The following is a 72089-nucleotide window of genomic DNA, read 5'->3' as shown; positions in this document are numbered from 1 at the left end:
TTTTATGTTATTATTTTTCATGAAACCGTGAAACTATGGAGAAACCATGAGTTTTGTTGAAACGGAGGAGTTTCATGAGATTAGGATAATAATGATTATGCAAGACAAGGGATTGCAAGGTGTGGGACCGGCCACGGCCAAGGCATGGCCGGCCGGCTAGGTTGCCCGGTCCCGCGACACCTTACCCTATTTTATATTATTATTTCTCATGAAACCATGAAAATATGGAAAAACCGTGAGTTTTGCTCAAACAAGGAAAGTTGCTAGAATGAAGGAGTTTTCATGAGTTCATGAAAATAATAAAATAAAAAAAAATAATGGAAGAGGCATGGGACCGGCCACGTCTAGGACATGGCCGGCCGACCGATGGGCCTGGCCCATGAGCGCCTCCTTATTATTTTAATATTATTACTTTCTCTCTCCTGTTTTGTGTAGGATTCCTTATTCGTCCATATTTTCGAATGCTCGTTCGTGCATCATTGTCGAGTATACTTGCACTATTTTCTTGGGGCTTACTCAGTGACGGTCCAGATGCTCGGTTGTCGAATAATTATTACTAATTCATGAAATTCAGCGGAGAATGATTCATGAAATGGAGTAATAAAATGAGTAGTTATTTATTATCAATCCATAGGATCATCCACGGATTCGACCATGGATTCGGAATAATAAAATGAGTGGTTGGATTACTATCCCATGGGATCATGGATTCGACCATAGAATTGGAGTAATAAAATTATCTATTACCATTCCATGAGATCAGTCGTGGATTCGATCATGAAATCGGAGTAACGAGATAAAATGATTATCTATTACCATTACATGGGATCGGCCGTGGATTCGACCATGGAATCAGAGTAATGAGATAAAATAGATTATCTTCTAATAATTCAGTGGTGAATGTCACGGTAGAATTAATCTATTGAGGAAGGGATATTAGCCGGTTAAAGCGTCATACCCGTTCTGAAAGGTGTATAGTCAGGAAACAGCGAGTGTTGTCGATATCCTGAAGGCGTTTTGCCCTCTCAAAAATTATGTATGGAGGACCGCCTGAATCTGTACACAGTCTCTTTACATAGTCAGGGAACAGTGAGTGTCACCGACGTCCTGAAGGCATTTTGCTCTCAATCATACGGAGAACCGCCCAATCGTTCTTCTATGTAGAGGCGGGAATCTCTATGTAGTCAGGGAACAGTGAGTGTCACTGGCGTCCTGAAGGCGTTATTGCTCTCAATCATACGGAGAACCGCCCAATTATGTTATTCTATATAGAGAGGTCATGATGAAATGCACAACAATGAACGCTCAGCTGGGAGGCCTTTCGAGAATCATATTCATCATGGCTCTGAGAGGGACTCGATCAGAGCTCGTAAAACAATTCACGAATCGTAAAATATGAATCGTCACATGCGTTCCTGAAGCCGGGTCAGAAACATGCAGTATCATGATTTTACGATTTTGACCTTTGTCAAAAATCCACCATCAACAACAGTAAACTTTTTAAGGATGCATGTGTAATTGTAAGCTTGTATGTTAATGATATGATTATACTTGATACAAACATAGGTGTGGTTAATTCCACTAAAAGCATGTGTTGAATGAGAATATTGACATAAAATACTTACGCCTTGTTGATGTGATCTTAGGGATGAGGATTAGAAGACATTCTAATGGTTATTGTCTTAGTCATTCTCATTATGTTGAACAAGCATAAGAGATACAATCAGTTTTATTATAAGCCTGCTTGTACTCGATACAATTCTTCTTGTAGACTCAAGAAGAATAAGGGTGATGGAGTATCACAACTTTAATACTCAAGAGTTATATGAAGTATAATGAATTTACTGAACTGTAAGAGTCCAGACATTACCTATAGTGTGAGTAAGTTAAGTAGGTATACTTATAATCCATAACATGATCATTTAGATGCACTTAGTAGATTTTTACGGTACCTAAAATACTATATGACGTTTTATTTTATTTATGAAAGGTATCATGCTGTCCGTGAAGGATATTGTGAAGCAAACTGGATATTTGACTCAGAGGAGGCTAAGTCTATGGGTGGATATGTTTTCACTCTAACAAGAGTTTTTTTTTTTTTTGGAAGATTCCTAAACTGACATATGTTGCTCAATTCATTATGGAATATATGAGAGTATTGCATTAGATAAAGCGCGAGAGGGTGGCGAGTGCCTAAGATGCTTTTTAGAAGACACTCCTCTCTGGCATAGGCATGTGCCAGCTATATCTATACATTGTGTTAGCCAAGATGTAAATAGCTAAAGCTAAAAATAACTAATCTCAATAGGAGTTATTTCCATTGATTTAATAAAGTTCAAGGACAATATCGCGCAACCTTTGACGAAAGGTTTGTCCACAGAGATAGTTAGAATTGCATCGAAGGAGATGGGGCTTAAGCTCATCAATTAAACTTGTCATGAAGGATACTCAACTTTGCTGACTGGAGATCCCAAGATCATGTTTTCGAATGAGACAACTAATTTGTGATGGTAAAAGTAAACACTATGATAGAATTTAATTCTCTGTCCCTTTCTTATGGTGTGGACGTGATAGTGTGAGTGCATGTGGAGGATGACTTTTAAATAAGTCTTAATGAGTTTTATAGTTTCAATTTAATATTGAAGTGGGGTGTATAAGTTAACACTCTTGATGAACTCACCTATCTTAATGAGGAAGTGGGTCTCTTCCTATGAGAATATGAGCTGATATGGCACGAGCTTGGAAGCAACCATGGAGATATCATGCGTGGTTGTTATCACGAATTACATCAAACACTAGCAGTTCAAGACATCGCTTTCACTGTCTCTAGCAAGTATTTCCGGTAATATCTCACTAAAAAAAGGTTCAAGACCTCATAGATACCTCTGCATAAAATGGTATTCCCCACATTTTTATGGGGTTTTTATTTTTTACCGAGATTTGATTCATTTTGAGAAAATGAGTTTCATGTAGTTTTTGATAGTTTTGGTATTATTGCAACTTAGTACCTAAGGGTTGCTAAGGATCACTAGCTTTTTTCACTCTGGTGAATGGATTTTTTAGTTCCAAGTATGGAAAGTTAAAGATGAAATCTCTTTATACTACTATGATTTTTCCAATCTGTAGTATGACCGTAGGTCAATACACCTTTGTGTGAGGAAGAGAACGTTGGCATGGCTAGTATGATTTTAACACACTCATGACCTTCCAGTCCGTCCAGTCAGGTTGATAAGTGCATAATTCATATGATTTTAGTGTCCATTCCATACTTGTTTTAGTTATTATTCTTGCATATTTTCGTATTATTACTCTTGTTTATTTTATGTATTTCTATTAGGTGAATCATATCAAGAAGAGTAAAAAGGTGCTAAAAATAGCTAGTAAGAGAAGTACTCCAAGTATCCAAGTGCCCAAGTCCAATAAAAGTGGAAGAAGTGCTACGAAAAGGAGCAAAACGCTCAAAATCAAGAGACGGGCCAAAGACTGAGATTAAATCATTCAAACTCAATATTTCTCATCACCATCTTGGATAGAATTCAATTACAAAAATAATGCAAAAAGAATGAGGTCATTCCGAGTTCGGACGAAGAAGTTATGGGCAAAACAAGTTTGTCGAACATCGAAGACAAGTCCGTTTGCAAACTGAGTTCGCAAACGGGAGTAACTGATAATCTTGTTCATATACCTGGTTCTTGAATGAGAGTCCCTGGAATTTATGTTAAAGTATGGTTCGGATACCTTGTTCGCGAACCAAGTATACCAAAACTCACAAACTATTTTTTAGGTCTTTGTTTCGTAAATTAGGGTCGGGTACCTTAAATGACTTAGATACTTGAGGTCCAAGCAATGAAACCTATATAAATAGGTATTAAGTTTTGAAGAAAAATATATCAATAGATCACGAAATTGTAAGTCTTATAGATAAAAAACTACACACGGAGTGAAAGCTAGGGTTTCGGACCGGTTCTTTGATTGTAACGTTATCTCTAAACTTTTCTTATATGTATAGCATGGATGCTACTACATCCATGAATAGCTAAATCCGTACTTGATTGAGGATGAATTCTAAGTTGTAAACTTGATTTGATTTAATATGTGAATCTATTTTGATTTTTTCATATGATTATCGTTGTTTCTACTATGAGTAAATAGTATGATTGATTGATTGATTGTTTTAGATGGCCAACTAAATCAATTTCTTGATTAATCTAAAGCTAGTAAGGGCTAGGATATCTGTGTAATTGTTGAATAACTCCTACACAAGTAGAAAACGTGAAATCTTGTAGAGGGATTCTGTGGAGCAATCACGTGTAGAAACAACACTAGAAAGTGGACCTTGCGCTAAGAGTTTGGCTACTAGGATTAACCTATGTCACAAAACATAAAGATTTTGACCAATCTACACCTTGAGTGCACTACTACTTGGTGGTTTGGACTAATGGAATCTGGTATTCGAGCGCTTCGGTATCCAGTGACCAAAGGACTTTAGAGAATAGCACTGGTCTACCTACTTTTTTATGGTTGGTGATAATCTATGATTAATGAAGAATAGATGAATATATTAACTCATTGACAGTTTATTAACGAAGAAGGATTCCTCGATCATATCTCTCTCTATTGCTTACAACTTGATATTTACAGTTGTTTTATTTTATTTTGTTTAAAATCTATAACAAAACCCTCTTTTGTGACACTTTGACAACTAAAACTCTCTGCTCTTCGTAGGAAGAATCCTTGCTTCCATTATATTACCAGTTAATTGTGTGAAAATAAGTTATTTAATTTGATTGCACTAACGACAACAATCATAGGTCGGCCCATAGGATTGAGGTGTGGGTTTACCAAGATTTATTTTGTATTTTTCATGTTTTACCGGGGTTTTCATTCACGTGGGGGATTGTTGGAAAACAATATATATTTTTATTTTAAAGTTTTTAACTAAATAAAACAATTCTTGTGTTTCTTTTGTGAATGAAAATCTTATTATTCCCACATTGGGGAGCTTCCAATCTTAAATTGTTTTAAGAGACCTTTTAGTCCCACATGGGGAAGTTCTGCTTATTAAGTTGTACTAATTTATTATATAGCCAAGATTTTCTCGTATTTTTGAGTAATCCCAGGGTAAAGGGTTTCTCTATATTTTAGAGACACCCAAAGAACAATATTTGCAGAGTTCAAGTTGGGCATTTACTACGTATACTAGTAATAGGTGCAATAGGGTGTTTTATCCTAGAGGCATCAGTCTTATAGAGGTTATAGCATCTCTTTTGGATGTATCCGGGCACAAATGTCTTAAGGACAGCGTGTTGAACATGTGACTCACTCTGTTTTCCAAAGTTTTTACATGTAGAAATTGTGGAAACCTAGGGAACTCGTCTGTTTCGTCAAATCGATCACTTCCATTATAAGCGAGCTATATATCAATAAGTTTTGTTTGTTTGATTTTTCCTTGTTTTATATTATTGCACCAACAGTTGCATCAATTGTAACCGACCCACTGGTTCTTTCGTGTAACACTTTATCATTGGGGGATCTTTCCTCAATGATCTACGTAAGGACCCCAGATTAAGTAGTAGAGTCCAGACTCTCAGCTAGAGTTTTATTCAAAGATAATACCGCTTGTTTAATGCTAGAGAAGCCTTCATCAACTAGCAGATTTTTTTGCGAAAGCATTACCATCACATGCATTCAAGAAATTAAATTAGTAAAGTTAGAAAGTCTCGACTCAAAGATTTGCAATCCAAAATTTAATTGAAGTACTTATCGTGTTGTACTCTTTTTCCTTCGTCGAGGTTTTGTCCCATTGGATTTTTCTTGTCAAGGTTTTAACGAGGCAACATATGTGTCAAACCTATGTTGTATTGTTCGAGTCTTTACTTGAATATGCAATTTCAGGTTTTTTTCTCTTTTAAGTTTTCCTGTTATGTTTATAATGACTTAGCCACAATGGTCATCAGGGGGAGTGTTATAAACCAATATTTATTATTAAATGTCATTATGTCTAATATTAGGGTTTCTTATATCCCTATAATACTATCATGTAAATAGAGACATGAATTCTTATAATACTACGCATAAATAAATTCTTCTTCTCTCTATTTTTGTGCCTTCTTTCTATGTTTTCTAGCTTCACATTAATAAACACACTTTAAAGATAAAAATAAAAATGATGGCGATCTTTTGCCTGGCTAAATTGGGGCATGTCCCAATTAATTTGGGCCTACATTACAGGAAAAAAAAATATATTCAAGAGATGAAAATACCATTTTACCCTTTATCAAATACTAATACTATAAAAGTATCCCCATTAAATCCTAATAATTAATAAAACTAAGAACTAAAAACTAAAATCAAAATCATAAAACTAAAAAATTAAATCAAATTCATATCCACCTCCATCTCCAACTAAAAATTTAAATCAATATAAAATCAAAATCAAATGGCACGAATCAAGTACTTTTCTAGCAACCCAATCCCCTAAATTAGGTTTTAACAACATCCAATCACTCAAAATTCGATTTTTTTTTAAATCAAAGTGTTCTGGGTTTACCAGAATCGGTCTATGTTAATGTCCACATAGCCCGATTCTGAGATGGAAGAGATAATCCTTTTTTCTGTATAACTTTTGGGTTAGAATCGTATTACATGTATGTCCACATAACCCGATTTTGCTAACAATCGGATTATAAGGGTCCACATAAACCGATTGTTATTGATCTTCCCCAAAATCGGTAGATATGGTACACCTACATAAACCGATTCATTAACCATGTTTGAATTTTTTGCACAAATCTTGAAATTTTTATCTTTATATTGTAGAGCATGAAATCTTGAATTGAATGCAAAAAGAATGAGGTCATTCCGACATCGGACGAAGAAGTTATGAGCAAAACAGTCGAAGAAATTAATTCCCAGATTTACAATCGGTTTACCTGGGCATTTATGTAAACCGATTCTGGCAAGAAAAAATCACAGAAAAACTCGTGAATTTTACAATCGGTCTACGTTCTAAGTATTATAAACCGATTCTTACAAACGGTTTATGTGAGCATGAACATCCACAGTTTTTGGGCAAGTTTTATCAAAAAAAAAAAAAAGTCATGTTTTGACGAAGAATGAAGATTAGTTAATTTATAGTTTAATTTGATTAAACATCAATTAATCACCCGATTAACGCCAATTAACCAAGGAATAAATTATTCATTTTTTAAAATAGTTGGATAAGGGGTGTTCTTTTTTACCTTTCAATGACTTTTTTTTGTCTTGTAGTCGTAGGCCCAAATAAATGGTCATAGGCCCCAATTTAGCCAGGATCTTTTGGGCCTTAGGTTTCTTCTGGATTAGCTTACCATGGATCAGGCTTAATCACATGATCTAGCTCACCCCATTGTTTTTGCAAATCGCAATAAATATCAGTTTGCACTTCCAGAGTTTTGGTTGTTTTAATTTTATAATGCTCCTTACAGGAACAGGAAAGGACACCATTTTTGAAACCTCAGTACCTCAGTATCTGGATGTTGAGGATGATATCATCATATCCTAAAAGAAAAGAGATAAAAAATGTGAGATCATCAATTCAGTTTGGTATCCATTGGCTTCCAATAGAAATACTAACGCCTCCTTTAATTGGTTTAGCCCTGACTCACTCCCACTAAGTCTTTCTGTGAATGTTATATGATAAAACTTGATTAAACTCCAGTAATAAATAAGAATATATAATTGTGATATGAGTAGAACTTGTATACTAACACGAACTAACTGAAGACACGTTATGAACTGGATTGTGATGCAATCCAACTCAAGAACTTGAAAAGGAAATGAGAGTTTTAGTTAGGTCGTAGAAAAAAGGGAGGCAAAAGAGAGGTTTTTTTTCTTTCTAATAATTATATTATCACTTGAGAATATCTCTATCAACAGTTTGTTATACAACTGGAATGGAGTGTTGCGCATTTCATAGTTTCAGTTTTTGGACAATATGTGTTTTTTGCACTTTGATCTTAGCTTAAGGCTAATTTTCCTCTTTCTTTTTGTGGTGTTCTGAGCTACTTTGTAACATCATTTGTAACGGTCTTTCATAGTTTCCACTTCTTTGTGGTAACTATGCTTTTATCTTTAATATACTTTGCCCTTTTTGAGTAAAAACAAATTATATTATCACTTGTGATTTTGTGAGCACTAGATATCCCTTAAGTAAAATATTTGTGTGTTCAGGGTTAAATCAAGTCGATATGGCTTGAGTATGGCTTGATATGTTTTGCATTTACAATGCTCGATTCTTATAACTCGAGTAGTTTTGTGTCTGGAGGTATTCTGGCAGCAAAAATAAATAAACGAATAAATAAGAAAATCTAAACTCGTTTAACCTAAGGCTGGTTCATATAAATTAAACATGGGAATATTTTGTCATTTGCCATATCAGGTGGCCTGACAAACTCGCCGCGTCATTATGGAAAATGAATTTAGCAATTGAGTCTTGATTGAGCAGAAGAGACTATACCGTCAGCGACAGCGAGTTCGTCTCTCGGTAGAGACTCTATCCTATTGGCTTCTAATGTCTATATAAATTTTTAATTTCAAACTAAAACTTACACTAAAAATTTAACACAAAATTTTTTATAATCCAAATTTCAAATTTTTAAATGGCAGAAAGCACCCAACTTGATTTTTCTGGAGTAATTCTTGGCGCTGCTATCAACAAGATATGTGATAGTTATAAAGATATAGGTAAAAACCAAAAAAATCTTTAAGTTTTGGATATTAACCAAGTCAAACCTGCAGCTAAAAACCAAGGAAGAGTTCACGGCAAGGAAAGTCAATGCAAAGAGAATTTAAAAGTTTACCGAAGTGTCGGTAACAAAAACAAAGGAAAATATGTTCTAGGACGCATTAATTAGAAGTTAGGTGAAATAAAGAAAATAAATAAGATGACAAAGATTGTCCGAGACTTTTATTACATTCTTTATTTTAAGTTTTTATTATCTAATTTATATCTTGTAAGAAGCAATGTAAATTAATTCGAAATTAGAACTAAAATTGAAAATTAGATTTTATTTTTAATTTACTAGTACTTACTTACATTTAATTAAATTAAAATTGAGAATTAGGAAAGTAAAACTTAATTTAATTTAAAAATTTAACAAATGTGGATTATATTTGGCGACACTTATAAGATATTCTAACAACTTTGGCATTGGAAATCTCTTACATTGCTTTGAAGCCAATCCTTCTGATATCTTTGTTCCTGTAATTTACTAAAAATTTATTAAAGATTATAAAAAAATTTAAATTAAAAATTGTATTATCGTTCTTACCACTTTAACACCGAATTTAACCAAATTTAATCAAGATCCACCCAGGTGCAACTAATTAAATTTGGTAAAGTTACATTCTATCACAATTAAACTGTTTTTTTCTTCAAGGAAATACCAATCGGTCCTAAGAATAATATATTAGAGAGAATCTAGTCCAATTGACCTAGTCAATTGTCTGTTTGGTCCTATTTGGTAATATAAATTATAGTTTGGTCCTAAAAATTATAGTTTCGTCCTAGGATGATGTAAATGTCATCTTGTAGTGGCAGAAATACCCTTTTGGGACCATTACATCATCCATGACGTCACCATATGATATATATAGTCAATTATCAAGAGAGAAGATATTATTTTCAGATTTATTTTCTCTCACCTCCATATTTTCAGATCTATTTTCTCTCTCCTCTTTTTTCTTCTCCTGCTGCTGCATAAACAATGAAGATTGTGTGAGTTCTAGGGTTTTGATTTTGCAGAGATGATGAATAGGATTTGCAGAGATGATAAACGTCATGAGTATATCAAGATGATGAACAAGACGACGATTTTTTGACAAAGATTTTGTGTTTTCTCCCTGTTTTGATGCTGTTTGTGGTTGAAGATGATGATGAACACGATGAAGATGATGAAAACGATGAAGATTTATGTTCTTCTTCGTCACTACTGCTGCTACTGTTGAAGATGATGAATTTGATGAAGTTCATTCTTGAAATGAACTCTGTTTTTCTCCCTGTTTTGATGCTGTTGTGGTTGAAGATGATGATGAACACGATGAAGATGATGAAAATGACGAAGATTTATGTTCTTCTTCGTCACTGCTGCTGAAACTGTTGAAGATGATGAATTTGATGAACTTCATTCTTGAAATGAACTGTGTTTTCTTTAGAAGATGATGACGCAAACGAATGAAGATGATGAAGATCTTGATTTTGATGATAAAGATCTTGTTATTGACGATGATAAAGATGTCGATGATTTTGATTTTGATGTTGAAGATCTTGATTTTGTTTTTGAAGATCTTTGTTAGTGATGTTTGTTGCTCGTGTTAAAGATGAATTTTTGCTTCTGTTGAAGGCGATGATGTTTTGTTGCTGCTGTTGAAGACGAAGAAGAAGATGAAGTTGATGATGTTGCAGTTCATTTTTACGAATGAACTCTATTTTTATCAGGAGTTCATTTCTGGAATGAACTCTGGTTTATATAGGTTTTTATCAGCAGTTCATTCTGATGAATGAACTCTGGTTTGTATAGGTTTTTATCAGGAGTTCATTTCTGGAATGAACTCTGGTTTATATGTTTTTTTATCATGAGTTCATTTTCTGGAATGAACTCTGTTCTTTTTAGGTTTTTATATGGAGTTCATTTCTGGAATGAACTGTGTTTTTTTTAGGTTTTTATATGGAGTTCATTTCTGGAATGAACTCTGTTTTTTTAGGTTTTTATATGGAGTTCATTTCTGGAATGAACTCTTTTTTTTAGGTTTTTATATGGAGTTCATGTCTAGAATGAACTCTGTTTTTTTAGGTGATTTCTGAAAAAGTAAGTAAAAATTAACAGGAGTTCATTTTGAAGAATGAACTGCTAAAAAAAAAAAAAACTAACACGGAAGGGTATTTTTGTCCAGTTAATTTTTTTAAATAATTATGGACCAAACAGCAAAGGCGTTTGACCAAAGGACTAAACAGACATGGGCCCACCTAAAAAAGGACCAAACAATATTTTTCCCTTTTTTCTTTTCTCTCCTCTCTCTCTCCTAAGAAAAAAAGAGAAAAAGACTCTAGAACCTTCTTCTTCTTGCTCAGATTTAGTCCTTTTGGGATAGATCTGAGCAAGGATATTTAGTTTTTTATAAATAAAAATAGTCTAATTTATAGTTTTAGGTTTTGTTTTGGTTGTTTTTGGTGTCGATGGACACATTTCTTCACTATTTGGGCGATCTTTTATTCGTCTTTAGGACAATTTTCTCTTCGCTCTAATAGCGATTCTCTCAAATCTCCATGGTTTTTCTTGGCTTGATATTCTCGATTCATTAAGAACATCTATGATTCTGCTCGGATTCACTTTGGATTCATCTTCAACAAGAGGGATTTAGGGCATCCGGATTCGTTTGGATCTACAAGATTTTGGGCAAATTATTCCATTTTAATTGGAGCTTCTCTTATTGAAGAAGATAATTATTTCAAATGGTCGGAGTTGATCTCGGTCCACACCATAGAAGAAGGGTTGTTGCATCAGGATGTATTGTTGCTGGCGATTATGTTCATTGTAGAAAGGTGAAGCCAACAGAGAAGAGGGTTTATATCGAGGAAGTTCATGATCAGTCTGCGTTAGTATGGGATGGTCCACAAGGAGATGACGTTAACTTTTTGAAGGATATGGAACTACCTAATTTTCTGATCTGGTCTGAGGATAGGTTGTGGTTCGTACCGGTTAAGGTGTAATATCTTCCTAGTTTGTGATCTTTTTGTGTTCTTTTGCGCAATGATGATAGGTTCAACACAAGGATAGCAACCAATTAGCATTGAGCATTAGTATATTCATGTTTTTGGTCCTTTTTTGTTATTTCAGCCTTAGCTGAGATCTTTTGCGCAGCAAGGACAGGTTCGACACTAGCACATAGCAAATTCAACTTGTTGCATCTAAGAATTTGTTTGTTAGTGTTCTTTTTTGTTATTCCATCCTTAGTAGTGTTGTCTAGCACAGTGAGGTTGGGTTTTTTTTGGGGGTCTATAAATGCCTATATTTACTTAATATAATGATCTTATTAATTTGTGTTCACCAAAACCTTTTTAACTCCGCCAATGCTTGCGTTGACGGTCCCAAGGCCGGATAAAGGAGGAGGGAGAAGGATTGATTTATACTCTCAGTATCAACTACTAATCTTGTATCCTTTTTTATCTTCAGATGGTTGGTGGACATGAAGGAGAGCTACCCATACATGGTACTTTTAAGGTCCATTTCTATCCTATACAAGTGTACAACCAGGACATAATGATCTCCTACAAGTAAGTCGAATTTTTCACACTTACTACCCTGTAAATGAATTCATGATCATTTGAGAGGTATACCATATATGATAGAGGCGGGAAATAGACATGGGAATTGGTTTAAATAGTAGGTATAACATTATAAGACTAAATGAATTGGGACCACCATTATGTTGTGCATTTATGTAATTGGGTATTGCTGTAACTGCGATAAGAAGTGTGGACATAGCTACTGGGTATGGATTTTTGTATCTTTTCAACAGATTTTGCCATATATCCATTTGTGGTCTGTAGGGTTTCTGATATTCATTATGATGATTCTCAAACTTGTGTTTTGATTTGCTTGTTTGAACTGCAGTTGAAGCCAAAGAAAAAGAACAAGTAGATGCAATCCTGAAATATTAGTGGGTGCAGAGCCGGAGAATTTGTTTTCTAGCATCTTAATTGGTACTGCTACTTCCAAACAGTTAAAATTGTGTGTCTTACTCAAGAACATCTTAATTGAAATTTGTGTAACAGGTCTGATTTTGGTATCTGTTACTGGTCTTTCAAGCCAGGTAAAATTATTGAAATCAGCTATTTATCTATGATGTTCTTGATAAGGATCCTGATTTGGAAATTTCTTTGTTTGTAGGTGTAAAAGCTAAGCCTTTGAAGCAACCCAAGGCACAACAGAAAGTATATGATGAGGTATAACTATATACTTTCTTTGTCTTGAAGTTAGTACAGTAATTATTTTAAGTACAATAATTTTTTTAGAAGCTTGAGCATTCTGTTACCACTTACCATTAAGCAACCCATCCACATATAACTAATCCATTCGATGCGCTTCAACCACTGAAATTTGAAATATTTGAATATGAATCCAGATTTTAACATACCTATTTAACATCATTGGGAATAGCTTTCCTGTATGTTTCCACAACTGAAAAATGTATAGTACCAGGTACCTAACATTTTTCATTAATCCTGTTGTCTCTCTTTGCAGACTGATTTGGCAAATCTTCAGAAGAAGAAAAGGGAAGCTTTATGTTAGGTGGTGTTGGACTAAAGAAAAGTGGAAAGATCGGAACAAGATGCTCCAGTAAAGGTATATGTCTGTAAAGTGTGCCCATTTGATCTTGTCCTATTTTAGTTCTGGTCCTTTAGTATGTAAACTAACTCCTAGAGATGTTCCATTTACATCAGGTGCCATTATAAGGAAATCAAGAAGACAGTTGGATAAGCATAATATGATTTGAGTGAACAAGTTGTAGGTAATTTCTTATTTATCAAGTTCTTGTAAAAATGTATCCGCCGCCTATGCGCGTATGATGAGGTCCGGTGACATTGATTGAATAAGAAACCCAAAACATGCTCAATTTTGATCTCAAATTATAGAGACAGATTTGTTATCTATAGTTTATTTTGTTAAATTTCAGTCATCTTACATCTGTAATTGTATCGACTGATTGTATGGATGGATCCATATGTAATGCTACAATTCCATTTGTGATATATTAGAATGGATTGAATAGTAACGCTTCATAATGATTTGGAATAGAGTGGCTAGATACCTGTATTCTGGCGTAGGAAACCAAATGTGCAGGTGCAGTAAATTTTGAAATATTTTTTATTTATTTTTTTAGATCATATTTTTATTTGAGACGTATATAGAAATCGTTCAATTTGTTTTTCCGTCGATTAAAATGGAAATTTTGTTCACTTATTAAACTGTGGGTAAACATTTATGAGACACATACAAACGTCTCAAAATTTAATTAAGAGACGTTTATAAGCGTCTTTAAATTCGTCTCAAAGCATTCCCTACGCCAAAATTGAGACACTTGGTATGTGTCTAAAAAAATCTTCGCAACATTTATACATGTCTCAAAACCGTCGATTTGGTGTAGTGCATCATTCGTCAATACTACTAGTACAGAAATTGGATATCTTTGCGGTGCATGGCTCTTTCTCTTCGCGATGTATTTGCAATTAGTGCCATCATTTGTATTTGGGTTTTGATTATCTTGTATTTTGGTGTTTTTGATAATCTTGTAAACAATCATGTAATCACTATTTTGGTTTGAATGAATTGAAATGTGATTTCCAAAAAAAAAAATTGGTAAAGTTTTTTTTATATTGCAATAAACTCAGATGCACCTGAGTACGTAATTTGTTTGTATTGTTTTCAGTGCAGCCCACCTTTTCCACCATTTGCTTAAATTTGGTTAAATATTGTTCTGATGTTGCTCTAAAACTCATATAAAAATGTATACATAAAACTAATTAGGTAGTTAGCAACCTAAAGTTGGTAGGATTGTCAGAAACAACATGAAACTGCTTATTCAATTACATGATTTGTCACATATTTGTATGATATATGGAATTTATGGTGCCCATGTTACTGACATAGTAACTTAAAAATGATTTTCATTTTGGTCTAAACTCGGATGAACCTGAATGCATAGTTTCTTGCATTTGGTTTGCAAATTGTTTTTATCTTGTTCCAAACTAAACCTGAATGCATACTTAGATTAACTATGAAGACTTTGTTTTGTAAACGCCTTTGTGTAAACTCAAATGCAAATGCAGCTGGGTACATACTTGCTCATATATGGTTAAAATTTATTTTAATATTTTTCTAAAACTCATATGCACTTATGCAGATACTTAGTTACATTTGGTTTGATTTTGATTACATCTTTGTGACAACTTTTATGCACCTGTGTACATAAATCGTTTGTTGTTCTAGGAAGTAAAAGAAGGAACATTGTTAGACCATTGCTCGGTCGATCTCACAAGTGTTGCTATATCAAGATTGTTGTCAAATTTAGTTGTCAAAACTATTTCTTGATTTCTAGTCTATAATTAGTTAAGTCTCGGTCTAAGATAGTGGAGTTGAGAAACGAACCAGTCATCATTTGCGTTCTACCGTTTAAAGGCGACGATCAACCGAAGCTTTTGGAGAACTTCATCAAGAAAAGGTAAGTGAAGACTAAACCACCTATTTCTCAATTTATATCCACTTTTCTATCTTTGATACGATTGTCGCATAACTAATTAGACTAGCTTGCATAAACAAGAATTTTGAGTCGAGAACTAATTATTTAATTCACGAATTTCTCGAAATATAATGACTAAGCTTAATGAAGATTTTTTCATACTTGATCAAATTCGGTGGAGAACAATTTATTGTTTAGAACCAAATCATGATTCAAGTTTATCATTCGAAAATAGCCTGGAACAGTGATATATGTCATTGATGTTATTCAGGAATGTTTCAAATCGATTTAGAGAAATATAGAAATACTATATTTGGAATACAAGACAGTGTTATCAGTCTTACAAACTAAGAAAACTGTTATATGTCTGAATCAGTATTACATGTATTCGTACACGTAGCTATATAGCAACTTTCAGATTTGTGTGATATGCACATTCGTATGTACATCATGGGAAAATCTGTTTGTTTCGTGATTCGAATAGGTATGTATAATCTTATACAAACCATTGCGGAACTTTGGTAAGCGAACCAGGTTAAAATGATACGTATTGATCTCTGTACCTTGGTGACTATTATTATAGAGGAGGAATTCGGAATAATAATAGATGAAACTAGGAAACAGAACGTGATTCGAAGAAAATATCTTCTATAGATTATGAACAAGAAAACTATTACAATTCTCTCTTTTTTACGCTCACAATCTCTCTAGGTAAATAACCTTAAACTATTTTCTAAATTTGCTTTTGCAATAATTAATTGCCTCATAAAATTCTCTATAGGTATGTGTTTTAAACCTCCTTTTCTAGGTGTCAAACCACACTCTCTAGATATCTTAGCTATGAGCTAAACATCTTTATTTATAGCTTTAATAGTTTCCCAAACCTTTTAGAAATCTATTTATTTATCTAGGAATACATCCTTTTCTAGGTATATTTCCCTTTCTAGGAATACTACCTTGTCTATGAAGTATTTCCTTATCTAGGTATACTTCTTTACTTTGGTTTGGTTTCCCAAACCTCTTAGGAATCTATTACTGCCTTAAATCAGTAATCTCTCCCGAATTACAAATTTTATCCCCAAATTCGTCTTGAGGATTACTAGTTCCCGGAGAGAGAGAAACATACACATGTGAAAAAGCGGGGGTCTAACAACCACACCCAATATTTCTCCTTAGCAATCTGTATGGACTAACTTCAATATACTTTCAAGAGAATCAACTAGACAATCAGACTCAATCTTAAGAAAAGTATATCAAGAGTTATATCTCAATTTATCAATTCATTCTGCAATCGAACAAATAGGAATTTGCGAGCCCGATTGAATATAAGAAATAACTTGGACGGTATCAAAAACCAATATCCAAGTGTCAATCAATTGAATCAACAACCAAGGGTTGGATTCACAATTGATTGAACTTACTCACAACCTATGATATCTCAATTATATAAACAAATATAATGCGGAAAAGAAATAACACAAACACCAGAAATTTTGTTAACGAGGAAACCATAAATGCAGGAAATCCCCGGGACCTAGTCCAGATTTGAACATCACACTGTATTAAGCCGTTACAGACACTAGCCTACTCCAAATTAACTTCGGAATGGAATGTAGTTGAGCCCTAACCAATCTCACATTGATCAAGGTACAGTCACGTTCCTTACATTCTCGAACCACGCCGAATTCTGCGCACTTGATTCCCTTAGCTGATCTCACCTGCAACTAAAAGTTGCTACAACCCAAAGTCGAAGACTTGATAAACCAATCTGTCTCACACAGAAAAGTCTATTGAATAGATAAATCTGTCTCTCATAGATATACTTATGAGTTTTGTTCCGTCTTTTGATAAATCAAGGTGAACATGAACCAATTGATATACCGGACTTATATTCCCGAAGAACAGCCTAGAAATATCAATCACCTCACAATAATCTTAACGTATGGTAGCGAAACAAGATATTGTGGAATCACAAACGATGAGACGAAGATGTTTGTGACTACTTTTTATCTTGCCTATCGGAGATTAAATCTCGATCAAATATTAGAGAAGATAGTACTCAATCATGATAGAAAACAGCAAGATCAGAACACGCAACTACAGAGAAAATAGTTGGGTCTGGCTTCACAATCCCAATGAAGTCTTCAAGTCATTAACCTACTGGGGGTTTTAGAAAAACCTAAGGTTAAAGGAGAATCGAATCTAGTCGCAAATAATATCACACAAGAGGTGTGGGTATTAGGTTTCCCAGTTGCTAGAGTTCTCCCTTATATAGTCTGCAAATCAGGGTTTGCAATCAATGTTACCTTGGTAACAAAGCATTCAATATTCACTGTTAGATGAAAACCTGATTAGATTCAAGCTAATATCTTTCAACCGTTAGATAGAACTTAGCTTGTTACACACAAATGAAAAGTGACTTCATTTAGATATGAGTAACCGTACATAAATATGTACACCTTTGTTGGCTCAACAATAGTTAACCGAAGTTAGCCATATGAACACTTTCATATCAACCTTATTCATCTTAACCATAACTAGTTCAAATGAATCAAATGAAACTAGTTCTAGAGTTTTTCAATTGTTTATATTCTCATGGAAGTATACAAGATACAATTGAAGGAAAATCGATTTTGATGTGTCCTAGTTGTATCTAGAGTCGTCCTCTCCAAAAACCCTTTTAGGGTTTAGTGACTATAAAAAATTCATTGGGATTCGTGAAGCCAGGTCCAATTATCTTTTATCTTGATAAATTGAGTATCCTGATCTTGATTGTTTGTAGAGACTTTCTCCATCAATCAAGATAGATAGTAATCAACAAAGTATCTTTATCTCATAATTTGTTGATTCCGCAAGTTTTATACTTATGAGGTGAATAATAATCTAGGCTGGACTTCGGATTGCATAATTATAAGTCCGGATTTTGAGGATAGCCAGACTTTTGTCTAAGTTGTTATCAATTTCCATCACCTGGATCTATCATTTGATCCGATCACCCGTTTAGTTCGTAAATCAGGAAATCAATAATATGCTTAACCTGTGGGAGGCAGATTTGGTTTAAAGTCTTCAATTGAGTTGAAGAAACTCTTAGTTAGTGTGAGACCGTCTAAGGAAATAAATTACGCGGATTCTTGTTGGGATTCAAGAGGCGTAAGGAGCGCGACTGTACCTGGATCAGTAGGATATTGAGTTCTGGCTCAACTACATTCTAGACCGAAATTAATTGGTAGTAGGCTAGTGTCTGTAGCGGCTTAATACAGTTTGGTGTTCAATTTGGACTAGATCCCGGGGTTTTTCTACATTTGTGGTTTCCTCGTTAACAAAAAATTTGGTGTCTGTGTTATTTCTTTTTCTGCATCAATCATAGTATTTAGGTACAACCTTGTTAGTTGGATAAGACTTGATTGATCCTTGGAAATTGGTCTTTGATACGTCCAAGAACTCTCTTTGTAGTTAGGTTCACGGATTCAATTATGTAAATGTTCTAACAACAAAAGAGAGAGAGATAATTCTAGGCACTTTCCTTGATTCAGTTTTTACTCTCAAAGTTTTGTTGAGTTTGTCCATGCTAATTGCCTAAGAAAAATTTGGTGGTGTATTTTGGTACCCCCAGCGTTTTCAGACACTACTAAATCAAGAACAAAGAGGAAGCCTGATGATGGACGCATTAAACTAAATAAGAAGAACATGACTGATGTTAATGTGAATGAGGTTGTCGAAAATCAAAATCAGTTAGAGTTTGCTGTGAAGAAAGCATTTCAATCAAGTTTATTACCAACGATCACCCTACTGAAAGAATAGCAAATCATGCCAAAACAATAGGAAGAGTTAAAGAAGACAGGATTTTTTTGTAAAACTTTATCTTCTTATGGTTAGTTAAGTATTTTGATTTTGTAAATTGGGAATCTGGACTATGGATCAGTTGATATGAAGAAGAAAAAAATAACTCTTGTTGGTAGATGATTTCACCTAAATTAGCCCTTATTGGTAGATAATTTCTTCTAATTATTCCTTAAGTATTTTGTTCGATAATCGTGAATCATGTACTACAGGTACAACCTGGGAAATATTATATTGCTGTCGGACTGTGCATTACACTCCCAGGTGCAACATTCACAATCCATTTCCATGTCAGATTGCGGTATGCTCTCAGGTGCAACTTTGGCAAAACCTATTTTCCTGACATAATATCCAGCACATACAAAAATATTTGAAACAAACATATATAATTATTGAAGAGCATTTACAATTACAACAACAAAAAATGACATTAGAATATATATGTATATATATAGAATTCAAAAACCCCATAAGGTTTAGAGAACAAGTACTAAAGAACTATTTATCAATCTAAAAGGTTAACTGAATAATACACAACGGCGTGGTCACGAGAGAATTGATCAGTAAGCCAACGTTGACAGCTGCAGTGCCCCTTGTTAAAATGAACAACATAAGAACTTTTGTCTTGTACTTCAAACACAAAGGCACTGCACTTGATACCACCGTCACGAATCGAGTTCTTAACTCTTTTCTAGATCTTGGGGCATATAAACTTGAATACTTCATTCCTTTCAAGTTCCTCTTTCATCAACCCCATTATCTTCAGTCGAATGTGGTTCACTAAAGTTCCTGAAAAAATACAAACAGACATACAGAAAATAGATGAGTTGGAGGAAAACACAGGATGCACCTGAGTACATTTCGTGAGAAAACTGAGACAGAGATAAGTACATAGATAAAAACACATGATCCACCTGAGTACATCTAGTTGAAAAACGGACACAAAGATAAATATAAAGATAAAAACACATGATTCACTTGGATACAACTACGATTTGAAACTGTAAGAAATTACATCTCACCAACAAAATTTGAACAACTAAAAATCAAATTATGGTTACCATTACATGATAAGGAATACACTAGATTTCAGTTCTCAATTGTTGACTCAATACTAAGCTTGCAAGAGTTTGTAGAGTGGAGTACTATAGAATTGGTGTCGAAATCCATCTGAAATCCACAAAATGGAATTACAAAATAAAAAAATTTTAACAACTATAACATACAAACATAATGAGCACAAAATTTTACAAAATAAGTTGCAACTGGATACAACTGAAAACTGGAAAAAAAATCTGTTCATAAACAATAGTTAAACAATTGAACATAAGATTATATATGTGACAAAGTTAAGCTAAAAACAAACCAAAAATTAAATGTTTGGAATTCAGAAAACCCTAGATTTAGAAAATTACGAACAAAAACGATACTGAATCATAATTTGGTATTGAACAAAAAAAAACATCATGATACGATGAATCAGATTATATATAGTAATGAATCTTATAATTATACTGAATCACAGAGTAGACCAAACTTAAAATCAAAGACAGAATACCTAATTTTGAATAAAAATAAAAATAGAAAACCTAGAAACCAAACATGCCATTTTAAATCAGAGGGGACAATAGCTTTTTAACCGACCCCTAATTCAAACATCGATGATTTCAGATCTGAAAATAAAATTTTAATTGGGTGATCGTAATTTTTGTTCTTCTTCTTCTCCTCTGTGACAGAAGTTTAGATCCGGTTTCAACAAATTTTTTAAAAAAAATTGGTTATATTTATTATTTAGAGATATTATAGTGACTTAGGGCATTAGATATTAATTTGAGTTTGGGCAGAATGTCCACATAAAATATTAAAACCATGAGGTTTGAATTCTTGGTTATTTGAAACATTGTCATATTGTGCTTTTCTCCTAGACCTGAGAATTTAAAGTTTAAGGATTAATCAACCAAAAAAGTGCTTTGTAAAAACTTTGCCCAAAAATAAGATGGAAAAATATTCCTACAAATATAGTTTGAAAGTGCATTTGGAAAAAGAAATCATGTTATTAGGAGCGAAATAATGGATTTGAGGAGGGAATGAAACTAGTTATATTCTAGTCAATGTCTAGTCAAAGGCAAACAAAATAATAAGAAAAATTTATATTCGAAATACCAATCATACTCTCACTACCCAACTTTTGATTGCCTTCCTTGGTATTGTTATTTCTTGTTCCCCGAACCCTAAACTTTTTATAGGAACAACGCGACAGTATTCACATATGCAACAATATTCACGGGATTTGATTTAGTTACCTAAATCATATGTGTACAATGGTTTCATAACAGCTAAATGATAATCATAATTACCCATTGAAGCTCACACTTTTAGATTCAAATTGTAAACCCTAAGAATCACGAATCAAACCAATATAACATTGATGATTAATCTCATAATAAAGAAAAAAAAATATTTTGATTCTCGAGAACATCTAAGTGAGGATAAAGCTTAACGGTTTTTATATTATCAACGATAAATAGTTACTACCATTAAATGGATTGATTCTATGAGTTAATATAGAGGAGAACATCAGAATGGTTGATCTTTATCCTTTTTGTAGGGAGGCATTGGTCGATAAAATATATTTTAGTTCAAGGATATGTTGGATTCATCTTTGGTTTAAGAAGTCAATTCCACCCACATAATCCCACACTCAAGCTCGTTAACGCTATTACACTAGTCAAGAGACGTATTAGCCGATAATAACTCGATTAGCTTAACACGAACATTAATTAATAAGAATTAATCTAACAACGGATTAGATACGTAATTAGTATCGTTAGATAGAAGTCGAAAAGTTACGCATCATAGACTATTCGAACGTTTCATTTGGATACTGGACAAATAAGATACCATCAGATGAATATGAAGGAAAGATTAGTCATTTTGTAGACAAACCGCCTTGGCTGCCCTTATCTTTTGGTCGAGTGCCTTTAGCAATTTTTCGGCCTTATCCTTAATCGACAGAGAAGATTCATTCTTCTTATTCTTTCTTTTCTTATTCTTTCTTATTTCTATTTTCTTTCTTCTTCTGTTCTTCTTCTTCTTCTGCGTGTTTGAGAGATGAGTTTGAGGATTAGTTCGAGTAAATCATTTGATGAGGGTTATGATGAAGCTTTAAATCATAAAGGAGAACAAGTAGGGATTTTTAGGGTTCCTGTTTGAAGTGTTGAATCAATGAAGAATTGAAGAAATTAGAGTTTATAAATTCGATTGATGTTTTGTAGATCTAGGATGTGATGTATAGAGATGTTGTTAGATGAAGAACATGAGGGTGGTAGTTATGGAGTTAATTCAGTGAAGAATCGAAGGGTTAGTGTTTTCTTCATATCGAATTGAAATTCAATTTAGAGTTCTTGAGAAGATGTAGAAGATGAAATTGAAGGTCTAGATGAAGGATTAAAGATGGGTTTGTCGTGAATTAGGTTTAGACCGAAGAATTACTTGAGTTTATTAGTTAGGATTCTAGAATTCGATAAATTAAAGCTGATACTGAAGTTTAAGGTTGATGAGTTGTAGCCGATAAATAATTAGGGCTCAATTCTATTGGTAAAAAGATGATGAAGATGTTATTAGGGTCGAGATAATTATGAGACTCAGATCGAGAGAGAAGAAGAGCAGAGTTGGTTTTGGTAGATGATGGTGGTTTGGTGATGATTGCTCAATTGAGATAAAGGAAGGAACAAATCTGACTTCAATTGCCTAAGTGGGTCTGTTACGAGGTAATTGTTCTTTAGGTTAATCTTGTTAAGCTATTCATTCTGATTGTTGGGTGTATGTTGTTAGTGAAGCTAGTATTAAATGGTTTTTGTTGAAACTGTAATGGTGGTGGTGAGTATGAGTAAACTAAATTGAAGGTTTGATTGTGGGGATATGGTACTGCGGAAACTATGAAGAAGCTTATTAGTTTCTTGAGATAATGTTGAGTTATGAGATACTTCTGCAGGTGGTCACAACTGAGGGTGTTAGTAATACTGGTGAACTGGTAGAAATGAGATGTTAAGATTATACTTAATCTCAGCTGGAATTTGGATGTGCAGATAGCAATTCAGTAAGAAGAGTTAGACCTGAAGTTAAGAGTTTAGGCAGAAATGAAAGTCATGGTGTTGTTTACTGATGTGAAGAGGACGTTGTTGTTGTTGTTGTGTAAAAGTCATTGGTGGAGCTGCAGTTTGTGATTGTGAATGATAGTTCAAGATTTGTAGTTGGGGTTTGGGGAGATTAATTGAAGATGAGTGTAAAATGTTATCTATGATAAATTCCTAAAGATATAATTGTGTTCATGGAATTGTTGAGATGAATGGTCTGTAATGCAATCTTGGAATCAGGTTGGTAGGGAATGAAGTTGCATCTGGGTTTTGGTTTATGCAGTGTGTTTTGGTTGTACCTGTGTAGCTAGAATAGGAATTGCAGGTTATGAGATTTGGATTATGTGTTTGCTAGTTGAGAAGATTTGTAATGGTTGAGTGTTTGTAGATGCAGATGGACAGTGTTGCCTGAGTTGAAGCTTAGATGTAGAAATTACAGGATTTATGAACTGGTATATGTAAAGTGAATTGGGAGAAAGATATTAGTTGTAGAGTTGCTTAGCAGTGGCCTTAATGGAAGCCTGCAACTGCAAATCAAGGTAGGTTGTATTATCTTTGTAATTCAATTTGAAGTTTATTTGAATGTTTCAATTGATGTATTGTTAGATTGAAGTTGAACTTGGGTTAGGATTGTAGAGTTCGAGTTATAGCTGTGTAAGAAGAACCTTTAGCCAATCTGACTGAACTTATTCAGTCTGGTTCAGTTTTATTTAATTGACTCAGTTATTCTGATTGAGTCGAGTTGACCCTGTTAATCTGAGTTGAATCGTGTTGACTCAGTGAGTTCCCTATCTTGACCTGAGTTTAACTGTTGACCGATTCCAGTTTGACTCGTTGACCATTTTACCCTGGACTTTGACCTTTGACTGGACGTTGATTGTTAGTTGAACCATTTGACCATCATTGACCGTTAATTGACCCAATTGGGCCAGCACTTGTGTGGGCCGAGTCTAGTGGACTTGGGCTTAGTGTCATGTATTCTTAGTTTGATGTTTTGGACTCTTATAGTCTAAATTAGCCTTTGGTTCCTTCTACAAGTTGTAGATATTCTTAAGTCTTACCTAATAGACTATAGACCTAATCTAATTGAATTAGTAAGCCATTAGATATGCAAGAGATGGATAATGAACATGTGTAGAACCTTAGCTTATAACTAGAGAATTGTATGAGATTATGTTGTGAGCCTTGTGTGAGCCTTTTGGCTAGATTCTTACACTTCTTCTGTGATTAACAGTTAGTTTATTTTAACAACGATCGATTCAAAGGATGAACCGGTGGATCATGGACCTCGAGGTAGACGTGGTTTGTCATCAAAAGAGGTGGGAATACTTTTTAATCTCTTGTAACCATTGATGTTTTCTTTTACAAAGATTTATGTTTATCAAATTCATGCATTGTCTAATTGTGCATTCCATGCATTGTTTAAATTGCATTACGATAATTCTGTTGTTTATGTTAATCTTTCCATGGTTTGAAAAGGACTTGTAATGTTTTGTTGTCAATATGAATTGTTATGGGAAATAGAATTTCCACGTGTGGTATATATGATACGCTCCTTCACATACATATCTACATGAATTCTGCTTTTATGCTTACTATTGGTCAACAGGGGTGATATCAATAGCTATTAGGTGTGTAACTCGTTGACACCATATTATACATTGTTTGAAGGAGTTTGTTCATATACATGTTTGTTATTTCAGTGACTTCGTCACTCTTTAATGTTAGGTAAAACATGTATTGTTTTCCAACTTTTGCTTTTGATTACTTGAAAGTTAGATGTTATTCCTGCTGGGCACCCCTTTTAGGGATGATGTGTTCACCCATTCCCACTTTCAGTTTCAGAGACAGAGACAGATCAGAGTTGCGCAGCGAAAGATTAAATGTTGAGTTCGCTAGTTGGTTAACTTCTGCGATGTTTATTATGTTGTATATTTTATTTGTAAATTAAATGACTATTGTATATGTATCATTTGAGAGGAGTTCTTGTATATATATATTTCTGAGCGGGGCTAGTTAGGGAATTAAGTTATTACGCTAACCACTATTCAGGGATAAGAGATATCCTAGCAAGAGCAAATAACCAAGTTGTCCATTTACCACAATGAGAGGAAGGAAGTATGGTTTCTTTGATTGACCCATTTCTTCCCCTTCTTTCCTTAATCCTTGTTTTTTTCTTTCTCTCGTTTTATTTTGTTTGTGTTTATTGAAACCCTAATCTGTGTTGCTTCCACGTTTTCTGCACAATACGTTTTTAGGGTTTTTGATGTCTTGCACGAGAGCTTCCCAGGTCTCTGTTTTTTCACCTTTGGCAGTGGTGTCTCAGGACCATTTCATTCACTGTCCGTTCAAGGGATATGATGGGTGTAAATATAGCGTAGGGGGTAGAGGTTATGCAAGGAACTCACTGATTAAGCACCTGAATGATAACCATTTTATCAATGGAGAGGGTAAGGAGGTTTACAGGAAGAGATTAGCTTCCGCGGGAGCTTTTACGGGGTTTGGGAGATTTGCTTACGACAACTGCATGTGTGGTTGTGTACAAATTTCATGCTCCTTCAATCCTGGAGTCGACCTTGCAAACACACATGTGATGATATAGTTGGTCCTCTCAATAGAGAGGCAGAGTTTCTCATACATGGCATCACCTGCCTTCTATTATCACAAGGTCATGTTGCTTCCAGTTCAGTCGCTCATTCGACTTCCATTGCAGATGCATCCTGTTTGAATGCAGTTTCTCTACCGTGTCTTGATTTAAGACTATTGGATGAAGTCTTCCGGAAACAGGTGCCTATTGTCAAGGTAATACCACCCAAATGTAAACTGCAGTTCCCCCAAAGTCTTGAAGTTCACTCTCGGTAGGATCCTAGACAGGTCGTGTGAGGTTTCCAGATGGATCCAACTGTTTCTTTTACCGGTGGGTGTGTTACATGTTTATGTGCCCAAGAATAGCCGTGGGGAGAAGTCATGGAATCGCAAGAAACTCCAGATCGCTTCTATCAACCAAGCCATCTCGCAATGGTTCGAACCCGGTGGTTGTGTAAAGTTAGTTCAAGAGGTTTTGCGTGAACATCAACAGCCCAGCGGCAAGCTTCATAAGAGAGTTTAAAAGGACTACGTAACAAATGGGAGAACAAGAAAGACCAGATGAAATATAGAATGATCGAGAGTTTTTTCTGATTTATATATTACAAACCATGAACCCGTAACAAATAAAAACTTATATATAAAAAAAATATCGGCTCATCTCTATTCTGGAGTAGCGATACAAATACATGATATATAGTCTTAGGCATGATGAAAACTTTAAAAGGTTATCAATAATGGGAAAAAAATTTAAATCCACCAGAATTCAGCTTTCCCTCTGGTAAAGAATGTTTTCCCTTATTAATTATCTAAATTTATAGATAGGGAATTTTCATTTTACTTCATAATGACCTAGTAAAAGTTTGAGGAATGGTCCCCAAATTTTCAATGGTCCTCAAAAGGTCGTTCCAAATAAAAGCATTACCAAACCGAGAAACCTGGTTATGTTCATTAGACAAACCTGGGACATGAAAGTCAAGTTGCACGACTAAAATTTCCAAGCCAGCCAAGCAATAGCTTGGAAGCAAAGTTTATCAGCTTGATAAGTAGTTGCACTTGCACAATGACAGATTGGATCATCCTACTGCTCCCCGCCAAAGTTAACAAATTATAGCGCTATCCAAAGTGGGGGTCAATAAAATCGAACCCATAATACCCATTAGAACACCTCTTCTCTATTTTCATCCTACTATTTAATTCGTGATGGTTAATGACGTATGACGATGGCAGACGGAATTGAAGGAAAAAGAAGACAAAAGGATGTATCTATTTAGGATTCTCTAGAAAGTCGAAACCCAAACACCACTCATGACCTGTTCTTTCGTCGGTCGTCATCATCATATTAATACGCGTACGAAATCCACTCACAATCAACACCTTATAATAAAGTTTTCTTCCAAAAAACTATTAATTATTGAGTCCGTACCAACGTTTCAAAGTCTTGTTTGGTTGCTGTAGTGTAGGGAAAATCAATAACCTTGTCCAAATTGTCCAAACTCCAAAGTAAACCAACATTTTCCAGATTTTTATTTCTTTCCTTCTTGTGGCTGCAATTGATCAAGTGGGGAGCATTTGTAAATTTAGTGGGTTGTTGTTGTTCATTCAAACTGACACTTCGACGCCCAACCTTTTCTTCTTTTTAACTTTCGAGTCATTTTATGCGATCATGTTACAAGCAGTAAAATATGGACTAGAAATCAAAAGTTGATGGTCAGGGAGAAAAAACAAACTAAATCTTTACTCCAGTCTCCAGCTAGGTATATAAAGGAATGTATAGGAGAAACTTTTAGTCAGTAGGATTGACTTCTATTTCACCTAGGGCTTACACTCAGCGCATATGCATGCAAGGATGCTGAAAGCTTCAGTAAATTAGTAGAAGCATCAGAGACATTTCACCTTTATTTTCATGAGGGAAATGTAATCATTTTCTTTTTTCGCTTTGTTTGTCATGGCTCTCTGGCTTTCCAGGAAGACGACATTAAGAAAAGTAAATGGTAGTACTATTTAATGACGGGCGCACTAACAGAAAAGAAAAATGGGTTGCTCTTAATCTCTCTCGAAAAACTTGTCGCAAGTAATCGAGTAGGAAAAGAAAACAACTTGACAAAAAGGCAGTCCATGAAACTGATACTTAGTTTAGGTAATACTGGGGCACCAGCAGCATGACATTGTGCGAGGTTCAATCTATGTTCTTCTTCCACTGACTTGAACAGTCTACTAGTAATAAGATTAAAAAAAGATTAACCAATATACCTGAGATATTAGTAATTCTTAACTATGTATTCCTTCATAGGTAAAAAGAAGAACAAGTGGCTTAGTAACATTTGAAATCATTTCTATATATAGCAATCACCACCTAGTACAGTCATAAAGCTGTTGGGTTAGATACCTGCAACCTAAGTTTAAACATTGAAACTCGTTAGCATCATAATTACTATAGGCCGACAAGATAAACATAGAAATGAATAAACGGTTAATCCACCAAGATAAACTGCTTGTTAGTTCTGCACACCGGACATTTTTACGAAACCTGCTCCCAAAAGGGTCAGAAGTATAATATCTGAGCTAATTATCATTTCAATACATAAATTGTATGATTATGGTCGGCATTCCCACAAAATTGACAGTAACGATAGAGCCCCATACATATTCATCTCTAAGTTCTAAACCAAAAGGTTGTTGTCTTTGTTCTTCAAAACCTACGTACTTGAGGTCCTGTACATGTACTCCAAAAGATGAAGCAAATCCTGGGAGCCCATCGGCCAATATCTTCCTACTACGTCTAATTTTATACTTAAGGTAGCATTTTACATCCAGACGCCTGCTTCTAAGATCCTGTCCGTGAGAGGAACTTAAGGCGGGGTGAGAAGCGCAACCCAGCCTCTGAACGACCTTTACTCTCTGAAACCGCACCTGTCATGTCGATTCAAATGTTAATCCCCATTTTGGTAAAAAAGCGCTAAAATCTTAAGGCAGTACTGAAAGAGTACAGCAGTACACAATAAGTAGAAGACATGACCATCTCCATAACATTTTTCGAAAACATCTAATCCATTACCTAAAGTGTAATTTCGATGAAACCAATTAACATGATTTAAAGAGTACAACACATGAACTTTCTACATAACTCTATAGCTATGGCCTAATAAAAAAGGAGAAGTTTCTAGTTTCTACAAAATTACCTTTTCTTGCGATGTTCGGGGATATGTCAGTAACTCTTCGCTTCTTATTGCTTTCTCGAGACTGGGATGATTGTACATCGGACTCAACAGGAGAGGATAATGGCATCTTCATCTTGGTTTGCTTACCCAATGTCGAAACTTGATCACCCTTCTTGGGTGACCCAGAATCAAATATTGGTAATAAGATCACCAACGATCCACCTTCAGCTAGCTTGCCCTCCTCCAACCCCTTGTCCAATTTCAAATTTCCTCCTTTTTGAGTAACTGAATGGTACACAATAAGTAGAAGATATGACCATCCCCGTAACATCTTTCGAAAACATCTAATCAATTACCTAAAGTGTAATTTCGATGAAACCAATTAACATGCCGTTTCTACCTTTTCCTAACTCTAATATGCCGCTTCTACCTAACTCTATAGCTGTGGCCTAATAAAAGAAGAGACAGTTTCTAGTTTGTACAAAATTACCTTTTCCTGCAATGTTCGGGGATATGTCAGCAACTCTTTGCTTCTTATTGCTTTCTCGGGACTGGGATGATTGTACATCAGACCCAACAGGAGAGGATAATGGTATCTTCATCTTGGTTTGCTTACCCAATGTTGAAACTTGATCTCTCTTCTTGGGTGACCCAGTATCGAGTACTGGTAATAATATCACCAAAGATCCACCTTCAGCTTGTTTCCTCTCCTCCAACCCTTTTTTCAATTTCAAATTTCCTCCTTTTTGGGAAACTGAACGAGTTAACCTTGTCATGTGGCTTGGAAAAGTGTGTATATCTTCTGCTGGGGGGTTAAGCTCAACATCATTATTTGAATTCTCGATTACTCTATGAACTGTGGAACGTGTTAACCTAGTTGTTTCCATTGAGCGGTTCACATTTTTCCCCACTGTAGATTTTGTCAAGCGTTTCTCAGCACAAGCAGTATCTGATTTCTTATCTTCTGGTCGTTCATCAAGCGTCTGGTTTTTATCTTTGGTTGGAGTTTTTAGCTCCACGTGGTTATTTAAATTCTTGATTTCTTTCTGAGCGGTAGAACGTGTCAACCTAGAAGCTCCCACAGGAAGGTTCACATTTTTTCGTGATGCTGAGCTTTTTAAGTGTTTCACAGAAGAAGCAGTATTACATTTCTCATCTTCTGGCTCATTACGAGTCTGGATTGGCTTCTCCTGAGTGACTCGCAAATTAGCAGATTCTTCTGTCTGAGAAGTCTTCTTGGAAGCTCTCCTTTTGATCGATGCTCTCTTTTTGTTAGATGCCCCTTCCTGTGCAACATCAAAGTTCAAAGTACGAGTCACAGTCAAAACTGCTCCCCTGCTGTGCTCCTCGTTCTTGGCAGTCTTTTGAGATGCATCGACTAAGTCTTCTTGCTCCAACTCCACGTGGCAGATAGGAACATCTGAATTTCTTGGCCGTTCTTGCATCAATGAAGCTAAGGCGGCACGAGCGCCTAGAGGACTGAGATAGGCCCTATTGGACTCCTCCAGAGTGGCACGAGGTAGACATCCTTTTGCTTCTATGAGTCCTTCCACAGGTGCATGAACTGATCTGAAGATATCTTCTATTTGTTTTTCCAGCATTATGGGTATGTCGGTCTCAGGAACAGGACACGTGACAAGTGAAGATACATTTGAGCAGGTTAGGCTTTTAAAAGAATTCAGGAACGTTGCAACAGCTGAATGGTGGCTAAGTTTGGTTGTAGAGATTTTCATTATCGCGTTAGATGTGACATTCACAGTTCCATCCTGAGAATCGGTGCAAAGCCGTTTGATCTGAAAAGTACATCTGCAGTAGATTTTCTTTGTGTGCCTCCGGCTCACCTGCGAAATAAAATAAAATAAACTACCATAAAAGTATCATCAAACGAAATAACTATGTAATGTCCTTGAACCTCAAGCTTTGTACAGAGGGAATGTAAATGCCCTTGAACCAATCCAATTTTATTTTCACAGAGGGAAAAATAAAATGATCTATGTAAAAATGCCGTAAAATTAAATAAAACATTAGTAATGTTTTACTAATCTAGTATCAGAAGTCACTCACCACAGAAATGTGTGACAGAACCAGGAACCCAAGTTAGGTAGGGCATTTAATTATGACATCCAATTTTGGAGTAACTTTTAATCGGAAAACTACTTCTCATGGGCCCCTCTACTAGATAGGTGACAAATTGGCTACTGCCTATTGGTAGTTCGGTACACCTTTGATACCCGGTTTCCTCAGCATTAGGGAAAGCAAGTTAATGAGATTGAATACGCAGAGAATTTGTTGTTCTTATGCTCTAATCTGTTACCCCTTCTGTTTAGGATTCAATCTACTACTCTGTTGGGTAAGCTGGACACAGGTGTACAAAACTACAACTAGCTTTGTTAAGGTGCTAATTCATCAAACAAGTAAAATGAAAAGTCGACAAAATCTTAAGAGAATGAACAACAAAATATAAAGACGCAACCGCTGTTATACTAGATTTCCCGGTTTACTTAAATCTAAGGAGGAACGTTGTACATATAACCAAACTACCTCATAACACAGCAAGATTGGGACACTTGCCCCAATCCCACCCAGATCACCAATCTACCTTACAATGATCTCCATCCTAGATAATGTATGGGCTAGAGCCACCCTTGGGGGTATCAAGGGATTTTAAATGAGCTTCAAACTACAATGTAAGCACAATAAATTCCAAAAGTTGATTACAAGTAAACATTTAGCAAGAAGTATACCTTCTCCACCTCGCAATCAAAGAAGAGGCTCTTACTTTGTGTCTTTAGACTAGCAAGAACATGATCACCTTCTTTAATATGAGAACAATCATCACCTTGAAGAGGACTGGAACGGAAACGAAGACGCGCTAAAGCTTCTTCCTCCGAAAATATAACTTCCTCCTCAAACTGGCTTCCAAAGTTGACAGTAAGACCGGAGGAAGTAGAGCTATCCGCACTATTTATACACAAGTAATCACCATTCGTAAATTCATTAACCCATACATATAAATAGCCACATTTGAGAAACACCAAGTAACATAATTTAGTAATTTGATTTAGAAAGGAAGTTCAGTATAAGGGACAATAAAAAATTTGGGGGTCATTAAAACAATTACTCATAAAAGATTCTTCATAAAAGATTTACTCAAAATACAATTCATCGCATTAACAACTTAAAAATAGCAAAATGCACTAAAACCCCGCAAAATACAGATAATAAAACATCGTCATCAAAACTCTCATTACTATCCAGTGGTTCATTTGCATTCTTACACAGAACACAGATGAATCATCATCATCGCCATCATCAGAACAAGAATCTGATATGAGAAACACTTACAGATTAAGTAAAAAAGACAAAACTGAAGAGATCAAAGGAAAGACATTGAGAGATCACCTGAAGAAAACCTGGCAAGGATGCCAAGAAGAGTCTTCTTTGCGCTTGGCCTCAAGTTCGAAATCACTTGCATCAGCTTTAGCCATAAAAACTGTGGATGGATTTCAGTCTTCCCTCTAATCTCTAGTCTTTGGAGTTTGTCTTTAAGGATTGTGAATATCAGTGCACTTCTCTCATCAGTATTTGATGAGATGAGACTGTAAGAATACTCTCTCTCTCTCTCTCTCTCTCTCTCTCTCTCTCTCTCTCTCAGTCCCATTTCGCACGTGCGGAAGAGATGAGTTTATTCCAACCCTCGTCTTATACTATTTTCCGGGTAAAACCATTGCCCACTGGTTTCTACCACCACAAGTGCCAACTGTTGATTTCTTATTCAGTGATTTACTTACGCTAAACATGTGCTTTACCATGACCTTAGACTTAAGAGTAGTGGTCTCAGAGTAGGAGTACGAGTCCATAAACGTCCAATTTTTATAGCTGAATTTGCTGAAATCCTTAAATGAGGGTGGGAGAATGGGAGTAAGACATTGGACAAGACTTGAATGGAAACAGGTAACCTTTATTATATAGGTCATCAAAACCCATACATCATTACCTATCAGGGCTGCACGAATGACAGCAATTAGCAATACAACGCAAATGCAAAGCACGAGCACCAGCTCTTATGGAGCCTTCTCATTAGAACTTTCTAACTGTACATGAGATGATACAAGATTTTTGGGGTCAAAGGAATGACCAGAAGATTACTGCCATTGATAGTAGACAAAAAGAGAATTTTTCCCTGGTACTAATAGAAAGGAATGAATGACAGAGAAGCGAGATATTTTTGCGTCATTTCAGAGAGGGAGGACACTGTCAGAGTCGTACATCCCAGCTAGAAAACAGACAAAAATCCACAGCATGAGGAGAACAATAATAGCTGTCCTTAATACTTGCTCACAGCTAGTGTCGTTGAGGTGAACATCGGCATAGTAAGCATGATCCCCAGCTAAGGACAGAGACTCGTCACTTGCGAAATTTCCGTCAGCGACGACCATTCCAGAATCTTCCATCCAACGAGTGGCCCAGGAATCGTAATTATGATGATTTGAACACTTGGGACACGTACATTGTCCACCAAGATATGATGGGACGTTTTGGAGGTACTCCAAAAGAACTTTTTTGTACATATCACCTTCAAACCTCAACTTCTTACGGGTCGCTGGTTTTAGAACCTGTAGGTAGTAATACATGTAGCTGTCAGAACTGCACGACTCCTAAAATATGGAGCTGGAGATGTATGGATGAAGAGTAAGGACTTTTACCTGAATGAAGGTCTGGGAGATCACTCGAACCACAGGAGGGAGCCGTATCACAAACAAACAGCCAAGACGATTAGGGTAGTGATCTTGCATGAGGGTAGAACAAGATCTCATCATTTGCATGGGAAACTTGAATGGAGATAAGCCTTCACAATCCAATATCACTGTAATTTGCCGATCTTCTAAGTTGATCAAGTGCAGGACTCCATGTTCAATTTGAGATACTGAAAAGGAAATCAGTTCCACATTGAAGGATCTTCCTGGGCTAAACTAATCAAGTGGTTTGTAAATCACCAGATTTTATTATCTTCCATTTTGGGAAAATAAGTAGCTCTGGACTGTGAGAAAGCAAATTTTTGTAAAAACAGGAAATCTGCAGAGTGCATACCAATTGCTTGAGCAAATCGAGGCCGATCTGAAGATGCTAAGCTGGAACAAGCGAGTCCCAGACGAACAATAAGACAAGGTCGGAGCTTCATATCATATCCATGCCAGTACACCAAGCGTGACCACATTTCAAGTTCTTCTAATGAAAGGATTTTATATGTCTCCCTCCAACGAAGAGTCTTCTTGATCGCTAGAATCAAGCATGACATATTACCATTAGCCGCAGCATAGAATCTATGAAGCTCATCCTCATTAAACCTGCAGCTATTAACTCTTATTCGTCACATACTAAACCCCTTAATTGTTTTATTGACGTCAAAATAAAATAAAAAGAAAGAATTCTCTTTCGGTGGTAAATAAAACCAATCAAATTACAACTAGATTATCATTCACTATGATTATGATCTCAAGTATGAAAGCACTGACATGTACATGAAGCATAAAACAAACAATAAAGCTTTAGAAAAATCATCACGTAAAAAACGGTGGTCTATATAACAGACACATTAAAGCTCAGAAAAGCAAATCACCTTTCTGGTAAAGTAATCTCCTGCTTCTCAAGCTCCATGTGCAACTGACGCAACCAACTTTCAGTTTCTTGACCTCCAGGAGTTTCATCACAAATGCTGGCACACAAATGTGATAAACATTCAAGAACGTCAGGATTGAAATGAAATATGAATACAGTGTTTTTTAAAATATAAGAGAAGAAGAAATGAAAATAAATGAAATGGGAGAAAAGAAAAACTTGTAGCCATGGCCTCGAAACATATACCCACTCACACATTCAACAACGAATATACAATAACCTCTACAAAAGTACAAGTCTAAAAGGTTTCATGTACAATTCAAGTTATACACCAACAAAACTCCATTTATTATAATACCTGGTATCCTCTGTTGGTGGTGTATCGGATGACTCTGGATATGGTTGAGAGTCATTGGGGTCATCATTTTCCTCTTCAAAATACTCCGACTGATCAGAGAAAGTTGTTGCAATTGATAGGAAAAATAATGGCTTTGACAAATTCTACACAGACAAAAAAGAAGAGTACTAACACAATTAGATACCAAATCCTTCAAAAAATAAGAAGAAAAAAATCAGTGTGACATTGTGGAATCATGTTCTTACTCCACATACTATAGGCGGAAATGTCCAGTAAGCTAAATGTTGATCAAATGATAACTACATGTTGAAGTGTAATCTAGGTCGTATCTTAGTAAATCTAACAATGTCATGTCAAGAAGGCAACCAGATAAACCAAACCTGCATTCCCATAACCAACCCCTTAAAAGGAGCCCATCTCTCTATCCACTTTAAAGGAGGATAACAAAGAAGCTGAAGCGCCTGTATACCACGCCAAGCAAATGGACACTTAGCCTTTGACACCCTTCTAATCACCTCAAGACCAGCAACTTTTAATAGAAAGATAGCAATTTGACCAGCATATTCGTTTCTTAACCCACCATTATTCAGCAAAGGCATACGTTTCAATCTCTTCGGAACAGATGCAACTAAAGATTTTCCTGAATACCTTTTACTCGAAGAAGAAGAAGAACTGCCTGGCACTTGCAATTTCTTGGTAGAAGATGAAATACTGTCTCCCATCTTTTTCCAATAATTAAACCAAAATTCACAAACTGTAAATATGAATTTGGAAAAATTTTAATTGGGAATCAGAATAAGAAAAAATTATATTATGAATTTGATAGAACGATCTAATTTTGTTTACCTGGACTGGATCCAAATAGAGTAAAGGTTTCTTCTCATGAAATTGGGGTTTCTCTATTCAGCTGATTGTTTTATGATCTGAAGTTAAAATCTCATCTCACTTTTTTCCTCGTGAGAAAATCACTCAGACAACTAAACCACAAAAAATGCTAAACACGAAGCAAATAATCGAGGCACGTACTTACTTGCGTGCCTTGCAGCTAGGCCTGTCAATGGATGCTAACGTAACGGAAATAGGCTCTGCCGCTGCCGTTTCCGTTAAAATTTAGCGGATATCCGTTACCGTTCATTTCCGGCGGAAATAAGAAATTCAAAAGCGTTACCGTTACGTTTGACTTACCGGATAACGGATATTTTTCCGCTGCCATCCGGTAAGTCACAGGACAGCCACAAAACAGGCTAAAAACACAGAGAAGTTACAGAACAAGTACACATAACAGCTTTAAAATCCAACAAAACATGTTCTAAATCCATGCCACACCAAAAAAAGACATACAGATGTTCATGCCATTGCTACACAAGAAAACAAGTTCATAATCTTCATGTTTTTTTTGCAAATGCATTCCTCCTCCATCTCCAGATTCTCCTCTGCCAAGTCTCAAGTGCCAACTGCATCTGCAAATGCATTTACCTTACTCCTTAGTCCTGAACTTCTGTATTTTGAAAGAAAAATCAAAAGTGTTAGACATTTTAAGCTGGCAATGTCATTGTCAGTGCAATAAGCCAATAAATTGCAAAAAAAAAAGAAAGCTTAAGATGTACCTGTAACACAACTATCACTGTCACTGAGAGTGAGATCTGGCATCCAATCACCCAAACAAATCAAAGCTTCAACAAGATCTGGAGCTAATGAACTCCTGTGAGATGTGAGAACTCTGCCACCAATACTAAACATAGATTCTGATGCTACACTTGTCACTGGAACTGCCAATACATCTCTTGCAATCCTTGAGAGAATTGGGTACTTAGGAGCATTATTCTTCCACCAACTTAAGATATCAAACCTCATTTCTTCAGTGGTTGTGCCTTTAGGAAGAACTGGTTCTGCTAAGTATGTCTCCAATTCTGACTTCTCAACCTCAAACATATTGTTTTCCATAATGAAATCATCATAACCAAATTCATATGATGTTGTTGTACCTGCAGAGCTCTCAATTGCAGTTGAATGCATTCCAGTATCGAAGTAATCTGGAGCTGTAGTGTTAGTTTCATAAGCACAGAAAAGAGCATTGAGTTCAAGCTCAAATTTGTTATAGTGACTTTTATAGTGTTCCACACCATATACTCTCTTCATAACAAACTCCACCCATTTAGATTTGTACCTAGGATCCAAAACAACTCCAATTCCCATCAAAGTGTTACTTTCTTTCCAGTAGCTATCAAATTTCATCCTCATATTCTTGGCCATGTCTCTGATATACTCATGCTCACTTGATTCCCATAGCTTAATGCATCTATTAACTTCTTGAACCCCGTTATAATACAAATTTGCTGTGGGATACTTAATCCCAGCAAATTTGGTTGAAAGGACATCAAACAATTCCAAACATTCACATATGTGTACTCCTTGTTGCCACTCCTTAGAGGTTGGTAGTATCTTGAAGTCATCATCCAAATCAGCTAGCCTAGCAAAAGCTTGTCTAAAAAAAATTGCATCCTTTAGCATCTTAAAGGTGGAGTTCCACCTGGTATCCACATCTAAACCGACAGACCTTGAAGCAGGAAGCTTAACTTGGGAAATTGCACATTCAAATCTCTCTTTTCTAGCCTGACTTGACTTGACATATTTTACACACTCTCTAACTGCATCTATAAATGGAGCAGCTACTCTCATTCCCCACCCAACAATTAAGTGCAATATATGATTACAACACCTCATTTGGAACATATTCCCATTAAGAACTAAACAGTCTTTGCTATCAAGCCATTTCTTCAGCTGTTCCATCATAACATTGTTGGAGCTAGCATTGTCAGCAGCTACAGCAAAAAGCTTATTGTCTATGTTCCATTCTAGACACACTGATTTCACTACAGATGCTAGAACCTCTCCAGAGTGTGGTGATGGCACTAAAGTATATGCTAGTGTTTTCTTAACCAGTTTCCACTCCTCATCTATGTAATGCAGTGTCACACAAAAATAACCATCCTTTGTATGCTTACATGACCACATATCTGTTGTTAAACTACATTTAGATGTAATATTCTCAAATTGTTCTTGTAATTGCAGTTTGAACTCAGTTGTTAGTCTCATGATGTCTTCCCTAACTGTATTCCTAGTGTAAAGCTTAGCAGTAGGATTCAAAGACTTAACAAACTCTCTAAAATAAGGATGCTCAACTATAGTGATTGGATAACCATGTTTAGCAATCATTTTGGAAACTAGTGTCCTAGTAACAACAGGATCAAACTTCCAATTTGCTAACTTGGTTTGAGCATTACCTGTTTTGAGAGAAGTAATCTTGCTTTGTCCTTTCTTATTGTCAGGCTTTTCTTTACAGATTTTGGCATGGTAATGCAAGCGGCTGGTTCCTTGGTTACTGGGAGCAGGTATTCTCTTGTGACAGTGTTTGCATTCAGCTATCAGTACCCCAACCTCCTTCCCACCTTTTACTGTCTTCTTTCCAACCTTCCTTTCAAAATCAACCCATACATCAGACCTTACTGAGCGCATTTTTTTCTTCTCTTCAACTATAACTGGGTCTTCATCTACTTCTACATCTTCTTCTTCTTCTTCTCTAGGACGAATTGCAGGTGTAATAGAAGCAGGTGTTGAATTCACTCCAGAAGCTTGAACTTGGTTGGATGCAGCAGCAGCAGGTAAATGTGATGCAACTGAAATAGAGACATTTTGTGAAGACCCAACATGGTTTGATGCTCCTCTTTCGCTTTGGGACATGATTAATTTCACAAATCTGAAACTGTGAACCCTAATTTCAGAAACCCTAAATTGAAATTGAGTTTTGAAGATTGAAATTAAATTCAAAGGAAATTGAAGAAGAGAACCCTAGTTTCTAATCAGTAATCACACAGAGAAGATGATGATTTCTAAGGCAGAGAAGACGATGCTTGATTCAGCATCCGTAGTTTCTCTCTTTTTCTCTCTGAGAACTTCTATGTTGTGTCGAAACTCGAAGTGGAGAACAGAAGAATGAGATGAGATAAACCAAACAATACATAACGTATAAAAATTTACACGTGCAGTACGCACGTTAGCGGATAACGGAACTAAACCTAACGGAAATAGGCTCTGCCACTACCGTTACGTTAAGAAGGGATTATCCGTTAGCTTATCGGTACCGGATATCCCTCTACCGCTATGTCGGATGGTAGCAGTAACGGCTAACGGACTATCGGTATCGGATAACAGAAAATCGGTATCCATTGACAGGCCTACTTGCAGCTCATATCGGAACGAGTCGAGTCGGGTCGGTTCAGACATGAAGACACGTGTGCTAATGTTTATACAGGTGGCATGTCCAAGGAAATGCATGAAATACACGTATCCCGAACTGTCTTTAACTGATTTGATCAATTTCAAACACTAACTATTTTATTTGATCGAGTATTCGACAAAATTTAGATCGAAGAATAGAAATTTCAAAATCATCAGAACTAAGGAAAAAAAATGAGTTCGAAACTGAGTCCAGCATTTGCGTACACAGTTGTATATGTGAAAGACGTAGCAAAATCAGTATCTTTTTATGCAAACGCTTTTGGTTATAATGTCCGCCGGTTGGATGAATCTCACAGGTAAAACTTTCTAACTTTGGATTTCGTTTGAGAATAATTATTTTTTGAGTATGTGATTTGTTGTTAATTTGATGGTTATAATTTGTGGAAATTATGTAGATGGGTAGAATTGGAGAGTGGGCAGACTACGATAGCGTTTACACCAAAGCATCAGCACGAGACAGATGATTTAACGGGAGAAGTTCAGGACACAAAGGCACAGAAAAGGGAGGCTGTTGAGGTGTGTTTTGCTCATGAAGATGTGGATGCTGCTTGTTGGAAACAAAGCACTATAATCAAATTACACAAAGAAACCGCTGAGTCGCGTACTAGGTCGCTATCTTTAAGGTGTTTCGCGACTCTGCCTCTTGATTGTGCTAGCAGTCAGTTTTTTGTCGAAACCCTATGGGATAAAACAGCTTATCTCTTTCGATTTCTCTGCACTGAGAAATCGAATCAATAATAACTCTTTCAACAACACTTGCTCAGAAAAACTTGACGAAATAAAAATAACGTTCTATATATTTTCTTCCAGAAACCAGTTTTTTTTTTTTTTATAATCAAAAAGAATCAATGGAATTAATGGAAAATTAATTTTCGATTAAATGCCAATTAAATTTCTTTGTAACAGCAAAAAAACGGCCGTATTAAAATTTCAACATTAACTGTAATTAATCATGATATAATTATCTTAATACGTTTTGAAAATTTAAGTTAAAAACAGCAAAAAAATTGTTTCTGGATCAGCAGACCTCCCAAGACCCCCAAGGCCCCGCTCCCGGACTAATGTAATATAATATATAGTATAAATAGTATATACCCTAGTGAAATTGTGTGGGGTGGGAATTGAACCCATGCCTATAGTGTGGGAGCTCAAAACAATGCCACCATACTATCTCTCTAACTTTGGCATATTATTACAAAACTATGTTTTTAAATATATACCCCAACAATCCCCCACTTATATTTTAAAACATTGATCAAGTGCTATACAGTTGTGCATAAGCAAAGGTGCCTTTCGACTTGAACCTCTACATAGTGTTGAACTTTCTAAGTATCAGGTAACTAGAGTGACTCTCGTCTTGAACTCTAACTAATAATAGATTATACAACACACACAACTATATCTTAGAGTAAAGTTCTTAATTTTGCACATTAGGGCCATGTGCTTATCCCTTTCTTAACGAACGATCTAGAGAAATGCCCAAGTTCTCATAGAAGGCGGCCACACCTTCACATTCGTATAGGTGAGTCTATCAAGGATACTCCTGTATATCCCACTCTTAACTTAAGAGCTATAGACATCATTAAGAGTTTAAACACTCAACCTGTTTCCCACTTCAGGATATCATGCTATGGGAATGCATGACTCTATCATATTATTTGTAACTTCGTCTAGTCCCTTTGAACCTATTTCTAGGTTGGGTATCCATTACAAATGACTCAACTTCTCACGGGCAAAAGTCCCATACTTTTAGAGATATTCCATACCTTTTCTCTTGCTAATCCTTTCGTCAAAGTATCAGCTATATTTCCTTCAGACCTTACATGATCTACTCTAACAACACCAGTTGTGAGAAATTCTCTAACTGTGTCGTGCTTTCGACGTATCTGTCGATTCTTACTGTTATTATAACAGTTCTCTACTACTCCGATAGCCGCGGTACTATCGCAGTGGATCAAAGTGGCTGGTATCGGTTTTTCCCATACTGGAATGTCTGATAACAGACTCTTCAGCCATCCTGCTTCTTCACTAGCTGCTGCTAGTGCCATCAATTCAGCCTCCATCGTAGATTGGGCTATAATTGTCTGTTTCTTTGATCTCCAAGATACAGCGCCCCCAGCAATAGTAAAAACATATCCACTGGTGGCCTTGGAATCATCTGAAAGAGTATTCCAATTAGCATCGCTAAATCCTTCAAGGACTGCGGGATGCCTCTTATAGTGTAATCCTAGGTTTGTGGTTCTTTTCAGATACCGCATAACCCTCTCAATAGCATCCCAGTGTTCCAAACTAGGATTACTGGTAAACCTGCACAGAACTCCCACTGCATATGCAATGTCTGGTCTTGTACAATCAGTTGCATAACGCAGACTTCCAATTATACTAGCATATTCAGATTGTCTAACACTTTCTCCAGTGTTCTTAAACAATTTCACATTAGGATCAAACGGAGTACAAGCAGGCTTACAATCAAAATATTCATACTTTCTCAGAATTTTTTCAATGTAGTGAGATTGATCCAAACAAATACCACTACTAGTTCTAGTTATTTTGATTCCCAAGATTACACTAGCTTCACCCAAATCTTTCATGTCAAAATTCGAACTAAGCATACCTTTAGTTTCATTGACAACAGATAAATTGGAACCAAATATCAGCAAATCATCCACATACAAGCAAACAATCACACACACATCATTCTCAAATTTATAATAGATGCATTTGTCACCCTCGTTTATTCTGAAGTTATGTGAAATCATTAAATTATCAAATTTCTCATGCCACTGTTTAGGAGCTTGTTTTAAACCATAAAGGGATTTTTCTAGCTTACATACTTTCTGTTCTTGTCCAGGAATTACAAAACCTTCAGGTTGTTCCATATAAATTTCCTCTTCTAGTTCACCATTCAAAAAGGCAGTTTTAACATCCATTTGGTGAATAACAAGATTATGAGCAGCGGCAACAGCAATCAAAACACGTATAGATGTTAATCTAGTAACAGGAGAATAAGTATCAAAGAAGTCTACGTTCTCTCGTTGCCTAAATCCTTTAGCAACCAGTCTAGCTTTGTGCTTCTCTATTGTTCCATCAGGTTTTAGTTTCCTTTTCAAAACCCATTTACAACCTATAGGCTTACAACCAGGAGGTAAATCTACTATACGCCAAGTTCCATTAGACATATGAGAATCCCATTCATTATCTACAGCTTCTTGCCAGAAACTAGACTCTGCAGAACTGAACGCCTCTTGTAAATTAGAAGGTTCTTCCTCTACGGCATAAAATTCAAAATCAGGATCTCTTGTGTCAGTCCTAGCTCTTTTACTTCTTCTAGGTTCAACTTCAGTGATCCTAGTTTCTGCACTTCTAGGTTCTTCTAATCTATGTTCAGAATCAGCACTAGGTAAAACACTAGATAAAGAACCCCCACTATTACCCCCACTATTTCTAGATTTAAAAGGAAATCTCTCTTCAAAGAAATCAACATCAATAGATTCAATAATAACCTTATTATTAATATCAAAGAACCTATAAGCTTTACTGTTTTGAGCATAACCAATAAAAACACATTCATAAGCTCTACTTTCTAACTTATGTCTTTTAGGATCAGGTTTTCTAACAAAAGCTAAGCAACCCCAAACTCTAAAATAAGAGACATTAGGTTTTCTATTTCTCCAAAGTTCATAAGGAGATATCATGGTTTTATTATTAGGAATGCGGTTCAAAACATGGCAAACAGTCAGCAAACATTCACCCCACCAATGAGAAGCACCAGAGCTAAGCAAACAAGCAACAGTCAATTCAGTAAGAGTACGATTCTTTCTTTCAGCTTTCCCATTCATTTGAGGATTATATGGTGCAGTTCTTTCATGTATAATGCCATTAGTTTGATAAATTTCAGTAAAAGGAGAAGAATCATATTCAGTGCCTCTATCACTACGAAATCTCTTAATTTTCCTACCAAATTGATTTTCAATTTCAGCAATAAAAATCTTAAACTTTTCAATAGCTTCGTTCTTATGGCTCAACAAATAAACATAAGTATAATTAGAACAATCATCAATGAACGTCATGATATACCTCTTGCCATTTCTAGTTAGGATACCTTCATATTCACACAAATCAGAATGTATTAAGTCTAGTGGTTTCGATTCTCTTACAACAGATTTATGTGAAGTCTTGGTTATTTTTGCTTGACTACAGTATTCACATTTTTCAAAATCATTTTCAGAAAATTCAGGGAGGACACCTAACTTACTCATGTTATTTACTAACTTTTTACCCACATGACAAAGCCTTCCATGCCAAACATTAAAATTGCAAACCATATAAGCAGAAGAATCAATTTTATTCATAGCATCAACATTAAGCTTAAACATTCCATCAGTAGCATAACCCTTTCCTACAAAATTCTTATTCTTAGTTATAGTGTAAATATCAGACCCAATAGTTTGATACAACCCAGCCTTGTTGAGAAGATAGCCGGAAACAAGGTTCTTTCTCATTTCTGGAGTGTGAAGGACATCTTTCAGCATGAGTGTCTTCCCAGAAGTAAACTTCAACTCTACCGTACCAGAACCTTTCACCATAGTGCTGTGGGAGTCTCCCAATAACACTTTCTTGTCCTTGGTTTCAGCATAAGTCTTAAACATGGACCTATCAAAACAACAATGACGCGAAGCACCACTGTCTATCCACCACCCATCAGATCCACCAACCATGTAGAACTCTGGATCAGAGACCATGGCAATTATAACGTCACCCACAGCATTAGCTTGTGCGTTATTCTTTTCCTTGTTAAATCTGCAATTCCTAGCCATGTGGTTTGGTTTATTACAGATATAACAAAGAAATTCAGAATGGGAATTCTGTCCATTTTTCGATGGGTGTTGGTTCTTGTTTTGATTAGGCCTTCCTCCTTTCTTCTGGTTCGGGTTAGGTTTCATATCCCTTTTCTTAGGTTTTAAATTCGGATGAGTCTTATTGTTAGAAACAATGAGAATCTCTTCCTTCTTATCTTGTTTCCGAGCTTCTTCCTCAACCCTGAGCTTAACAATCAAACTTTCAAGAGAAAATTCTTTAGTCTTGTGACGCAAAGTATTACGAAAATCTTTCCAGCTAGGTGGTAACTTGTCAATCATTACAGAAACTTGAAATTGTTCATCAGTTTTCATACCTTCGGCCACAATTTCGTGGTAAATTTTTTGAAGTTCATGAGCCTGTGCAACAACTGATCTATCATCCACCATTTGGTATCTCACATACCGGCTCACAGCATATTTCTTTGAACCCGCTTCCTCGGTGTCATATTTTTTCTGTAATGCATCCCATACATCTTTAGCAGTTTCAAAAGTTGAATAATACTCATATAAATCGTCAGATAATGCATTAAGAATGTAGTTTTTGCAATCAAAGTCATTATCGATCCATTTGTCGATGGCCTTTTGTTTTTCCTCGGGAGTTTGAGAAACAACTTCTTCAACACCACCGGTAGGAGGTGGATCTGTAGCAGCACCACCGCCAGCAGCAACAGCAGCAGTCTTATCAGCAGCAGGTTCCAGGGTTCCAGGATGAACACTCGACACAATCATATGCAACTTCATCAGTTTGAGATAAAAGAACATCTTCAGCTTCCATCTTCTGAAATGCAACCCTTCAAATTTGAAAGGCTTGTTGGTATCATCAACGCGCTTCTTTTCATTCTCCATAGCAGAAACGTACACCTTAAAATTGTTGGAAACAAAGCACTATAATCAAATTACACAAAGAAACCGCTGAGTCGCGTACTAGGTCGCTATCTTTAAGGTGTTTCGCGACTCTGCCTCTTGATTGTGCTAGCAGTCAGTTTTTTGTCGAAACCCTATGGGATAAAACAGCTTATCTCTTTCGATTTCTCTGCACTGAGAAATCGAATCAATAATAACTCTTTCAACAACACTTGCTCAGAAAAACTTGACGAAATAAAAATAACGTTCTATATATTTTCTTCCAGAAACCAGTTTTTTTTTTTTTTTTATAATCAAAAAGAATCAATGGAATTAATGGAAAATTAATTTTCGATTAAATGCCAATTAAATTTCTTTGTAACAGCAAAAAAACGGCCGTATTAAAATTTCAACATTAACTGTAATTAATCATGATATAATTATCTTAATACGTTTTGAAAATTTAAGTTAAAAACAGCAAAAAAATTGTTTCTGGATCAGCAGACCTCCCAAGACCCCCAAGGCCCCGCTCCCGGACTAATGTAATATAATATATAGTATAAATAGTATATACCCTAGTGAAATTGTGTGGGGTGGGAATTAAACCCATGCCTATAGTGTGTGAGCTCAAAACAATGCCACCATACTATCTCTCTAACTTTGACATATTATTACAAAACTATGTTTTTAAATATATACCCCAACACTGCTTTTAAGAGAGCAGTAGAGAATGGGGCAATACCAGTTCATGAGCCTGAAGAGAAAGTTTGGGGACAAAAAGTTGGATATGTTCGTGATATTGATGGAATTGTTGTTCGGATAGGGAGTCATGTTAGGAACAACCCAACACCACCATCTTCTTGATTTAAACTAGCTCTAATTTTAATCTGGCCTTCTTTCTCTATCTATATTTCTGATCTGATATGATCCTACTAGTATCAAGAAATGATTAGTGGCAACAAATAATTAAGCTGTCTTTGTTTTTTTTTTGTCGGTGAATGAATCTTCCTCATTGTCCTAATGGAGATTCCCTGGAGTACGCGTATTTGCGAGCAATTTTGGAGCAATAAAACTGGTCTATTTCAGAGGTTTCATTTGATTAAAAAAAAAATCAGGACAACCTTTGTACCCTCTAAATCGCTGATAGTTAAAAGGTGTTCGTTCTGGGTAACTTTAATACAAGCAGGTGGTTGGTTCAAAATAGTGATGAACACCCCTTGGAAAAGGATCGAAGTGGACTGGATCAAAGATAAACAACTTTTGCAACAAGGGAAACCCTTGGCTAGTTACCGGTACAAAACTTAAACTTGTAAAATTGTCGAGGCCTGAGGCAAACCTTGATGTACAACACATACTTCCACGTTTATGTACATACATTTTCTGCTCAATATGGAAGCAATAGTTCAAAAGACACCAACAGAACTGGGTAGTCACTTGGTGCTCCGGAAACTTTTGAATAACAGGACTGGGTGGTCGCTCATGCTCCAGAAAACTAGAGACAAAACGGAGAAACCTACCCCTTCTTGTGCCTCTTCATTCTTTCAAGGGCGCCAAGTTTGCTGTCACTCTCCCTCTTTCTGGCATCCCCATCTTCACCCACCTCCTCTGCTACCTTCTGTGCCAAATCCCCAAACACCGCAGCAGGGACATCTCTTTGTGCGATTTCAACTTCTTTATCGCCCTCCTCCTCATCATCATCTTCAGGTAATTCAATCGCATCCTGGTCTGCAACAACCTTCCTCCCACCATCTGGTGTACGGATGACACCAGATTGTGATTCAACTCCTGCACTTACAAAACCCAGTCTTCTAGTACTGTTATCTTGAGCTGCAGGTGCTAACTGCCTCTCAAGGTTAGCCATTTCATCTTCGGGGACTCCAGCACGTTTGAGTGTGTCCACAGTTTCCTCAAGGTTCAACCTTGAATCCTTCTGCATTAAATTCTCTGGGAGAATGAAATGAGTCTGCAGGTGGAAGATGAAAGTCAGAAGACTTGAGTACACAAAACTGGAGAAACAATAGATAGACCTACATCGAAAGAAAAGAAACAACGCCAAGACGTGTGCCACAAAAACCAACATGTGAATGATAGGAGCCACAAGACATGCAACCATTCAATATTATTTCATCAATGTAGATGAAGTACTAACCTGGCTGTAACTAGCAGAAACACTCCTCTTTATTCGAAGCATTTCTCTGAATGTATCCTCATTCCCGTGCTGCACCTCAAAATCATGCCATCTACTCCAGAAATCATTGTCTGATCGTGGATCAGCAAACTGTGATGAGAAAATGTATATAGCACGAGCGCGATCAATTTCTCCTAAACTCTTCTCAAGGTCTGCATATTTCATGCACATAGTCTTGACATCTTCACTTGGCAACCCAGATTCTATGGCTTGCTGCAAATTGCAAATTAAACCAAATGAGAGAAACATATATGATGAATTTTGTGTAGCTGAAGTTCTACAAGGAAAACAACCAACCTCATATATCTCCCTTGTTTTAGGAACACCAAAAAACTCCGCGGCGCGGGCTATGTAAATCTCATACATTTGCAGCTTCTCCTTGTCAGGTAAAGCTTTTGCTGCTTGGTCATAGACTTTCATCGCGCGCTTAGCAAGACCGTGTTCCTCTTCTAGTTTTGCATATTGCAAATACAGTGGCTTCGCATTATCAGCAGGGGCCTAAAAAAAGAGAACAAAACTAAGTAATTAGTATCCACGCATACAGAATTAAGAACAGAGATCCACCTGGCAGGAATGCCAGTGTGGGAAAAATGGACACAGATTGACTTACACTGGTAACTTATCCATAGACTCTCAAAAGAAATGAGGAACTTTGGAAAAACAAACCATTCAATGAAATAAATATTAAGATATGTGGATTGCCGCAAATCAAATAAGAATTCAGGAATTTGGAAAGCAGTCTCCTCCAAATCCATAAGATGAGATTACCACGTATTCAGGAATCGCAGATAAGTATTAAAATGATTTTTTTCTTAAAACACGTGAAGGTCTCCGACAAAAGAAAATCTCTCCCCTAAAAACAATTTACCACATGCTTTCAAGATACGCATAAAGAAACAAATTTAGAAAAGGATAAAATGTAAACTTTAATACCAGAAAACAGGATACAAGCAAGTAGAGCAGAAAAGACGAAACCAAATAGACTATGACACAATGATGGGGGGTGTTACTGCCACATACCATTTCAACTGCTTGCTCAAACAACTCCCTTGCCCTTTCCAACTTTGATTTTCCGTATCGTTTGACAAATTTGGAGAGATATGTGACCCAAATATCCTTAACGTGTGGATATTTAAATATCTTGACTCCTCTTTCATAAACTTTAAACGCATCCTCGAAGTATCTATGCTCCTGCAGAAGTCAGAAAATCAATTTTGGTTGTTAGTTAAAACATTAAGGAAAAACAAAGAATATAGCAGCTAATTATTTATAAATCACATACCTCCAATAAACTTGCATAATTTATTATAATTTGTGGTGTAGCTATTTTCAAATCGAGTATCCGCTCATACACTGCACGGGTGGACTCCAGAGTTCCCAAACCCTCCTCTAGATCCACATACAAGGTCCACAACCTCACGGATTTATGCAACTTCATCTGCACTGGTTCATTACCATCAGCAGCAACTGCGAAAACAAAAAAGTTAAAAATTAGTACAAATTATCACCTAGAGAGGAACATCCTACATATGATAATGCATGCATTTCACACATGCAATTGTCCAACCATATGAGATGCAACGAGAAACTCAACCATAATCGTGCAAAAGAAAATGGAGACAAAAACAGAGCTATACCACTGCATCAGCCATTACCAACTGAATTTTCTTTCTTACATAAAAGGTTAGTCAGTTTATTTTATAGAAGGAAAATTTAGTCAATATCAACAGGCAATTAAATAACACAACAGTTTGAATTGTCCACCTTTGTGATTCATTTGAAATGTCAAATGATGCTAGTTCCAAGTTTACCAGAATGTGTATCGTAAACACACAATGTTCCAGCTTTGTTTACAAAACCCATGTTTAAGAAGATTTTTCATCCGACTCACACGGTCACACCCATGCTCTAAAAATATTGTAGATAAAAAATAGGTGAATAGGAAAAGCTAGAAAATCCATCCATTATGAGGTCTTATTAAAAAGGATTGCAGCTCAGCAGCTATAGCTCTTAGAGAATGTCAAAAAAAAACTGAACTACATAAATACCAATTTGCCAAAAGTATATAGCAGAAGAACCAAAAGCGCTTAACATGTAATATGATGGTTACCTCTCCGTTTAACCTCCACTGAAGGCTCTGCTGTTGCACGTCTCATTAGCTCCCGTGCTCCTTCCAAGTTTTTGTGCTTCAGTTCCATTTCGGCCCATTCACACCAAACACTGGCCAGATTATCTACCGTTTTGTAATTAACTTGCACTGCCTTATCAAAGATCACTCTTGCATTTGCAATATCGTTGTGCTCTACATACAGCTTGGCGAAAGAAATCCATAGAGTGTGAGGCTTACCAACAGCTTTCATGGGATCCACAGTTCTTACAGCTTCAGTGAACGTCAGTATTTGCTTTGTCGGATTACCCTCGAAGAGCTTAACCCTTCTATGCCATTGTTCAACATTATGAGGATTTTGCCGCAGAAGAACACTGTTAGCAAGCTCAGGCCTTCTATCCATAAGATGTTCTAGTCGAGCTAACCTCAAATCAACATCATTATCATCATTACACCAAAACCCATGAAGAGTTTTGTATGTAAACTTAGCTAATGAAACTTTAGTATCAAAACGTTCATCTTTCTCTTCCTTATCCTGATTATTTTCTTCTTCATCACCAATATCTAATGACTCCATATGTGCAGCAAGTACACTCTCTTCAAATCGAGAATACCCATCAAAAATCACACTGAAATCTCTAACGGTTACCACAGTGGTCATTCCCTCCTCAAATACATCCCTCGCCTTCTCAAACAACCCTCTACGAATATAATAATCCGCCAAAGATGTCCACAACCTACCAACCTCATCAGTAAACTTCCTAATCCCACCTCTAATAATTGCATCAACTTTCAAACCTGACACCTCTGTTGCATGACTAGTAAGCAAATTACACAATTCAAGCCACAACTGATGTTTCGTCTTCCCTTTAATACTATAAAACCTATCATCATTCAAAACCCCAGCTAATCTTTCAGCAGCTTCTTGCCATAACTCAGAATTCACCAAAAACTCAATAAAATCTTCAATATGAGTCGGATCGAATTTCAAATACCTCCTATAAACCCTAAGTGAAGTCTCAATCGGAATCCCTCTCTGACTCACAAAATACAGATAAGGTCCCCAAATTCTATCATGTTGGGTCACTGGTAATGCACATAATGCTCTATCAAAAGTTCTACGAGTACGGGTTACTAGTTTCTGTTCAGTTAGGGTTTGCAAATACATTACCCAAATCTTTGGCATCTTATGCATAGTAACTAAAGCTCTTTCGAATGTATTGTTCAAACTCTCATGCTGAGAATGCGTTACAGGCAGATTTCGTACTATCTCTAATCGTTCTCTTAGATAAGCATACCAGAGTTTGTAACTACCAGGTAAAGCTTTTAAAGCTCGTTCATAAATTACTGACCTTTTTTTGAAGGGAGATTCATTGCGAGCAATTAGATATCTCCACCATAGCTTTAGACTGAAGGGATTTCTGAGAATTTCTTCTTCATAGAGGAGATCATCTTGGCTCGGATATAACTCCAGAGGGATCGACATTGAGCTGATGGGGTTGATGAGGGTGGTGAAAGTCGAATGATTTTTGAAACCCTAGTCTTGGAACGAGGAAGAAGAAAGACGGTGAAATTATACTGGTGGGTTTATTTCCACACCACTTGCATTGGAAAACAAACTACTGGCAGTAGTTCAAATTTACCATGCTACAGAAATTCTCAGAAACTAGTAACCCGTAATTCCTAGGAATATGTGGGGTTCTCAAGTGGACCTAATTTGCGGAACAGCTACGGGCCACTTCGTAGGAATATGTGGCCCATCCAATTTTCTCGCCGCATCTTAAGAGCGTGGCATTTTGTGGCATTTTTGTGGGCCACTCAAAAGGAATTAGGGGTCAACAATTTACACCCATCTAAGGGCACTTAGCAGGGATACCTATAGGATTTTGAAGTTACATATTTGACCTTCCATTAATAAAACCAATTAAAACCTAATCAAACACATTTGAACCCTTGTTCTTCCTCTTCTCACTTACTCCTGATTGTGGAGGAAAAACTTCTTTTCCCTCGTTCGTCAAATCAAAACATCGTAGTCGTCGCGAATCACCAAATCAAACATCGACGATTATTTTTATAAAACGATGGGTATAACTAATGAACCCCAAAGAGCTCGAACTAAAACGTTGCTCGCGGTGTCTATCCAAAAATTGGAATTGCAACAACAAAGAAACAAATTGTTACTGAAACTGGCGAAGAATGCGAAGAAGATGCAGTCGCGGATGTAATTGGTGGTGGTGAATCTAATAGTCAAACACTCCGGAAACTTCAAATGGCCCCAATTAGGTAAAGATTCTATCATTTTTTTAGGTTTATATCGCTTTAATTCGACGATTCGATGAAAAAATTCTAGGGTTTTTGGTTATTTACCCAGAGTCGGGAGATATGCATGCTTATTAACTTCCGAATATAGTCGTTTTCTTCATTTCTTAAGAATATAGACAGTATTCGGAAGATGGATTTATAGTGTAACTTCCGAATATGATTGGTCATATCTTCTTGTGAATAAAATGGATATAATCGGTAGGTTAGATAATTTTTTGACTTCCGAATATGTTGATGTGGAGACACAGTAATCGGAGGTACACTTACTACCGAATATGTATTTTGAAAAATTCTCATAGATTGTGATTTAGGCAAAATCCCATTTTGGGGACAGTATATATTCAGAAGAGAATATAATGTGATATACTTCCGATTGTAAAATGTTGAAACTGAAATAATTTTGGGGCCATATTGCATTCGGTAGAAAATATTAATAATTACTTTCGATTATATAGGCTGAACAACTTAGAGTTTCTTGAACTCTAATTGATGAATATTCGGTAACAAATACATTTGTTTATCTTCCGAGTGTGATGTACTCGGAAACATAATGTTGCCTTTTACTTCCGATTGTTTACGTTCGGGTTTTATTTGTGTACTTTTTCTTCCGATTGTATAGTTTGTAAACGTTGTTCCTTATTTTGTTGTTTAGGCAAAGTTGAGCTAAACAAGCCCACAAAACAGGCGAATTAGGGCCTCGTTGAGAAGGAGTAAGAAATTGTCAGCTAGTGCTAGGAGAGAAAGGAGTGCCAAGGGAAATTCAAGTGCTCAACAAGTTGTAGAACCAAGTGCTCCACAAGACAATCAACAAGGTGCAGAACCAAGTGCTCAACAAGGTGAAAAACCAACTGCTCCACAAGGCAGTGAACAAGGTGTAGAACCAAGTGCTCCACTAGTTACACCCCAACATGAAATTGAAATAATTAATCCAGTGCCAAGAGTACAAGAAGAAGGACAACCAAGTGGTACCCAAGAAGAAGGACAACCAAGTGGTACCAAAAAACCTAAAAAAGGAGGAGAAGGTGGAAAGAAGAAAATTGCTAAGAAAGCATCACACTTGTCCCTAAACACTTGAAACTCACATTGTTCTCATGATCCATTAAACCCCATGCAACCGTAAACGTGTTTTTGTCCGAAGTGTGGCAAGCAATGTTCAACGACGGCATGTTATATTTGTTTGTCTTATAAGTAGCATCTATCAACAAAATTTGATGAAAGCATTGAGCCAATTGGATCATTTCGGGATGTGTCAAGAAAATACGAACCACTTTACCATCCTTTTCTTCCCTTCTCAATGTAGTCATGTAACTCCTCTAACCACTCTGATTGTTGCATGACCGTTCTACCATCCCATTCCGTCCTTTTGATCGTAGTAAGGGCCGACTTAATTGTAGACAAATAAGACAAGTTGTTGGGGTCGTCCGCCTTTATTTTACTTAAGATCGCACCTGCTTTTTGGATCCGCATAGACCTCACCGTCTCCATTTCATTTGGTTTTAGCTTGGAAACCATTACATGTCCAATTAGAGTATCCGGATCATCGTGGTTGTGACAACCATTATCAACTTTAAACATTTTCCACTCTTTACCTTCCCTACCCTCGGCCATATAGAAGACAACCTTAAATGGGAATCCCATCTTCTTTGTATTGCTTCGATATTTCCTCTCTGTGTTCCTTACGTACTTACTATTCTTTCCCTTGTGACTCTTTCGCTTCCCACCTCGCTCAGAAATCATTTCAAATCGAGTTTCACCCACATGATTGTTTTGAACTACCACGCACATCTTCTCTTTTGCCTTGTTCATAAGCCATTCCCTTGCCCCCGCCTTACTTGCAAATATCTAAACGCGTATAGCAAAACAAATATCATAAGCATAAGCATTTAACATACATAATTTGAAGGAAAAAAATGAAAGAATAGTAATGAGTATACCAAATCGTTTGCATAGCGTAGGGAAGTATCGGGCTCAAATATAAATCATCAACAAACGCTACAACGTCCTGCATGAGGAACCAACAAGTTTTACTATAATAATCGGAATCCATGTAGTAAGTTTTCCTACCGATTATTCCATAATCGATAGAATATTGTTTACCTCAAACAACCGATTTCAATATAAAAATGTAGACAGTTAACTGAGTACAAAAAAAGGAATAATCGGAAGATAAATATATAGTACAACACCCGAATATCAAGAATCAGAAGACAACAAAATTAATATACTTCTGATTTTCAAAGATGAAGAATTACATTTTTTACAAGTTTGCGAAAATTTTATTTTTGGGCCAATAATATATTTGGTAGTTAGATAATTTTACAATATTACAGATTGTAAAAGATAAAGAATACTGAGTTTTATAATTTTTGAGGAATTTGTTTTTGGGTCCATTATTATAATCGGTAGTAAATATACTATACATAACTACCGAGTGTAGATATTTTGGAAAATCAATTTGGGGGTTTTCGCATATTCGGCAGTAATCTACTATCTTGGAACTACCGAATGTACATATTTGGTACTCAGTATGTTATATTCGGTATATATGTATATACATTATCTACCGATTCTGGGTAGTTCATGACATTCAATGCATGAAGGAATCGAGTTTTCTTGTTTACAAACGCATTCAAAGTGGGTATTTGAGTTTCTTAACACAATACATGTATGTTTGATGCATCATTAGCTTCGATCTCGGGTGATTCTCCGTTTTCTTCCATGAAAGCGTCGTCTAGGGCTTCCTCTCCACAAAAATTTGGATCATTCAACATATAACAGAATCGTCTTCTCTAAACGGTAGTGAACCTTCAACATTATGTTCTTCATGATGATTCTCACCTTCTTCTTCATATCCATCCATTTTTGTTGTTTATTTAAGAAAAAATGGTTTTTCCTTTTTTTCCCCTTCTTCTTCTTCTTCTCTATAACTCAAAAATGAAAAAATGAAAATAAAAAAAAATGAAACAATTTTCCTTCAATTACATCACCCCATTACAGTCGGACCAACACTCCATATTTGATCTACTAATTGTAATCGGAGGAACCAAATACTCTATTATCTACCGATTATGTGAGGGTAATTTTGTCATTACAAATTACGCAAGATAAGGGTTGGCTTCAATTTACGTTTGGGTGATCCATTTTTGTTTTATTATTGGCCCCTAATTCCTTTTGTTTTGAGTGGCCCCTAAAAATGCCAGGCTTAAGAGCCGGTCACTGTTTTTAATTTTTCAGCGGTGCGGCTACGATTTGGTCGGGCCACATACTTCAAGTATGTGATCCTTCATTAAATGCTGGCATGTTTTACGAAATAGGAAAACTTGAAAACCAATTTTATTACCCAACTGTTTATCTATTTTCTTTTTTCGCTTCCTACTTCTCAAAAAGTAGAACGGTTAAGGAGATTCGAAGGGGAAGCTTTTTATGTTTAATAGGTGTCAAAAAAAAGTAGTCGGGACGTTTTTCAGGGATTTAGAATGGGCTAGTTTTTAGGAAGCTAAATTTTTGTATCGTTTTGAGAAAAAAAGTAGCCGACTTTTTAGTTTTGAAACCAATTTTCATATGTGTCGATAAATTAAGAAGTGCCACATACTTTTGACCCGACCTCATCGTAGCCGGGGTGCCTAAGTTGGACAAATGAATCCTAATTTGGGAAAATTTTGTTTTTGGATCTGAAGAGTTTTTTTCTTCTTTTTTTTGTTATATACGAGAAAATCATTTATTAAAAATCAAGCATGAATAGTTTGTTTGTCCTTACATCCTAGAATGTTTGGAGGAAAATTTCATGAAACTCAAAATCAGTACCACTAGCTTTAGTTTTCTAACCTGAATTATATGTGGTGCCATTTTGTTGACGCTTAACAGTCTTACATGTTTAAAATCTATTATTGTAAAAGAAATTTAATGTCACGAATAAGACCACGGTTTTACAAGTGAATATTGGGTTACTTTTTATTAGCAAACTTAATCAAAAGCTCATTATCAGACTCAAACACCACCCTTACGTAGCCCAAATTAGTAATCTAAATTATAGCTTCCTTCAAAGCAAGAAATCCCTACTGCTTCACCTTTTGATCTGGAATTAATCCTCTATCAACATGTTTTTTTCTTGCTCCATAACAAGCTCTTGTAAAATATTGAACGGCTAGTCCAATTCCAGTTTGTCCTACGTCTTTAATTAAAAAGCGTTTATATTTACTTTATCAACATTTCTATTTGGTGGATCCGATGATAAATCCTAACCTAATTAGAGTATGCAGAAGGGAAAAGGAATTATTTCTCTCTTGATTACATTGGTTTAAAAGGAGTAAAATCTCTGCAATAGTAATAGTTTTGTTTGGATTCAAATTTTGGAAGATTAGGGAGCACTTATCTTCCCAAATCATCCATATTGTGATCATCTATAAATACAATAAGTACTCATATAGACTGTTAGAACCCACCCGTATAGAACCTGCAGAAAAACAACTTACAACCCAATTAAAGAATGATGAGAAATAAGAACATTCCGTACATAAATTTTTTAACTCACATTTATTCGAGCATCGCTCGGTCGAACTCACAAGTTGGATATCTCAAGCATGTTGTCGATATTAGTTGTACAAAACTATATCTTGATTTCTAGTGTACTAAATTCAAGTCTAGGAGTAGGATTAGGGCATGGTAGTTCGATAAAGGACATCATCGAACACCCTCGAAGATTAAAGACTGAAAAACAAACGAATACATTTGCCAGAACTTCATCAACAAGAGGTATGTGAAGACTGACTTATCCTATTTGAAAAGGAGAGGGTACTAAGTACACCACCAACTTTTTCGTTCAGCAACCAATATGGACAAAACCTTATATAATTGCAATTGATGTATATTAAAGATCCTTGAACAATATGTATATAGAGTCTTTATCTTTATCTTCCACAATCAATATGTCTAGAAGATCCATGAACCTGATTGTTTAGAAGAGTGCTTGGACGATCCAACAAATCAATATCCAAGATTAATCTAGTCGTTTCCAGATCAAGAGGATTCGAATTCCAACAAGTACGAAACTTGCAATCTATCTTTCAAGATATGAATTCAACAAAAGTGAATCTCGGTTCTGATCTCAATTAATAAAGACTTAAACTAACTATATTGGTTATGTATTACTTGTGTTATTTCTATTATAAAGATAAAACAATATATGCGGAATAGGAATAACACAACATTGCTAATTGGGGGTGTCAGATTACTAGGGAGGGTACCAAACTCCATATAAGACAGAAGACTTTCTAATTTGTCTTATATAGGTTTTGGTACACTACCCAATAAACCGGTACCCCTCATTAGCAGCCATGGAAAAACACAAGACACCAGAAGTTTTGTTAAAATGAAAAACTGCACATATGGAAAAACCTCAGACATCGTCTTGCTTTGAACACCAAACTATATTAAGCCACTAGAAACACTAGCATGCTATCAGACTTCGGACTGGAATGTACTTGAGACCAAATTAAACCTCCAAGAAATTCAGCTGCAGGTGTGCGTTTTATGTCTCTTGAACCTCACCAGACTCTACGCAATTGATTCCCTTAGCTGACATTCTTTACATATTAAGATATGCTTCAACCAAAGTGAGGAGTTTTGATACCAATTTACCTCTAATAGATAAGGCTATGTGATTTACCTTTTGATATTATGATCTAGGTTTGGAAATCTGCTTGCAATAGACAAAGTCTAGCAAACCTCACGAATCCGGAACACTTACACTCAATTAGCTAAAAAGCATGGATTTATAACCACCTATCAAGAACAATCCAAACAAATCAAAAATTAGTTTAGATATCTATCTTGAGGAATCACAAAGTCTGAGACGAAGAGAATTTTTTGATTCTATCTATCTCATTCCTAATCTAAGATAACAAGAACTTCAGGTAAAAGATAGTCGGACCTAACTTCACGAATCCCTAAGTGAAGTCTTTAGGTTGTAACCTAATTATGTTTCTCATAGGAAACCTAGATTTTTATAGGACGTCTATAGCAAGAAACTAGGACACATAAGTGCCAGGGATTAAGTAGTCTTGTTGCATGTCTGTTTATAGATTTCCAAGGCTCTAGGTAGCTTCAAGCTAAGATAACTTGAGATCTAAGTAAACAGTTTCTTAGTTCAGGTGAAATTCTTATTAGGAGTTCATGTAAGCATGTGAGAAGTCCGCCTTGAAATTACACAAAAGAGTATACATTATGGTCCAGGGTTATGAAATCGTGTACAATGATAGTTCGTATTGGAAAATATGTCTTTTGAACTTTCAAACATAACTCGTGTCCATTAACACTCAATACTTAAACCATGATTCAAAATTACATAGTGATTTAGTGAACAAAGTTGTCTTAAAAGTGTTTATGAGAGTTGTAGCAAAGACAAACGTATTTGTGCAAATAGTTTATGAGCATATGTGTAATTATATACTGGGTAGGTATGTCTAGGGGTATGCATACCTATGGACCAGTCCGTGAACTGAGGCTACTGGGGTATGTGTACCCTTATCCATTCACGAACTCAGTTCCCAAGGGTACGTGTATTGGGTACGCGCACCTCCCTCCTATTTACGAACTCCTTAGGATACATATATTGGGTATGCATACCTTCCCTATTGCGGAACTCAGATCACTAAGGTACTCTTACTAGATATGCGTACCTACCATGTGTCTAGAATTTTAGTAAGTTCTGAAAAACTCTCTTTAAACAATTTGAAATATTTGAATCGTCGTAGACAATAAATATCATTGCCTTGACAATTTCGAAATGATTAACTTGAAACAATAGTTTGTTAACAATAAATTGTTCTTCACCAAGATTGTTAAGGATCTACGAACATCCTTTGCTTGAATCATATTTCGAGAGATTTACCAAGACAAGCTTGAATCGAAATTTCTTCTTTGCAATATTAAATCTACGAAAATCATACGATATGGTCTCATAAGATAGCATGGTAAATCCTGTGAGTAAATAGGATGGTTCAGTCTTCACATGCCTCTTTGTCGAAGAAGTTCTCCCAATATCTTTGTTTGATCTTCAGTCTTCAATCTTCGAGGGTTATTCAGTAATGTCTAGATACTCAACTACCATACTCTAATCCTAGTTTAAGACTTGACTTTAATAAAGTATAACTCAAGATATAGTTTTTTACATCTAACACTGACAACAAGCTTGGGATAGCAAAACTTACGAGTTTGCCCAAGCAATGCTCTTACACTATTAACTCATTGTATCTTCCGTTATATCTTATGAAATTATGTTGTACGATTTTAGTAGATTTAATATTCGAAAGAAGAAGTTTCGACTTCAATCTTGTTTTGTTTAAACTCTCGAAATATGAATTAAGCAATGGAGGTTCATAAATCTTTAGTAATCTTAGTCAAGAACAATTTAGTGTTCACAAGCTATTATTTTGTAAAAGTGATCTTTGAATAATTTCCCGAGCAAAAAAAATACACGAACTGTTTAGGAGTATGTAAGAGCATTGCTTGGTTGAACCCACCAAAAGTTGGTATGTCAAGTTTGATTGTCATATTTTTCGTTCCAAAACTCGAGGCAGCTTGATTTGATTACTAGAGTCAACTTCGTTAGGTTAGACTAGAAATAATAGAAATGTTGAGACTTGCTCGTGCTACTCTGAAGAACCCGAAGATGTATCGACATTAATGAACACATCATTTTTCCATGCGAGGTCAGTAACACAGACTTGACTTGTTCCATTTCTATCTTTGTTTCTTTCAAATCAGTTCAAATTGAAAACATAATATACGAAATTTGTTTACATGCCTCTAGTATTGGTGACTTGATCATTTTAGTATGATAAAAATGTGAAGGAATGTTATACTGATTTTTTCATAAAACTTTGGTACATTATCATTATAAAGTATAGTTTATCTATTTGACTTTGTGGATTCGACATAACACTATTTGGTAATTCGTTATTATTTATTATGTTGGACTTTCAGGTTGATTCCATACCTAGAAAACTGTGCTCAATTACATGGATTATGGAACTATACCTGCGAAACTTGTTTCGTATTTGAAAAGAATCAAATGATATATTCTATGACTAATCCCTTAACCAAGGATCTTTACTATGATTGATTCTATGTATCTCTAGTAGGACTGATCCCATACCAAGGATCGGTCCTAGTGGATCTCTAGTAGAACCAAACCTTAGTTTAACCAAGTTTGCGTTTTCGATTTTTCTGTTACTTTAGGCATTGCATAGCTACCGAAATGTATTTGGTTAAGAAGGAAAGTTCACAAAATATCGGCATAGTATTTGAACATGTGATAAACTTTTGTTACTTAATGTTCAAATATTTCCCTTGATACTCAAGAAAATATCCCAAACCTAAATATTTTAAATATTGATTTGATATTTGGAACTACATGCTTTCCATATCCCGTAGGATAAACATATCTCTTGTTGCTATATTAGTAAAGTATACGCTAAATGCTAACTAATATTAGTTGTCATCAGAGAGACATTTCAGTATGAAAGTTGGATTACAATTGAAAGAGAAAAAAAAAACATTTATTGAATATTTTTCCTTGTTTTCCAAACAAACCTTGGAGTAAGACTCAATAAATTGTAGCTTGGCTCGCGAAATATAGTCAAATAAGGCTACAAGTGGATATTAAATCAGTGAAATTCTTGAAGTATTATGTTAGAGCATAGCTCGGTTGAACCCACCAAGTGTTGGTATGTCAAGTTTGGTTGTCATATTTTAGTGAGCCAAACCTCATTTAAAGAGTCGCTTGATTATGTACTAGAGTCAACTTCGTATAGGTTAGCTTGAAGGTATTAGGATATGAGACATTACAAGTATTGCGAAGAATTGAATAAGTGAAGAAGTAAGGACCTACAATGATAACATCATCCTTCCACTCGAGGTTAGTGATATTGACTTGAACTGTTTCATTCCCTAACGTATCTTTCAAGTCGTGCATATTGAAACAAAACTGCGAAGCATGAATGATTATACTCTAGTTAGACATAGTATTAAGGAATACAATACGAGGTTTATTGCTTAACCATTAAACTTTGTATATAGACATCGGCATAATCGTTTGAATTCTATTGTGATTATGTATGGGTATAAGGTGAAGATTTCATCCTAGGAAACAATGTTTTACATTTGTTTTAAGGAAGTAAATTCATGAACTTGTTTTGTGAATCGAAAGGGAAATCGTCGGGCATTATTGCTATTGTTATTCATTGCATATCTTTTGAACTACCAATATGTGTGATTAGTATAACCGCTCATGACTTGTTTATGTTCTTGGTAAAACTATTCACAAAGGCCTGAATTTTGTATTGGTATGACTTTTATTAGTGAAACCGATCTTAAGTAATCACCTGAGATGGTATGATCGATTTAGTGTTAAGGGTATGGCCGACTCTGGATAAAGGGGAACCGATCATAGTAAGAGGTTCAACCTATCCCAACTCAGACGAGTTAAACCGATTCTGACTTTTCTTTTTAAATTTCTCAAAAACTGAATTGATGGGATTCGATCCCATGTCCTGGGGTTCCCTTAACATTCACCTGAACCAGCGAGCTAGTTGCTTGGTTGTGTGATATTTACATATATTATGAATATAATTACTTTTATATCACAAATCTTCCCATTTCACCATTGAAAACACATTTTTTATTATTTAATGTGCGACGATTCTACACCGAACTCACATTAGTAAAACGAATTACACACGTACATGTGCCGTTCCGAATTTCTACCGAATCATGAACCGTTGACCGATTTTTTGACCGACTTTGATTTTTACAAATCCGAATAATACTTGTACGTTTGTCGTTCCGTACGTATGACGAATTCCGAATTGCTAACTATGCTATGGACATGTGCAGCAAGTACAGGTCATATACCATATATACATGGGGAACCGACCCTAGTATCTAGTCAACCGAATTTTGGTAACTAGTGTGACTATGCAAAGTACTCACATGGAGGTAGAACCGAAACTTGTTTTGGTAGAACCGTGAAACCCATGTTTGGTGATTGAGTGTTCTTGATCAATCACATAGTTCTTGAAAGTCGGATGAACCAATTTTAAACTTGTTTGGAAGTGTGGAAAATCAGTATCAAGATTTTAAGTATGAAAGAGGACTTACAAAGGAAAGATGTCGACATACTTTGAACATGTGCAGTAACGCTTATCTTTAATTGTTCAAAGTTATTCCTTAATAGCTAAAGGAAGATAATCCCGGATCGAAAAATAAATTGAGAATCTTTTATATAAGGTTTTTAATTTTATTTTTGGAAAATGAAAATTAGTAATGTGCATTTGCTAGTTGGAGATTTTCTAAGAGATTTTCGGTCATTATTTGGACAAAGCATTTCCAGGAATTATGGAAACCGAATTTGGAATATATTGCATATCTCGAGAAGATTTTCGGTTTTGGAAATTCCTTGGTGTCCAAACTTCTTTGGTCTATAGATATCAAATTTTGCATTTCGAGCAAACTAATCCTCAGAAACAACAAAACTACCTCAGTTGTGTTGTTACTGGTGAAGACGCCTATTCGGAGAGGAGACTAACCTAATTAGGCGAAATCTCTTACGTCCGCTCAGTTTAAAGACTTTTTTGGGATTGAGAAGCTCTATTAGTACCGTTGGTGGGAAACTAGATAATTGCGGTTTATCTTTTTTTTTCGATTGATTTGATTGACTAACGGCGGTTGAAATTTGATTGCACCTAGTTTGTTTATGCTTGATAATCTTCTCTTCTGATATAAGACTCACTCAAACTAGATCGAAGTTTCGACAGGGATCTTTAGACTGTTTGTACATCTAAATACGTCTTGTGATAATCCATTGTTAACAGACTCCGTTATGTGCGTGATTGATCACAAGAGATTCAAGTTGATTGTGTGAAGGTGTTTATTGAAGATCTAAGAATATTTGAAGACGAAAAAGATTTCTGATTTGGGTTCATAATCTTTGGTGTGCACAATACTTTTCTCGGTATAAGAGGATCCAACTATAATCAGTTTATCCTTGTGGTAGGTTAGATTGATTAGTTGTGTAGATCGACATCAATACAATTCTTTGTGATTAAAAGTATTGGTTACAAAATCTTAACAATTACTTTGGTAGTTGATGATAAGATAAATCTAAGAACCTGATAAAGGAGTTTATTGAGATAAATAGAAGAGCCTTTTGTCGAACTCACATCACTTGGTTGAAAACAGTTGATACCAAACAGATTTGTTGTTCCTTTACTGTTTGGAATACGAACCAAAGTAGTTGTTCCAAGTACGTGACTTATTACAAGTCGGAGGCGTGGGAATACAGACGGAACTAGGTGAACTATAGGTTTAGTTTCTTGGTCTCAACTATACGAAGTTGGTTTGATTTTGTGTAGCGGCTTAATCCTGAGAGTATTCAATTCTTGACAAGGTCCCGGGGTTTTTCTGTATTTACGGTTTCCTCGTTAACAAAATCTTGTTGTGTCATTTACTTTTATTTTCCGCAATTATAATTGTTGTTATTATAATTTAAAGTAAATTACACAAACGTTAGTTCCTATTTACTTGATAAGTAATCTATTGTGTTTGGTTAAGTCCGAACCTTTTATCAAGTAAACATACTTCGTTGTTGTATTGTCTCGATCTCGTATCCATAGACGATCACACTAAGTGTGAACTGATTAGTTGTATTTTCTCGACTCAGTCCATAGACAATCACTTTCGGAGAAATGACTTATAGGTGGAAAAGTTTTAGTTTGGGGTATATTTGGGTACCCTCGTATTTTCATCCTATAAAATCAAATAGCTTTCACATGCTCCTCCACATGTGCAAATAATTGTGTGGTTAGCGGTTCAAAATATTGTCTACATAATCGATAACTTAAATCAAAGTAGTTGTGACATTGAGGCAATAACCTATTGCTTATGCTTCGTAAGAGACGAAAATACGAATCATTTACTGCTAGTTGCAGATATACAAGATATATTTAGGATTACTTTGGTTGAAGATTCAATTCCAGCTGGATACATAAGGATTCAATTCAGAGTCAGTTCGTTGCTTAATTAGACGGAAAGCGGGAAACGTTATTGAAGAAAATCTGGCACATTGTCCCTTTTGCTATCACCTGGACAATTTGATTTGAAAGATTCCAATAATAATTACTAAATTAGAGCCGCAATGAGCATATTTTAATAAATTTCGTCAAGGGAATGATATATACAGGTTAAAAGAAAACTAATTCAAGCTTGTTATATTCAAGGACAATAAATTTAAAGGAAATTTACGTTGTAATTAAACTATAATTGGGTGCATTTAACCTGTCAAGTGGTCCATTTTGTTGTTTCTCTTTCTTATTAATAATTTAAACTTTTCTCGTTTGGCCTCCGGAAGAAAAGAAAAACTTGTTGATCCCCTTAACCATGGTTTTTAGACTCGTACTAGTCACAAGGCAAAGAATTCCCCAATTCAAGTATAGTTGTTCATCTAAATCGAATCTATTATGAATAGTATGATTTACTTCTGACTTTTTCTTATTAAATACGATTCACCTCTTATTAACAAAAATTTTACAAAAACGTTTCTATGACGATTCGAATATGCACCTAAGATATGTAGTCTAAGTGTTGGACCACTGCACTACTAGCTCATATTTGTTTTCTAAAGAATATATTACTAACATCATTTCTGTATCCATCATAATATATTTTCATTTATTTATTTGAATTTATATAAATTCATCGTGAATCAGACATACAATTAGATACCTAAATACGAAAAACTATTCACTTTGCGATTTAATACCTTGCTCTAGGATATTAAATGTCCCAATTAATTATGTTCTTTAAAAAAATATAGTAAATTAAACCCAACCGACTATTACCTATGATGGCAGGAAATTCTTTTAAATTTAGAATAAATGTTGAAAAGGAGAGGGTACTAAGTACACTACCAACTTTTTCATTCAGCAACATGTATGGACAAAGCCTAATATACTTGCAAGTAAACCAACTTAATGATCCTTGAAAATATGTATATAAAGTTTATATCTCTATCTTTTCTCAATCAAAAATACCGTGAACCTGATTGTCAAGAAGAGTACTTGGACGATCTCAAAAATCTCAATCTAGTCATATTAAACACATTCAGATCCAAATTCTGCCAAGTTTGAAACTTGTTATCGATATTTTAAGATACAAATTATACAAGAAACAAGTCTCTTAATCGATCATTATTTTATGGACGTATCTACTAGAATTGAATATGTACTACTTGTGTAAATCATATTATAAAGATACACAATATAATGCAGAAAAGGAAAAACACAAGAAACCAGGAGTTTTGTTAACAAGGAAACCGCAATAGCATAAAAACCTCGGGACCTCGTCTATATTTGAACACCAAATTGTATTAAGCCGATACAGACACTAGCCTACTATCAGAATTCGAACTAGAATACATTTGAGACCGAATCCATCCTCCAAGCAATTCAGTTATAATCGAGCTCCTTACGTCTTTTGAACCTCGCAAGGCTCTAAGAGCGTCCACAATCATCATAGTAAACTAAATACTAAAACCAAACTAAAAACTAAAAAAAATTGGTTTGCTCCGTGATGGCACTTTACGACGGAGGAGTAAAATTTGGTCAAGCGTATGTTTAATCAATTCCCGAAAACGAGCGCATGTATAATCTACGCTTGAGTGGGGCTAAATATTATTAACGTCTGATATGGGACGGAGATGTAATGTGCGCCTGTTATTAGGAGGAGGTATAAAAGTACGCACAAGTGACAGGCACAAATTATATCAACGCCTGATGGGGCGCATGTTAGAGATTCAAATGGTGTGAATATTATATATTCGCCTGACGTGGTGCTAAGATTATATTCATGCCTCATGGGGCGAAGATTATATGTTCACCTATATTGGACGGATTTTAAATTTATGCCTGAGCATCAAACGGTAATTATACTTTCGCCCCACCTCGGACAATTATCATACATACGCCTGGTACCAGATGCATATTTGATCTTCGCTCGACCAAATATAGTTTTACTCCAGATTTCAGACCAAATTTACTCCAAAACCCTAAAAAAATCCACCAAATATAGTTTTACTCCACTCGATTGTGATTGGTTTTTCAACCAAATTTAGTTAAGTTCCATCATTTACTCGTCCATTGTGGACGCTCTAAGCAATTGATTTCCTTACTGACGTCCTTTACAGCCTAAGAGTTGATTCAACCTAAGTGAAAACTTTTGATACCAAACTTCCTCTAACAGATAAGCCTATTTAATTTCCTTTTAGATTGAAGATCAAGGCTTGGATATTTGTATGCAATAGACAAAGCTAGCAAACCTCACAAAATCTGAAACACGTATACTCAGTTAGCTGAGAAGCCTGGATTCTTAACCATCTCTCAAGAACAATCTTGAACTAATCAATTAAGAATAGTTTTCAGATGTCTATCTTGAGGAACACAAAGTATGAGACAGAGAGAACTTTGTGACTTCTATCTATATTTCCTGAAAGAAATTACGAGAACCTCGATAGAAGACCTGAAGAATGTGAAGAAGTAGTGAACTACAATGACGTCATCATCTTTCCACTTGAGGTTAGTAATACTGACTTGAAATTGTTTCATTCCTAATGTATCTTTCAAGTCATGTTGTATTTAAAACATAACTGCGAAGCTGTATATACTGTACATATTGTATAATACTCCAGTGATATGACATGATCATAATAGTATGATCATAGTATTAGGGAATTAGACTACGAAGTATAACGCTTATCTTTTGAACTTCGTAGATATAACATCGACATAATCCTGTATATATTGTTATAATTACGTGAATAGGTGAAGATTTCATCCTAGGAAACAATGTTTTACATTTGTTTAAAGGAAATACATTCATGAACTTTTTTTATGAATCGAAAGGGAAATCATGAAGCTTATTGGTCCGGCTATTCATTGCAAATCTTTGGATGACCAATATATGTGAGATGTTAGAACCGATCTTAACTAATGTTATGTATCTAGGTATAACTAATCACAATGCCTGACTTATGATTTGGAATGAATAGTTTTTATTAATTGGTGTAACAAATCCTAAGTAATCACCATGTGATGGTATGATCGATCCTTGTAATTGGTATGACCGATCCTAGTAATTTATGTAACAGATTCTAGTAATTGGTGTGACTGATCACGAGTTGTAATTGATTTAACCGGTCCTGGTAACTGGTGTGACCGATCACAAGTAATTTCATGTTTATATTGAACCGATCCTTGTAACAGGTGTAACCGATCCTAGTGACTGGTGTGACCGATCACAAGTATTTCCATAATTAGGTATAACCGATCCTAGTGATTGGTATAACCGATTGAAACCATGTATGTGATTTGGTATTTGATCAATCACATAGTAGTCTTGGAATACAAGAGAACCAATTCTAAACTTGTTTGGAAGTGTGGTATAACCGATTCCAAGAATGCAAATCCATGCAAATATGAAATAAGAATTTGCAGTAAAAAGATGTCAACGTACTTTGAACACGAGCAGTAACTCTGATCATTTATTGTTCAAAGATATTCCTTACTACTCAAGGTGATCTTATGCCGAAATAAATTAAGAATCTTTTAATTAAGATTTTTGGTTTTATATGCTTTAATTACCAGCAATTAAATACATATCTCTAAAAAATAAAAATTAGTAATGTGCATTTACTGATTGGAGATTTTCTATTGAAAGATTTCGGAAATATTGGACAAGCATTTATTGGAATTTTGAGAACTGAATTTTGCCATTCATTGCAAATCTTGAGAATATTTTAGGTTTTGGAAATTCCTTAGTGTCCAAACATCCTTGGTCTATAAATACATAAGTTTGAATTTATAGCAAACTATCCTAAGAGCCAGGCAAACTTCATTTCTTGTTGTTTCTGGTGGACCCCTCTATTCGGAGAGGAAAGTATCCTAATTAGGTGAAATATCTTACGACCGCTCGTTTGAAGACTTCTGTGGGATCAAGAAGCTCTACGAATACTGTTGATGAGAAACTAGATAATTGCAGTGTTATTAGTTTTTGATTGATTTGATTATATAACGGTTGTTGAAACTTTGATTGCACCTAGTTTGTTTATTCTTAGGAGTCTTCTCTTCTGATATAAGACTCACTCAAACTAGATCTAAGTATCAACTGGATCTTTAGAACTATATGGAGATCTAAAGACATCTTGTGATAATCTATTGTTAACAGACTACGTTCTGTGCGTGATTGATCACAAGAGTTTCAAGTGGTGTTGTGCAGGTTATTGAAGATTAAAGAATACGAAGAAGATGAAGAAGATTTCTTATTGGTTTTCGTATCTTGTGAATCTGTGTGCACAAACCTTGATCGGCTGGGATCCAACTAGAATCAAGTTTCGATTGATTAGCTGTGTGAGATCAGCATTCTCAATGTATATCTTTGAGTTTTATTTTGATTGAGTGTGAATCTATACTTGACTAGTTCGGTAGTTAAAGTTAGATTGATCTAACCAGACAAATGAGGTTATTAGATTAAACAGAAGAGCCTTTGTCAACGACTCATCTATATCTTATAGAAAAGATTGATTAGAGTGGTTACCAAACAGATTCTTCCTTTGTTGTTTGGAATACGATCGAAAGGACTTGTTATTCACGTGCGTGACTCTAGAAGTCGAAGGCGCGGGGATACTGAGGGAACTAAATAGCTAGGGGTAGTCTGCTTGGTCTCAATTATACGAAGTTAGTTTATATTTTGTATAGCCGCTTAATTCTAAGAGTATTCAAAACTGTACTAGGTACGGGGTTTTTCTGCATTTGCGGTTTCCTCGTTAACAAAATCTTGTTGTGTCTTTTACTTTGATTTCCGCATTATAATTGTTATTATAATAAAATAAAACACACATACTATTAGAGCACTGCTCGGTCTAACTCGCAAGCGTTTCTATCTCAAGCTTGTTTGTCAAGTTTAGGTGATCAAAACTATAAGTCTTGATTTCTAGTCTACTTATAGCCATGTCTCGGACTAAGATGGAATGTGTAGTTGAGATTTAGGCTTCACGACGTTTATCGATTGAAGACAAAGATCTACTGAGGAGAGCTTGGAGGAACTTCATCGACAAAAGTTATGTGGAGACTAAAACTTATTTATCACTCAGAAGTTTATTCTATTCTATCTCCTGTTGAGACTAAGTCGTATAGCTATATAGAATTTTACATTATACACATTTGATATCTTTCTCGAGATAAGTTTAAATCACTTATATCTTTCTCGAAATATGTGTTGAAATCTTTTTTCTTTAGCTACGTTCATCATTATTCTTGAAGAGTTTAGTTGGAAAAAATTTATTTGTTGGAAACTAAATAATAAGTCAAAAGATGATCATGTGATAATTGCTTTGAAACATCTTACATGATTTGTGTGAGACAGTCATTTGATGTCGACTCGGAATATTTCGTATTGATCATTCGATCACTTGAAAATTACTTATAAACTAATAGTTTGTGTGAGACAGCTTTGTCGTCTTCCAAGGATGTTTCAGTGATTGAAATGGGAGTTTAGAACAATTAACCATTATCTGGATATAACACAGTATGCATACCAGTATGAAAACTGTTGTGGAATGATTCAGGTCCGGAAACCAAGTTTGCATACCAGTATGCGAACGGTTCTACCTGAGTTAGTTCCGGAACGACCATATGCATACTGGTTTGCGAACTGTCAGACATGACCAAAGTCCGGAACTTAAGTTTGCGTACCCGTTTGCAAACTTAGTTGGTTTAAGTTCTAAAATTGGTTAAGTATGATTTCACACTCATGAACAAATACATTTATAAATAAAGGAATTCAATATTTGCAAACCGTGGCTTAATGTTCATGAATTGATTCTCTTGAATCAAATCCGATTTTGTTTCAATTGTGTCTTGTATACTTCTATGAGAATATAAACAATTGAACAACTCTATGAGTAACACAATTAGATTCATTTGATTATCATTTGATATAAAAGTGTTAGATGATTGTGGTTAATACAAAAGTGTTCATATGGCTAACTTTGGTTAACTATTGTTGAGCCAACTCAATATACACGTTTAGGTACGGTTACCCATATCTAAATGAAGGTATATTTCATTTGTGTTTGACAAGCTAATACCATCTAACGGTGGATAAATATTGCTCTGGTTTTAAGCAAACTTAGCTTGAATCTTAAATCAGGTTTTCATCTAACGATGAATATTAATTTCTTTGTTTCAAAGCTATCAAACCCTGATTTGAAGACTGTAAGGGAAAACTCTAGCAACTACTAATCCCCACACCTCTTGTGTCATACTAGTTGCGTACTAGAGTCGATTCTCCTTTAACCTAGGTTTTTCCTAAAACCATTATAGGTTAACGACTTAAAGACTTCATTGGGATTCTGAAGCCAGACCCAACTATTCTCCATGTAGTTGTGTGTCTGACCTTACTTGTTTTATCGTATTGATTACTATCTTCGATAGGTAAGATATAAAAAGTAATCACAAAGCTCTTCGTCTCATTCTTTGTGATTCCACAATAACTTCTTCTACTACCATATAGTTAAGTTATTGTGAGGTGATTGATGTTTCTAGGCTGTTCTTCGGGAATATAAGACTGGATTATCAATTGGTTCCTGTTCACCTTGATTTATCAAAAGACGGAACAAAAAGTTCGCAGGTATTTTTCTGGGAGACAGATTTATCTATCAGAATAAACTTTTCTGTGGGAGACAAATTTGTCTCTTCGAATTTGTGTCGTAGCAACTCTTAGTTGTGGGTGAGATCAACTAAGGGAATAAAGTGCGTAGAGTCCTGATGGGATTCAAAGGCGTAAGGAATGCGATTGCACCTTAATCGGTGTGAGACTTGGTTACGGATTAACTACATTTCAGTCCGAAGTTAACTTGTAGTAGGCTAGTGTTTGTAGCAGCTTAATACAGTGTGAAAACTGGACTAGGTCCCGGGGTTTTTATGCATTTGCGGTTTCCCCGTTAACAAAACTTCTGGTGTCTGTGTTATTTCTTTTACGTATTATATTTGTTTATATAATTGAAATATCACAGGTTGTGCATAGTTCAATAAACTGTTGAATCCAACCTTTGGTTGTTGATTGACACTTGAACATTGGTTTTGATACCGTTCAAGTTATTTCTCATATCAACCAAGGCTCATATATTTTTACCTGTTCGATTGCAAATTGTTTTGATATATATAGATACAACTCTTGGATATATTTCCTTGATTGAGTATGATTGTCTAGTTGATTCTCACGGATTATATTGGAGTTGTCCATATAGATTGCTGAACGAAATATTGGGTGTGGTTGTGATACTCCCGCTTTTTCACATACATTAACTCCGCATTACTTGATAGTGATCCTACAGAGTTTGGGTATTACCGAACCTATTATCAAGTAACATACTTCGTTGTTGTATTGTCTCGATCTTGTATCCATATTCAATCACACAAGTTATATTGTTGTTATATTGTCTCGATCTCGTATCCACAGACGATCACAGGAAGTGTGAACCGAATTTTCATATTGTCTCAACTCTGTCTATAGACAATCACATTCGGTAGAGTACTTATAGGTTGAGACAAAATGATTGTGGTGTATCTGGGTCCCCTCATATTTTCAATTGGTATCAGAGCAGGAAAACACGAAAAGATCTAACAATCTGTGGTTGGTATGATCCAACCTATAAGAATTGAATCTAATGGCTGATTCAGTTAACGTAGTTGGGATATTTGATATCCTCGAGGTCCCATGGTGGAAGACACAAATGAAACATAAGAAACTTTCTTTGCTGGAACTGTTTTAAATTTTGTTAGAAACTTACGGGTTCTCAAGAAAATGTCTCTTAGATCTAAGAGACAACCCACTGATTTCCTCATGTGATGGATCTTTCAAACAAGGAAATCAATATAATTCAACAAGGTCCCATAATGTTGACTTGGATGGGTTACGAAATATCTCCTTGGTTGCTTTTGTTTCTCACTATGAACATATCACTATAAGAAATTTTCATACTAAAATCTTAAGATTCGTGAATCTTACTTTTGGTCATGTATCATCAATATTCACATACAATCATGTTGGATTAGATTTTAGAAGCTACCATATGAAAAGCTATTTTCAAACAGATAATCAAATAACTCGAGAAGTTACTAATAAAGTAAGAATTCTTACTGTATTAAAAACACAGTATTGTAATAAAATCCTAGTACAATATAATATAAGTTAAGAAAATACTTCAATCTTATGGATTTAAGAAAAAAAAGTTTTTTCTCTACTTCTCTATGGAAAGTAGTCACATGCATTCTTCACACAATGGATTCTTTGAAACTGGTGATAGGCTAAAAGGAATCAATAACCTTAATAAGTTAAGTTATTCGATGCTTAAAATTTCCCAAAACATAACATATAACTTA

The 72089-nt window shown here is 35.6% G+C and overlaps 4 protein-coding genes across 7 annotated transcripts; 1 reads left to right on the top strand and 3 right to left on the bottom strand.

The window, feature by feature from the left end:
* Positions 1-28318: 28318 nt before the first annotated feature.
* On the bottom strand, positions 28319-32643 carry LOC113322375. Of its 2 annotated transcripts, XM_026570444.1 has the most exons (5): positions 32405-32641; positions 31747-31963; positions 29493-30843; positions 29024-29287; positions 28319-28754 (listed from the first exon to the last, which is right to left on the bottom strand). In XM_026570444.1, the coding sequence occupies exons 1-5, from the start codon at positions 32488-32490 to the stop codon at positions 28669-28671; spliced, it is 2004 nt and encodes a 667-aa protein (XP_026426229.1). In that variant the 5' UTR covers positions 32491-32641; the 3' UTR covers positions 28319-28668. The 2 variants fall into 2 exon arrangements, with proteins under 2 accessions (XP_026426229.1, XP_026426231.1); XM_026570446.1 differs by lacking the exon at positions 29024-29287 and having other exon boundaries at positions 32405-32643.
* Positions 32644-33044: 401 nt separating this feature from the next.
* On the bottom strand, positions 33045-35965 carry LOC113323496 (sec14 cytosolic factor-like). 3 transcript variants are annotated; one of them, XM_026571816.1, is made up of 7 exons: positions 35826-35965; positions 35360-35733; positions 34980-35122; positions 34623-34718; positions 34094-34356; positions 33709-33929; positions 33045-33618 (listed from the first exon to the last, which is right to left on the bottom strand). In XM_026571816.1, exons 2-7 carry the CDS (start codon positions 35699-35701, stop codon positions 33241-33243), a joined length of 1443 nt encoding a protein of 480 aa, XP_026427601.1. In that variant the 5' UTR covers positions 35702-35733; positions 35826-35965; the 3' UTR covers positions 33045-33240. The 3 variants fall into 3 exon arrangements, with proteins under 3 accessions (XP_026427601.1, XP_026427602.1, XP_026427600.1); XM_026571817.1 differs by having other exon boundaries at positions 33204-33618; positions 34094-34350; XM_026571815.1 differs by having other exon boundaries at positions 33204-33618; positions 35360-35701; positions 35826-35962.
* A 3484-nt stretch (positions 35966-39449) lies between these two features.
* LOC113324770 lies at positions 39450-45844 on the top strand. Its single transcript, XM_026573059.1, has 3 exons — positions 39450-39574; positions 39674-39822; positions 45687-45844. The coding sequence occupies exons 1-3, from the start codon at positions 39450-39452 to the stop codon at positions 45842-45844; spliced, it is 432 nt and encodes a 143-aa protein (XP_026428844.1).
* A 372-nt stretch (positions 45845-46216) lies between these two features.
* Positions 46217-50761, bottom strand: LOC113321838 (pre-mRNA-splicing factor SYF1-like). Its single transcript, XM_026569767.1, has 6 exons — positions 49279-50761; positions 48451-48635; positions 48189-48359; positions 47466-47666; positions 47130-47381; positions 46217-46943 (listed from the first exon to the last, which is right to left on the bottom strand). Exons 1-6 carry the CDS (start codon positions 50759-50761, stop codon positions 46494-46496), a joined length of 2742 nt encoding a protein of 913 aa, XP_026425552.1. The 3' UTR covers positions 46217-46493.
* Positions 50762-72089: the final 21328 nt, after the last annotated feature.

This window comes from Papaver somniferum, chromosome 11 (genome assembly GCF_003573695.1).
Source record: "Papaver somniferum cultivar HN1 chromosome 11, ASM357369v1, whole genome shotgun sequence".
Taxonomy (NCBI): domain Eukaryota; kingdom Viridiplantae; phylum Streptophyta; class Magnoliopsida; order Ranunculales; family Papaveraceae; genus Papaver; species Papaver somniferum.
This window is presented reverse-complemented; position numbering and strand designations above follow the sequence as displayed.

Bases quoted from the DNA above. Each gene is read 5' to 3' on its own strand.
- LOC113324770 (XM_026573059.1), top strand. From the start codon at position 39,450: ATGAGTTCGAAACTGAGTCCAGCATTTGCGTACACAGTTGTATATGTG. The intron at 39,575-39,673 runs GTAAAACTTTCT...GAAATTATGTAG, and splicing joins CGGTTGGATGAATCTCACAG to ATGGGTAGAATTGGAGAGTG. The intron at 39,823-45,686 runs CTGCTTGTTGGA...TATACCCCAACA, and splicing joins TGCTCATGAAGATGTGGATG to CTGCTTTTAAGAGAGCAGTA.
- LOC113321838 (XM_026569767.1), bottom strand. From the start codon at position 50,761: ATGTCGATCCCTCTGGAGTTATATCCGAGCCAAGATGATCTCCTCTAT. The intron at 47,667-48,188 runs GTATGTGGCAGT...CTCTTTTTTTAG, and splicing joins TTGAGCAAGCAGTTGAAATG to GCCCCTGCTGATAATGCGAA. The intron at 46,944-47,129 runs GTTAGTACTTCA...TTCCACCTGCAG, and splicing joins TTTCTGCTAGTTACAGCCAG to ACTCATTTCATTCTCCCAGA.
- LOC113323496 (XM_026571816.1), bottom strand. From the start codon at position 35,701: ATGGGAGACAGTATTTCATCTTCTACCAAGAAATTGCAAGTGCCAGGC. The intron at 35,123-35,359 runs GTTTGGTTTATC...TTGTCTGTGTAG, and splicing joins GGTTGGTTATGGGAATGCAG to AATTTGTCAAAGCCATTATT. The intron at 33,619-33,708 runs GTAAAAGTCCTT...TACTACCTACAG, and splicing joins TCTCCCAGACCTTCATTCAG to GTTCTAAAACCAGCGACCCG.
- LOC113322375 (XM_026570444.1), bottom strand. From the start codon at position 32,490: ATGGCTAAAGCTGATGCAAGTGATTTCGAACTTGAGGCCAAGCGCAAA. The intron at 31,964-32,404 runs GTGATCTCTCAA...GTGTATAAATAG, and splicing joins CCTTGCCAGGTTTTCTTCAG to TGCGGATAGCTCTACTTCCT. The intron at 30,844-31,746 runs GTATACTTCTTG...TTTATTTCGCAG, and splicing joins TTGATTGCGAGGTGGAGAAG to GTGAGCCGGAGGCACACAAA.